Raw genomic sequence first — 72,089 nt, forward strand, 5'->3', positions numbered from 1 at the left:
GTCTGATACTGACATGCATAGTAAATCCATTTAACTGTGACACACTAGTCCAAGTACATGCACAAACCCGGATTTGTAGGTTTTTATAGGGTTCCTGGGATAGTGTTCAAATGGCAAAATAAAGATTTGAGATAACAGCATGAAGAGAACACACACAAACTCTCAGCAAATGTGTGTTTTCTTTTCCAAATGCAGAGGAGAGATTGTGAAATATGGCAGAACGCAGGAAATGAGGAAATGAGGCATTGCAGGTTTTGGAGCATGCTGCAAGAAGCATGGAGGACCATGCTGCCATTTCTACCACAGAGCTCTTGCACCCTCTGCTGGACACATGATACACTGAATCCATACTATAGCAGTATAGTATGGACTCTTAAACGAACCCAATGAACTCCTACTGTGGTCCAGTGAAATCTGATAAATATATTATATAGTTGATTTAATCTGTTAATCTGTTATTTTTAAGCTTCTGTGACCTTTGTCCACACCTGACACAAAAATACAACAAACCCAACAAATATTTTGATCATTGTAACATTTTTTTTTCTCCATAAGAATAAATGGGGTGCAAAAGTTTGTGCACCCTTCTTTTACGTATACAATACAAATACACTAGCACCACGTAAAAAAAAAAAAAAAAAAAAAAAAAAAAAAAACTTGGACTACCACAACAACTACTGCAATTAAGACAACTGTGCAACCCACCCGAGACACCATTGCAACCTTATTGGACAGCCAACATGAACTTTGTAATATGGTCAGGACTTAAAGTGTAATTTTGACCCCTTAAAACAACTTCCAACCAGTCAGTTGAGACCAATAAAACAGTATGCTATTTTTTTGCAAATGCTATTTGTGGTCAAACAAATACAAATAAATTAATGAATAAACAAATGGTTTTACTATCCAATATTTTTGACATAAAATATTTTGCAATAAATAGTTAAATATAAGCTTTAATAAGAGAATGTGTTTTATATGCAAAATAATACTAACTGTGCTTTTTCCCACTTAAAAACAAGTTATATGAGCTCAGAAAATTAGACCTACAGGCAATAAATAGCCAAAAAGAGTTCAACATGTGTAATTTTCACAAGAACTTAAGTAGTTGAAAGATCTATCACAACATTAGGTATTAGTATGTGCATTATATTGCTATGAATCTATAATCAGCTATAATGGAAAGGTCAGTTAAAAAAAAAAAAACTAAAACACAGCTCATAAAATCAAATAATAGCAGCTTTACGGCTGCTTTAATTACATCCCACTGCACACCATCACTTGTCTGAACATTGTTGATGGATCCCCCTATATATGTGAGCCTTGGTTCCACAAAATAGATTTTTCTTCTATGTTTTATATTTTATGTTTTGTCTGATTCTCATTCCTGCAACACATTTCTGTAAAATGTAATTTTGACCATTAACTGCATAAATGTATGTAATTGTGTAAATATATTGATTTATTTTACAATTTGACCATCGAAAAACACCTACCAGCAAAAGACTGCTCTTAAGTTGGAGGTTTCAGCAGGAGTTGGTGTTAAATATCATTATGAATGCTGCCATTGTGATCATTGTAAGTAGGTGTGCTGGTTTATAATAGCAGGTGAGGTCAGTCAGGTACTAAAGGGAACGGATATTTAGAGCTTTATATGTCAACAGTAGAAGTTCGTCATCAGTACAGAATCTGAATGGCAGCCAGTGCAGTGTTACATAATAGTAGTAGTAAACTGATATGGTGAAATAATTGAGTTCATGTAAGGCTGCTGCTGTCTTCTCAACTATCTGGAGCTTGTTTAAGCTCCCAGCAGAGTAAATCTGGCAGCAAGACATTACAGTAGTCTAAATCTGATGTAGTAAAAATGTGAACCAATTGTTTTGGCAGCATTTTAGAGAAAAAAAGGTTAATAATTGGAAAATAAAGAATGATCATTTCTGCAATACAATTCTACATTTTCGTTAAGAAGCTATCAGATCTTTTGGGCCAGCAGATAGACCTTTGCACTGTCAGAGCTGAGCAGAAGAAAGTCGTTTGACACCCAGTATTTTATGTCTTTTATACAATCCTCTATAATGCTCCATAAACCGAGGTGTGTCATCTACTAGTGCATCTCAAAAAAAAAAAATATATATATATATATATATATCGTTGAAAAATTACTTTATTTCAGTAATTCAGTTTAAAATGTAAAATTCATATATTATATAGAAGTATTACACACAGAGTGATCTATTTTAAAACATTTATTCTTTTATTGTTGATGATTTTGGCTTACAGCCAATGAAAATCCAAAAATCTGTGTCTCAGAAAATTTGAATAGTATATAAGATTAATTGGTACTTTTGGCAGTGTGCCAAGTCCTGCTGGAAAATGAAATCTACATCAACATAAAAGTTGTCATCAGCAGAGAGAAGCATGAAGTGCTGTCAGATTTTGTGGGAAAACAAAACTGCACTAACTTTAGACTTGATAATAAAACACAGTGGATCAACAGCAGCAGATGACATGTCTCTCCAAGCCATCACTGATCATCAGTAAATTTTACATTTCATTTGTAAATCAAGGGAGCAGAGTCTGGAGGAAGAGTGAAGAGACACACAGTCCAAACTGCTTGAGGTTTAGAGTGAAGTTTCCACCAATCAGTGATGGTTTGGAGAGACATGTCATCTGCTGGTGTTGATCCACTGTGTTTTATTATCAAGTCTAAAGTCAGTGCAGTTTTCTCCCACAAAATCTTTCAGCACTTCATGCTTCTTTCTGCTACTGACAACTTTTATAGAGATGCAGATTTCATTTTCCAGCAGGATTTGAGACACTGATGTTTGGGTTTTCATTGGCTGTAAGCCATAATCAACATGTGTGTCATACATTTATATAATATATTGGTTTCATATTTTGAACTGAATAACTAAAATAAAGTAACTTTTCAATTATATTCTTTTTTTTAGATGCACTAGTAGTTTGTTTTGATTTGTCCATCTTTATGTTATCTGCACTCAGTAAAAGCTGATTGCCATTTTTTTCAGATAACAGTACCCAGAGGTAGCATATACTGCATTATGCAAATAATAGTGGTCCTAGGACAGAACTTTGTGGGACAAATGTTAATTATTGCTGACAGGTTTGATTATGCCTGGTATTCAGATTACCATGGTCTGGTTCAGAACAGATATTTTGCCTATACTGATATTAAGGGTCAGAATTAAGGGGGTATTATCACTGATTTGTATTTTGTTGCTTGGTAATGAATGTTCTTTTTATTTATTGCTGTGCCTAATCCATGAAGGTAGTGTGATATTCTGAATTCAGAAGTTATAAATTTAAATTCTAAAGTTGATAAGGAGCTAAATTCTAGACCTGTTTTACACCTGATTACTTAATGTGACTAGTGTCTGGATGCTATCCGGGTGGATTTAGCTTTATATACGTCAATTATAACTGGTGTTTGGATTGAACTGGGAGGGATCTTGGTTATCCCATGTGTCTGGGACAGACTGATTAATTTACACTGCTATAATGTGACTTAAATGCATCTCAGATTACCTTTGTTGCAAACTGGGCGTGTTTACTCTTGCACTTTTTACTCCTCTACATATAATCCTAATACTTCAGATGCATGAATTGACCAGATGTAAACAGGTTCTAGGTGGTGTAAAAGTTGTTATGCGCCAATTTTAATAATAATATTATTTGATTATGGTTATATCCTAGTTAAAATAACTTCTGTAATACTTTGTAAGCAATGCTGATCTAATTCCTCCTAGTTCTGTTGAGGGAAAATGTGTATATTTACTCAGTAAAACACTGATATTAGAAAAAATATTACTAGAGATGTTCACTGCTGTGTAATCAAACATGCTAATATTCACCTTCGGTTATACTAAGGTCATCAAATATGATTGAGGTCACATCCATATAGAGCTCTGGAAATAATTAAAGAGACTACTTCAGTTTCTAAATCAGTTTCTCTGATTTTGCTATTTATAGGTATATGTTTGAGTAAAATGAACATTGTTCTTTTATTCTATAAACTAAAAAGACTGTCATTTAGAGCATTTATTTGCAGAAAATGAGAAATAGCTACAATAAAAAAAGATCCAGAGCTTTCAGACAGTAAATAATGCAAAGAAAACAAGTTCATATTCATAAAGTTTTAAGAGTTCAAAAATCAATATTTGGTGGAATAACCCTGCTTTTTAAATCACAGTTTTCATGCATCTTGGCATGTTCTCCTCCACCAGTCTTACACACTGCTTTTGGATAACTTTATGCCTTTACTTCTGGTGCAAAAATTCAAGCAGTTCAGCTTGGTTTGTTGGCTTGTGATCATCCATCTTCCTCTTCATTATATTGCAGAGGTTTTCAATTTGGTACAATCAAAGAAACTCATCATTTTTAAGTGGTCTCTTAGTTTTGTTCAGAGCTATATTGTACGATAAAACTTTATGAATGTGAAAGGCCTATTTAACATTTAATTATTTATGTAGTTGTGTAAAAACGAATTCAGTGTTTGGTCAAATATTTCATTTTTGTTCTGTTTTAGTTTTTGCCAAGTCTCATAAAAATCAACTCGAACATCTCCACATAGGTGTATATATAATCTTTATTGGTCAAGCAAATAAATGTCAGCACATAATATGATATTCACACATTCACACATCAAACTGTGCTTGAGAGACAGGCGCTGGATTGCATCGGGTTGACGGACGCGCTGCTGCATCAACAGCTGGACACTAACAGGTGGAGCTACTCTAGCTGCTGCTCCTGGAGACCGGAAGTCAGCGTGTAGTGACTCGCAGCATGGACACATACTAAAAGCCTGAGGACGCAGGCCGGACACGGCCGGTCCCTGGACTCTCCTACATTCTGTACGGCGCCTTTTTTACGGGAAACGACAAAGGGGGAGACTGGGGTTTAAATAACGACGTGACGGAGAGGACGATGAAGTGCCGGTACACGATAAGAGGAAAGAACGAAGCTTCTGCATCAGCAGCACACACTAAACAGACCAGCCTGTCTACAGGGTGACCTCTGACCCCGGCGTGACTCTCGCGACCTCAGATAGCGGCGGTGGCGTCCGACTCCTTGGTGCGATTGAGGACGACGTGCTCCAGCTGGCCGGAGTCGGACACGTCGTAGCTCGTCTTGTATTTGGCCAGAATCTTCATCAGGGGGCGGAGCTTCAGCCACCACTGCTCCTTCGGGATCCTGTGACTGAACACAAACACAGCAGCAGTACAGTAATTAGACCAGATAAATCCTTTACTGTACAAATATTGATTAAAACCTTGTGGTCAATACCAATTCATATATATATATATATATATATATATATATATATACACAATACTGTGCAAAGGATGTAGGCACCAAAGCAAATGACACTAATCCATTTATCTCAGCAATATAAGTGTTTTTACTTTAAAAAAAGCACCAGATGCAAATAAACATAAATACAGTAAAAAGTAACAATTCTCATTTTTAACTAAGTATGTTATATCCTGTGAGCCAAGCTGAAGAACAAAGTATAGAGATTCCAGATTTCTCCTGGATGCTTCTCAGCCAGCATGTGTATATTATGTTCAGTTCCGTCAGCAGCTCACCTGATTTACCAAATTTACCAATTTACCAAACCAGGTGTTGCTTAATATGATGAGAACTAGAAATAACTCTATTAATATCAGAGTAGGAGGAGAGATTAGGAGATGTTTTAAGGAAAACAGGGCTGTAAAAGTTGCTCTGCTTTTGTAAAATTGCTGTTTGTATTTATTGTAGGGCTGTCCCTAACGATTATTTTTTAAACGATTATTCTAACGATTATTTTTTTCGATTAGTCGACTAATCTATTCATTGAGAAACATATTTAAATAATTATTTTACGTTTTAAAGCAAACGATAAATTACTATATTTATATATAATAACAACAACAACAACAACAACAACACAAGCCTACTAAACCAAACCCCACACTTATAATCACTTACATGTACAGCACGTTGTTTAGATCTATAACGCTAAAAATGGATAAGCTCCCATACACCACAACCGTGTGTTGCACTGTTTTCTGTGACCGCTAGATTTTGTGACCACTGGCAAGTAGTTCTCAGCAGACCGGTGCACTGGCCGATTCGAAACGTGTTCGTTTCTAATGTTTACCCCGACTGGCCAAAACGGTTCAGTTTAGGGCTGAGGGTAAGGTGTAGGTATAGAAAGCTTCCGTTTTGCCAATGAACGCTCATAACCGTGAGCACTGGTCACAAAATTCCGACGGTGACAGAAAACGGTGTGACACCGCAGCGCCGACGGCGCTAGCTAAAATAACTTAAGGCAGCTAGCTTAGCTAAACACCTGAACTTATGAATAATGCTACTGTTTCTGGAAACTGCGAAATGCCATGCACAAATATAAACCAAAAATGTATAATTTCTGCCTGTGGCAGGTTTAAAACCTTTGGTAGACAGCCTTAAGTCTTTTTAAGGACACACGCGGAGACCCTGATGTAAACGGTAACTTACTGTGTGACCCTGTTGACATAGTGCTCCTGGATGTTTGCGCTTCAAGTGCTCCTTTTGCACGTATGGCAGAGGACCACATTGTTGCCCTTTTGCGTGAAATGCTCCCAAACTTTAGATGCCCGCTGGCGTTTTTTTGTAGCTGGAGATTGCTCTCCGGAGTCCAAGCTCTCTAGAGCTTAGATTCTCTGCCCGAACCCGACATGACCCGAGGCCCGCCCGTAAATCCGACCCGGGCTCCAGAAAATAGTCCGAGATGTAGGCGTCTGTTTTTTAATTATATTTTTATTTAAAAAAAAAATAACGAAAATAACGAAAACTGAAAGTGAAACTAAACTAATTTATTTATAAGCGCTGTTTTCACTCCCGCAGTTCTACAGCGGGGGTGTTGTGCCGATTCTGTCCGCGAAGCGGGAGTCAGATTCAGCAGAGAGTCGGATTCGGCACAAACGCGGCGGCACCTCGCGGTCCGCGGTGTCAGTTGTAAGCGCTCGCGCTAGCCGCAAAATACGGCAGAAAACACTGAGGGAGCTGCAGAATTATGAATGGGACTAGAATATGAGCACGAGGAGATCAAAGAGAACCTTCACCTGTGAGTAGCTCTCTCTCTCTCTCTCTCTGTGTCTCTCTCTCTCTGTCTCTCGCACGTGAACTCCTCCGCGTTTGACTTGCAGAACTGTGTTTAGCTGTTCTTAAAAATCATTTTAATTAAATAATAGTTCTATGCTTCTATGTTACCGTGTTAATTAACATAATTCTGATCATATTTCGCTCATTAAAACAGCCCGAAAACAGCCAGTTGGAATTTTTGGGCCCGATCTAACCTCTAATGCTCTCCACAGGCGCCGCCATGTTTACGACGCGCCGACGCACGTTATGCAAATCGATGTATTTTTGTAATCGATGACGTCGATTATGTCGACGCGTCGCCCCAGCCCTAATTTATTGTAATGCTAGTAGTGTTTTACTGAGCTAATAAACTTTTACTTCACATATAAGAAGCTTTTTCTTTACTGAAATTCCCATATAAAACATTTGCACAATACTGTATATCTATATATCTATATCTATATATATATATATATATATAGGTCACGTTTCAGTTATCATATTTCTTAACCCAAAAGAGCCCACAGTGACATATTTGTCACAGACCCTTTAAACAACTTTCTCAGTTTTTCATAAATAAACTCATAAATTGACATATACTTTTGTTCACATTATTTACAGAATGTAGGAATGCTGAGTTAGTGCTGAAGATAAAACTAGCTCCTTATGTCTTTATAGATCTGTTCCAACCATTTAACCATTCAAATGCTTTAATTAAATGTTTTAGGTTCCATACAATTATACAAATGTTGTTGTGTTACTTATTTTACATCAGGATTATAAAATATTTATAGTCACGTGAACATAAAAATAAATAAATAAAAACATTAATGAGCTGCTCACTGAATTAATCTGATTCAAATATTCAGAAATGGGTCTGGGTCTTATGGGTTAAGTTAAAAAAAATATTATACAATAATAATATTGTCTTTTTTATAATAATTTGTTATTTACTTCTAATGTTAACTTTTTTTTTTAACAAAAGTAGTTATACTGCTTCAGTATAAAGTTACCATTTCATACTGTAGTATTGTCATCATTAAAAGGGGGACCACATATTGGGTTATTAAATGGCCAGTTTCAAGAAATACATATTATGTATCATCAATCGTTAAATATGTAGGAAAAAATAGACTCAATCAGCTTAACTTGATAGGTATTTATAGTGGCTCTCTTAGAGCAAGTGTGTGCTTTTGGAAAATGATTAGGAAAATGCATTTTGGAAAAGTATTCATGTTTTACATTAATATGTACAGATATGTTACTGGAAACAGTGTATTTTATTTATAAAGTAACTTATTTGTTTTATGTTATTTGTTTTTATATTAATTAAATAAAATTACCACTAAAAAGGTCTGTAAAGAGTGATATTAGTCTTTGTACAGTACATCCTCATAGTAACCATTACCATATAACAGTATTACAGAAGGTTATTCAGAACATTCTACCCACACAAAATCCGTCTCAGGCTTCAGCTCAACCACAGGCTGGAAGACAAGGGCACGACGACGCATCCCCAACAAACACGCTGAGTCCTCAGTGTTAGCAAACACTCTCCCTGCAGACACACACACACACAGCATTTCAGCATGCGTACCATTCATATAGGGGTACATTATTGAAGCATCCTGAAACAGATTATGTTTGGAAATAGATACTAAGTCTAAAGGATACTAATGGATCCTTATTAAAATGATGTAATGATATAAAGGTTGTGGATTAAGGGTATGTAAATATGATTGTATGTTAAATGTAAGTAAACATTTACCTTCATCTTTAGTCAGCCAGATGCAAAGCAAAAGAAGCAAAAATACACACAATGCATCAAACTCAACAAGTACATGAATGGACACAGGCACATTCTAACACATTTACTGCATTTTAGCACTATTACCATATTTCCTGTATAAGTAACTAACTGTAAGTTAGGGCTGTGCGATATAATGATATATTTTGTGTAATGATAGAAAAATCGCTTAGTATCACATTTTGTCTATATTCCCTGTCTATATTGTTGCAAAAAACTTTGAAACTTTTTGCTGCCGAAAAAAGGCTGAACACCGAGCGTACCACAGAACTGGAGACTGAATGCCAACATAGTATTTATTTCTTCATATGAATTAGGCTACATAAAAATTAAAGCTAACTGCAGGGAATTATGAATGAAATATACTCACTGACCCCCAAAAAATGAGAGAATTTAGAACTCTTTTAGAACTGCTGCCGAGAAGCATCACAGTGTGCTCGGAGGAAAGCACAGTGACTCGGTTCTGATACATCAGCTCACAGACGCAGCCTTGTGCTGATCGACATCACCCTAGAAGTGATGAGGGGAAAGAGCGCCATCTACCCTCTAGAGAGCGCCATCTACAATTGTGCTCTCTAGGGGCTCCAGCAACTGATGGCAAGCTACACAACCGGGATTCGAACCCGAGATCTCCCGATCATAGTGGCAATGCTCTTGGCGCCCCCACACTGGCATTTTTCAGCAGGATAATGCTCCCCTACAAACAGCGAGGAATGTTCCAGGAATGTCTGCACTAGATGGCAAAGCCCGGTTTGGAGATTTCACCAATCACCAATTAAGCATTTATGTGATCATCTGGGATGTGTAGAGCAGGATCTACAGGCCCAGCTGCAACATGCTACAGGCACCAAACAGGGCACTAGAGTCTCCTTTCAATTACAGTACAGTTTTTCCCAATACATATTATGAGCTAATATTGTATCATCACTGACATATTTCATAATTACATTTACACATTCACCCATTCCATTTCCACAACTCCTTGCAGCCTAATGTTTAGTCAAAATATTGAGCTCTTTGTGGAAGCTGCCGCCTACCTTGCCGGTAACATTCTGTCAGTTTCTTTGAGATCCACTGCATGGCCTTGGCTGAGATTTTGGTCCCAAAGTTGCGGTCAAATGGAGATGGAGCCCCTCCCTATTGGACAGAGAGACAGAATAAGACTGTATTTACAGGTCTGGCTACATTACATTCAAATTGGTACAGCTTTTACTATAATCAACTGTCCAGTCCACAACAAACAATTCTAACGATAATAAACAATTCTTTATTGTGTGTTATTTAAACATGTGTTTGTAAAAGTATTATATTATTACTAGCCTGCTCTTCTTAAATGATAATAATTGATTACTCAATATATAAATGAAATAAACCTTAAAAGAACCAGTGCAAATAGGAAACGTGCACGTATGTGTGAACCATATGCACACAGTCTTGTTCTTGTTCCATCTCTAGACAAGCAGTGTCAACAACTGGTGCAACACCATTCAAAAACCTGACTTCACTCATGCACATGTTGCTTAATGCAATCAAATTCTCACAGCAATGCCTCAAAATGTAGTAGAATGTCTTCACTGGACAGTAGAGACAGTTACTCAAAAAAGGAGGATAAACACATTTTTATAGAAACAAGATATACTTTTGTCCATTTCATGTATTTGAGTGGAATATCAGGTAAATATTCTCTAGGACACATCTGGTAAAGTTTTCTATAGTAGTCAATGGGTGATATGACAAAATAAAGACATTTTTACAATGCATACTATTTATTATTGCATTATATTTTATAAAGAAAGCTATACAAATACAAAATCCAATATTTACTATTTTAAAGCTGCACAACATCCAATTAAACAGGACAATGTTTACATACTTTGTCATATTTTATTCAGTTGCTCAGTGTTCTTTAAGTACTGTTGATAACTATTACTTTACACAGTGTGCATCACATTAACCAAATAATAATAATAATAATATTAATAATAATAGTAGCAGCAATATTGTAATATTGCCCACCCCTGGCAGTAGCCTTTTATAGCACAGAGAACAATTATCTCATAATCTGTAGATTTATCTCTTAGAGAGTGTGTGTGTGTTGTGGGAGTTTGTGTGTGTGTATTATAGACTGTGTATAAGTATGGACAGGACGACAGGGGTTAAAAAGTGAAGCTACTACGTCTCTTACGCGTTCTTGTGGCTGGCTCCAGTACAACTTTTAACCCCGCCTATTTCTATTGATTTGAATGAGAGATGAGGGAATTTAATCTAAAATTACACATCCAGTACTTTTTTTGGGGAAGTTGGGTTCTGTACTGCCATAATCCCCAGTGTTTTTCTTTACAGTTAATGTGTTTTATAGGAGTTATGTCGTGATATTGGAAGAGGTGTGGGAATGTGGTGATTGATGCGCTGGCTGTGCACGCCCCCGATACAGGTGGAGGGGGTCTCAGACATGTGGATGGGGTTTATGCAGTTACACAGCCTCGCCTCCCACCTCTTCTACTTGCACGCAAGACCGCAGCATTAATTTTGGCCATCTTTAAACTTTAAAACGCTGTAATGAGAGAGCATGGGGACGCCCTGTCCATATTTATATACAGTCTATAGTGTGTGTTTTGTGAGTACCTGCTGCATATGACCCAGAACATTCTTCCTGCAGTCAAAAACGCCTCTGCCCTCCTCCGAGTAGAGCTGGTAGATGAAGTCTGTAGTATAGTTATCATTACAGTTCTCATTCCTGCACAGAGACACACAACAGCACAGACACAGCTGAGGACAGGCGGAGGCTGCAGACAGGCGGGGGCTGCAGGTGACTGACAGCAGGGCCCCGAGGGTCTGCCCGGACACATTCCAATCAAAACTGCCCCAAAAATACCCCGATCTGATCTAAGCTGATCTGAAGGGACCACAGAGGGTGTGGGTGTTTATACAGCACTGAAACACGCAGTGGAGCGGTCAGGCCTGACTCACATTTCTGAAGAAGCCGCTGGACTAATTCACTGCTGGACGATACTGTATATCGTCACTTTCAGAACTACCAACAAAAACCTTGTACAGTATACCATCACTGTCCTGTTAAGTACCTCCAAAACAGCAATGTTTTTATTGTATTATGTCCTTGAGTTTTTAATTAAGAAACACTAAAACTCAGCTCACTCATGTCACTAAGTCATTTTAAACTTTTAAAATCTAACCACCTTCAGACAGCCTGTACCTGTTTTTTATTTTAGTTATTCTCTTAGATCTTTATTTCCTTTTTATTTATTTCCTTATTTTATGTATTATTATGTTTTTGATAGTTTTGTACTATTGCTTTTTAATTTATTTAGATTTTCTTTTATTATTATTACTAATATTGCTTTTATTATTATTATTGCTTTCATATTTTATTTTTTTTATCTTTTTATTGTATAATGTAAAAGTTAGTTTAAGCTTAATTTTAACTATTTTTGTTGTTGTATTCTTCTTGTATTAATCTTATTTACTTATTTTAATCTTAATTTCTTATCAATTAAACCAAATTTTATTATAATAATTATTATTTTTATTCTAATCCTATTTTTTTCTTACATTTTTTTAAAATCTAATTTGTATATTTTATTTACTGTTATTTTAAAATAATTAAATTTAGCTATTACTTTTTCTGTCATGTCAATCCCTGTTTTTGTATATGCTCAGCTACATTGAAAATGAGGGTTGGCCTCAGTGTACTTCCAAATAAAAATAAAAGTTGATTTATGGATTTAATTGGACAGCGACAATATCCAAAATATCCAAACTTGTCAGGAGAAGTAAAATCCTTCTTATGGCTTAGTGAAAGTCAAGGTAAAGTCATTTTGGAGCTTTTCGCTTTTCTATTGGTCCATTCATCAGGCAATCAGATATTTACTATATACTCCTATATTTCAGTTTCTGGGATAAAGCTCATTAAATACTTTCCAGAGTTGAGTTTACCTCAGTACCAGTCCTCGCTGAATGCTGGTCTTCATCTTCTCTGTCAAGTGCTCAACATTAGACTGTAAAACAACACAAATACAACATTTTATATTATACCAGCAGATGCTGCTAGTGCTGCTAGTTTGGCAAAAAGATATTTTAGGATTTTCAAAGGGAAACGTGGGTGCTTTAGTGATAAAAGGACACAAGATAAAGACACAAATTACACAGAATGCACATATTCACATACACATACAGCATATATATATATCCATGCACAGGAATAAAACGCATGTTAACCATGTGAACAAACATACAGGATTAAATATATTTATATTCAGCAATGTGTGGGCGTGTGGGAGTTGTGAATCATTGGATTAGCATTGGATTAAATGTATGCAAAATAAATGTTAACATGAATACAGTGTGTATATCGTCGCTGTCCAATGAAAAACATGTATTTCCAAAACAGCAACTTTAAAGGAGAGAGAAAAAACATTCTAAACTTTCAATGGAAGTTAGTATAAACAGAGTTTATTTCAGGTCATTCAAGTTTTTCTATTGGTCTGTTAATCAAGAAATGTTGGCACAGTGTCAGAGAAACTGTTGGCTGTTTAAATTATATAGTAACCTAAAAATCAACAAAAACGAAGATACTTCTTTTTTACTGACAGCGACAATATATGCCAAACATAAACTTTGTAAACATTGTGATTTATCAGGCTTAATTTTTTTTATATTGCATTATAAATAGGGGTGTGACGAGACACTAATATCACAAAACGAGACGAGACACGATACTGGGTTCACGAGAACGAGACGAGAGGAGATTTAAAAATAACATTTTTAAGAAAACATCAAAAATGAAAAATAAGCTTGAAAACTAGAGTTTTATTTAAGAAAAAACATATAACGCAAACTTAACAGACTGGTTTCTCTCACACATTGATTCTATAAGAAATAGAAATAAGAATAAGAATAAAAAATAAAAATAAAACTTTTCTAGGTCTTATATAGTGCAAACAATAAATGCAAACCACAGCCAGTCATATTAAACTATGGTTTGTGTTTTTTCTCCTAAATCTTTTGTAATTTAACTATGCATAACCATAACCAGTCATATTAAGCCTATGCTTGAAGTGCACACAGAGACAGAACATTTTTTTAAAATACAGTACAGAGCTAAGGGATTAGTACAACTGCCTATAAAACAGTTTTTATATATGGTTTGTGTCTTGTTGGTCACTCTGTTACCGTTTATTGTTTCCACTGGAGCCAAAATGCAGCCAGATATACAACTTAAAAGTAGCAGAAGCATCTTCTATGCAAATGCCCGAATTTTACTCTTCTGCTGAGAGCTGCTCTCACTGCTCAGCCACCACACTCGCTGCTATCGCTACTGTGTTGCCAGATCCCTCTTAAAAAGTCCACGTTTTTTTCCCGCGAGACAGATTTAAGCTTGACAAGAAATATCGCCACATTTAAATCTCGCCAGATCTTGTGCCACGAGATCTCGTCACACCCCTAATTATAAATACATGAACATTATAACGCTGTTAGAAATATGTTATGCACAGCATACAATACCTTCATCCTAATGTTATAAACCTTTCTAGATGCATTTAACACTCTTTTTACTGTTCACATTTCTTATTACTTCTATTGATCACTATTTCTTATTGGGTATCATGTTGTTAAAAGGGATCCCAAACTTATATTGTATGTCCTGAGTAGTGTGTGTGCTTGTGTGACTGTTACCTGAAGGTCTCGGATGTCGAATGGCTCTTCGTAAATGTAAGCAGCGTCCGCTCCTGCAGCCAGTCCACCCACACTGGCCAGATAACCACAGTATCCTCCCATAGTTTCAATAATGAACACACGCCGCTTTGTTCCACTGGCAGACTGCTTAATACGATCACATGTCTGATAGCACGCACACACACACACACATACACACGTACACACAAACAGGATGTGTTAGTGGTTCAGATTCTATTGTATTATGTTGTATTATCAATGTATTACGTGTCTATGTCTACAATTATACAGTCTGTATACTGTCAGACAAGAAAAATATATAACAGGTGATACACTTACATACTCCATATTGGTAATATACAAGTCAACAATAGTCATACATAGTCAGTTAAGAATCTTTAAATACATCACAATCACATTTCAATATAAATGTACATTACTCATCAATAACTTTACTTTACTGGCCTTATTTATCTCTAGTATGATACTAAATTTAGAAGCATGAAGCTTTCTAAATATTATTTCTATAATTATAAACAGCTGCATAGCTTTCTTAATGCATATATTTCTTTAATATTATTTATATATAGATTAACTCTATTTCACTGCCTTACAAAAGGCATGCAAAATAATCTGAATCTGGCACTCATTGTTTATATTAAGCCAAAAATTCTGACAATTAAACCAATAGAAATGATCCAAAAGGACTTCATTAAATGATATTATAACACACCTAATCAGTAGTATTTTTCTCTCATATGATTGCAAAAATAAGTTTACATTCATTTTCTGTTCAATTTAAAATCTGATTAAAAACATGTAAAATCTTGATAGTTTTAGACATGACAGTTTTCTGTGTGGTCTGAGTGTGGACCATCAGTGGAGAGCAGTCAGTGGGGTGCTGACCTTATCAAACCAGCAGACTCATATATGCTATCTGAAGGAATTACAATATATACACAGTACCAGTCAAAAGTTTGGGCACACCGTGCCTCTTAATCCCTTAAAACGCTTTGTCCTGTATACAGGCTACAGGTCTAGGTCATACAAAACCCTTTTTTCTCCAGTAAAATAACTCTGAAAATTTGAGGGTTTGAAATCTCCTACAGTACACTTGGGCTGAACGTTGCCTGTTTTCTCTCTACTCCACTTAATAGTTCAAATCAGTAACAGAAATCAAACCCTAATTCTGCATGTTTAAAAATAGATGTCAAAATTTGACATATATAACGGAACTAAAGGTTTGGAGTCCGTGAACTGTTTGATTTGTATTTAGGAAAATATTGATTTTAAAATGAAGTTCAGTTCAGAGTGAATTTAATGTTTTTATTTATTATATTTTGACAGATTTGGCAGATTTTCTTAAATATTTTTCTTTATATGTTCTATTAAAATTACAATTATGCTTCTCATTAATGTTCCTTATCAAACACGAAAGCCTTTTATGTAATACTTGAATAAAAATCCTAAAGATTTAGTGGTGTAATGTCAGGTGGACAATTCCTTGTCTGTTTAGGGGTTTAATGTTAGTTTGAGAGCATCAGTTGTAAAGTAGTGAAGAGGTAGAGTTGGTATACAGGTGTACAGGTATACAGTATGGCAAGAAGTACTCAACCTAGTAAAGAAAAAATAGTTTAATAAATGAAGGTCAGTCAATCTGAAAAAATTCAAGAACTTTGAAAGTATCTTCAAGTGCAGTGTTATGATAGAACTGGCACTCATCAGGGCCGCCCCAGGAAATAAAGAGCAAAAGTTGTCTATGTTGTACAGGATACGTTAACAGCACCACAGATAAAAGCACCTAAATGCTTCACAGAGTATTTTGTTTAACACTTTTAAGTTACTACATGATTCCTTATGTAGGAATTAAATAAAATTATTGAATAAGAAGGTGTGTCCACACATTTGACTAGTACTGAGTTACAATATAAAACAGAGCACTAGCCGGCGGACTGTTCCTTACCTCCACGATGGCATTAAGGGCAGTATCTGCCCCGATACTAAGGTCAGTGCCGGGCACATTGTTACTGATAGTGGCAGGCAGCATACACAGCGGGATGCAAAACTCCTCATGGGTGGCTCGAGCTTCACACAGCTGCAGCAGGCACTCAAGCGCCTGAGACAGGCCCATAAAACATACACACACATACACATACACATACACACACACACCACACATACACCACAGCACAGCGCAGGTCACGTTAGAGCGGGACGGGATACTCAGGGTCCGGAGTGACCGTGTCCATCACAGACTGACAGACCGTGTGATAGCCAAGACGTCTTCCCATTGGCTGAGAGAGAGAATAGGAGGCGGAGCCGGAACCGTAACTCGCTCATGCACACTGTGAAGTGAGCGAGTGCGTGCGTGCATATACAGTACAATAGTGCGAACGTGTGACGCAAAAAAATAAAAATAATTGAAAAACGCGCAAACTGGCCGGGCATTGACCCTTTGGCAAGACAACAGCAGCAGCAGTAGCATCAGCAGCAGGATGACATCAGAGAGCACACCAACATGACGGCCAGCGGCCACTGATACACACGGAGGATGAGGATGGACCGAGGATGAAGAGTGGGAATTGCCCTCTGTCTCATTATCTATCTCTGTTTTTTTGTAAGTTTATTTTGCGATTAAGGCTGTGAATTGCAAAGAACCTGCCGATAAAATGTTTATCACTATTTAATGATATAGTGTATCATAAGATATTGTGATAATGATTTAACAATATTGAACTGTTAAATACTATTTTAGGAAAACTCTCATATGATAAAATGTTACTAAAAAGAAAAGTTTACTTTTATTTATTGTTAATGGTGTGATCTGATTACAGAACTGTTCTCTAGTGGGTGGGGTTTAAACACAAAACCAATCTTTGCATTTATTATTAATGAAAACTCTCTCAGGACTCCGGCAGCTGATGGCGAGCTGCATAACCGGGATTTGGACCAGCCATCTTTGGATTTTAGCATATTAGTCCACTGGACCATTCTAATAATCTGGAATAAAAAAAAAAAAAAAAAAAAAAATATATATATATATATATATATATATATATATATATATATATATATATATATATATATATATATATATATATATATATTTACTACGAAATTACCATTTTGGATAAGATGTGACACAAAAAATTTACTTTTTAAATTTATTTTTATTTATATTTATACTTTATATTTATTATTTATTGGTCTTAATATAATTAAATCTAGTATGGTTTCTAGATCTTAAAGCACTGGTCTGGACTCCAAACATGCCTGATACGCTTACTATATCTGTATATCTGGGAACATGAAATATATTACTAATTACTATTATTTATATAAATTATGATGCTAATTATAATAAAACGCAGTATGAGCAGGATATGAATATTTGTCAAATGTAAAGGTTTTAATGCTGAACTCCTGTCTAAGGGCTTTTTTTGAACAGTGATCTGAGGAAATGGGCTCTGATAAGGCTAATGGTGGTGTGTTCACAGTCAAGGGCAAGGACCACGGGCACAAAACCAACAGCATGCCTTCATATCATCAGCACCATCACCATCATCATCACCACCATCATCTCCACTTACCTGTGAGCTACCATTTGCCTCTCAGTTTACCAGCTAGAGCCGTGCTCACAAATTCTCTATTACAATAAGGTTTATTCATAGACCCAAATGTGTTACTTCTATGCAATTATTTAACAAAACATTTAAAACAACTGTATTTTGAAGACTGTAGGTGGAAAAATACTAAGAGTATTCCTTTAAATGTGCTAAAAGGAAACCATACTGTTAATCCTATACTTTATATTAAATTCAAAACTAACATTAATTGTATTAAGTCCATAAAAAATGGTTTGCAGGTTGTTCTACAATCAGCTTTTTCCAGATCTATCTAGTCTGATGCCTGGCTTGGCTGGTAAACAGAAGGCGTAGCCCCCCGTTGTGACTGGCTGGCAGGGACGTGGGCGGGCTGACCGGTCGGACTTACATCGGTGATGGCGTTTAGAGCGGTGTCAGCACCAATGCTGAGGTCTGAGCCCGGCACATTGTTGGAGACTGTGGCCGGCACCATGACCATGGGCAAACAAAACTCCTCATATGTCCCACGAGCTGCTAACAACTCCATGATCCCCAGGTAGGCCTGCAGGGCGGGGCAGAGCCAGGGCTTTAGTGGACTGCTGCTGCTGGGAATGGCCATGGGAAGGGAAGAGTATGCAATAGGGAGTGGGCAAGGGGACAGGGGGCGCGAGAGGGAATGGAGGCAGGATTGGAACGGAGCCGAGGGAAGAGCCAGGTCTATCACAGGGGACAGCATGGGACAGACACGGGTACAACTCCAAGCACAGTCAATTAAAAATATATATTCATATATGAGAAGCACAGTCGAGCTGGATTAGATTTACCTGTAGAGGAAGTAGAACATGAGTGTGAGTTTACTGGTTCTTAAAAATGTTTGTTAATGACTTTCCCAGAACCAACATAACTAAAGCTCAAGGTAATTTAATGAATAATCAGACCTGTTAGATATTCACAATGTTCAATTTGAGGCAGATTTTGCCTGCAGTTCACCGCCTAAAAGAAACACACCTGGAAATGGAGTGTGTGTATATATATATATATATATATATATATATATATATATATATATATATATATATATATATATATATATATATATATATATATAGCTCTGTTTTTCCTAGATTTTACCAAGTTGAAAATCAAGAGGAAGATGGATGATCACAAGCCATCAAACCAAGCTGAACTGCTTGAATTTTTGCACCTGGAGTGGCATAAAGTTATCCAAAAGCAGTGTGTAAGACTGGTGGAGGAGAACATGCGAAGATGCATTAAAACTGGGTTATTCCACCAAATATTGAACTCTTGGGCCTGAACTCTTAAAACTCTATGTATATCAACTTGTTTTCTTTGCATTATTTGAGAAAGCTCTGCATCTTTTTTTGTTATTTTTTGTTATGTATATATAGATGCAGAGCTTTCAGGCCTATATATATATATATAAAAAAAAAGATGTTTGATTTGAATCTTCACTTTAATAATCCAATTTCTATTTATACAAACCTGACATCAATCTTTAAAATTTGCTTTATTTTTAGAAAAAAACTTAAGCAATCATCTTTTAAATAATGGTCCGTTGAGGATTCCTGATACAATTAAAATTACATAAAATCAGAAACTGAATCTTATTGGGATCTTTTGAATCAGATTTGAATCAATTTGGGAATCAGTAATACCAGCCCTAATTTTAATACCGGGCATTTCTGCTATTTTGAGAACTAAACGTACTTCACTCTGAACAAATCAGGCCAAATATGCCACGATAAGGACAGAACATATACTAGAACCTCCACAGGTAACACTAATCCAGTTCAACCGTGCTTAATACTGACACAAACATGAAAAACACACACAAAGTCTCTCCCAAACACACACTCTGTTCTCTTACACACGTCCTCTCACTCCTCACCCACTCACACACACACAGATAGAGAGAGGGGTGAGCCTGTACAGAGAAGCATGGAATGACTTTCAATAGAAGATGAACTGGGAGCAGTGGATTGTTTCTTTAAGGGGTGTTCACTCATGGATGGTTCATTGGTCACCTCGGCTGTCTGGCAGTTATATTTTTCTTGCTGGTCAATACAAACTGTACGAGCCGAGGTGAAAAATGAACCGGAACAAAATGAGGCAAGTGTGCCAGATGTGCATTAAAACACTCCTGATGAAGAGAAGAGAAGAACAGGAGGTCGTGTGAGCTTTGGAAGACACTACAGAGGAAAAACTTGATGGAAAGGAGCGAGAGTTAACACAACATCTCTGTACAGCTGTCAAGGTTTAAACAGTCAGACAAACAATGACATTATATTTAATACTCATAAATTGTGTACAGCTCAAGAGATAACTTTAGGGGTGGGAGAAATTTTTAATAATTTAATGTGAAATATATTAAAACAGGGAGGTCAATAATTCTATAGTTAATCTTAATAAAATACCAAAATGTGTTACTTGTTAACCCAGAAAATTAGACATTCTTTTGAGATTGCTATTACTGTTAGGAACAGCAGTATGATATATAATATATATATAAATATTGGTTTCTGAAATGGCCTTTACTCACACATTCAAATTCATAAAATCACTTGAATGACTCAATGTTTATCAAAAAAACATGGATTTAAATGTATGCTTCAAATATGCTAAATCAATATGAACACTAAAGTACAGTATGATGCATATGAGGTGTATGAAAGAACACATAGATCTTGTCTGTCTCACTTCAAGGGATGTAAATCTGTTTTTAAGTGGTCTAAATCTGATTTTATTGAGTTTCATGAGCTGTGTGGACACAAATCTGATATATAAATATATATAAAAATGTGTGGGCAATGCAACCTCAAAGTAAACACGCAAGTATATACAGATTAAAACCTGTGCATTTTGTTTATTTTACATTTTGGAAACATGGTTGACAGACTAAATTTAAATTTCCCAAAAATCGTCAGTGTTCCTTATAATCTGGTGCACCTTTTGTATTAATTCTACCAGTAAGGTTGTAAGAAGCAGTAAAGACACTTCACTAAGGTGCAGTGTTATAGTTGAGTTCTATAGTTTAGTTATCCAGCACCACAGCTCGATACTGATAGATAGACAGATAGATAGATAGATAGATACTTTATTGATCCCCGAGGGGAAATCAATAAAGAGTACTGGAGCAGTATTAGCATTAGCCACTAACTGTGCTAAGCACTAGCTCTTTTGCTGTTCATCCAGTATATTCTACAGCATCTTATAATACGGTGCGCCTTATAATGCGGAAAAAATGGTAATAGGCTACTTCCTAAATGAATCATTGCACATTGCAGTATGTGACATCATAGTACTCAACATATTACTGCATATACTACATATTAGTGCATGGCCCAAGGATTGTATTAATATTTTATTGTTGGCCCTCTAGTGACTCCCACCCCTGACTAATAAAGAACATACTACAGGTAACGTACACAGATCAGTTCATGAAACCACACATACCTCAAATCCTCCGATGATCAGCAGTGCGTTCAAGTTGTATTTCCGAATCTGCTCAGCGATTTTGTCAACGTGCTTTGCTGGAAGTGTTCTGGAGAAAGGAAAAAGTGTTGACTCAATCTGAGCACACTTACAGTAAATTAATTACACTGAGAATACCTGAGAATGTTATGAGCATGTTTTCTGAGCACATGATAAATGTCTAAAGATCACAATCATTACCTTTTAGTGCCCAGCAGGGATCCTCCCTGGCCTGTCCAGCCACCCACATCTCCCCATTTGATCTCCCTTATCTGAGACAAGAGCACAATGGAAAGGGTTAGAAGTACATACTCAAGAATAGAGAGCATTGGAGAGCAACACGCTGACATGTTTATTGTTTAAATTAATTTTATGGAAGTTTATGATTTATTTTAATCTAGAAAAAATACAAAAAATGAAGTTAAATAAAAAGAACAGGGTGTTTTGAGCATTTTATTATACTATACCAAACTAAGTTTTAATCTATGGTAGGTACCACTACACCACTAATGTGAAAACATTCAGTCTGGTAAAAATGAGACAATGCTAATTGGTTCCCAGTAGGGGTGGGCAATATTATATTAATAGTATACAACATATCGTGACACAGAAATATCGTGATATTAAAAATCCATATCGTGATAATAGGGCTGTTCTGTCTTAAAGTAGTCCATTATTTACTGTGAAGCTTTAGGTGTATTTATTGTATAATTGTTTTAGTTTGCAGTTTATATGCATGCACTAAATATTCTGCAATATTTTTTGCTGCATTATATTATTTTATGCTATATAATTTATTTGGCCACATTATGATTATACTGTTATACTATTATACTATATTCCTGAAATGAATGAATTTTTTTTCTGTTTTCCTATATCGCCATGTATATCGTTATCGCAAAAATACCCTGAAATATCGTAATATTATTTTAGAGCCATATCGCCCACCCCTAGTTCCCAGTATGAACATGAATTTAAACAAGCAGAAAAGACTAAATTCTAAGACACTGAATAAGATAGGAGACCTGAAAAAAGCCCACCTAAGACTTGTGTCTGTGTTTATATGCTACACAGAGAAGCTCAGCTGACTTCGCTGTCATTAACATGCTATAAACACAAACACACACTCATGGACACACTCAGAATGCACATCTCAACATGCAGCACGGCTGCAGAGAGGAATAATACGGGGGACTGGATCACACTGGCACAGTGAGCTCATCCGTGACTGGGTCAAACTAACCATGCTGTTTCACAAAATGGATCAATTGTAGCGATCAATGCTGTAGTGAAAGTCAGTGCAGAAGGTTAATGTATGGCCCTGCTTAGCCTACAAACCCTCAGTTGTGTTTTTCGATTGTCCGTCCACATTAACAGTGGATTAAGATTGTATCTACTCCAGTGACAGAGACACAGACACAATAAGCAGGTCAGTACTTCACCCAGTTCATCACTATAGCACTAACAGCCTGCTGAAGAGACTCCATGAGCGCTGTTTGTCGTCCCCTGTCAGCAGAGAGCGGTACTGCTGTGAAGGCAGGGCATGTAATTGGTTTACTGTAATCCCGCCTTGTTATCTGGCTGACCCAGTGGAGAGCAGAAGCGTGGGGTCAGAAGTCACAGTGCAGCAGATTTGCCCTTCAGCTCAGCGTTTTCATTCTGTCCCATTTCTGCGCTCACTTTCCATTAGATCATTCCTCTGTGTGGGACACTGCTTGGGTTCAGGGCTTTTAAACACTGTGTAATTTTCACTGTAATTTTTCACTGACGTGAGCTGTTGCGTAAGCAAGTATTCAGCTAAACCAGTTTTCAGTCTTCGACTTACAAGATTCTGCAGCTACAGTAGTATAAAGTCAGCCTACATGTTCTTTAGCTTCCATGAGATATTGCAAAAGTCACGGGACATAATACTAGATACTACTCCTATGTCCTGGGGCATTTGGCAGTTTACAGTCAGTGTAAAGTGTTACATAATACTGTCAGACCCTCAGTGTGTAAAGCCTAGAAAATAGACAGAGAGGAAAAGCAAATATAGCGCCAAAAGAGGTCGCGTTTCCAGGCTGGGCACGTCAAATCATGTCCTGCTGCTGATGCATTTCTTGTGCTGTAGCTGATTCAACTCATGACTCACTAAGTCAACTAAAGAACAGTTCAAATTAACCATTAGGGCTAATTAGCCATTAGCAGATAAGGGTGGCATGAGAATATATAAAGCTCTGGAAAAAAATTAGGAGACCACTTCAGTTTCTGAATCAGTTTCTTTGATTTTGCTATTTATAGTTATATGTTTGAGTAAAATGAACATTGTTGTTTTGTTCTATAAATTATGGACAACAATTCTCCCAAATTCCAAATAAAAATATTTTCATTTAGAGCATTTATTTGCAGAAAATGAGATCCGGCTAAAAAAAAAAAAAAATGCAGAGCTTTCCGACCTCAAATAACGCAGCAAAAAAAAAAAAAATAATAATAATATTCATAAAGTTTTAAGAGTTCAGAAATGAATAACGCTGGTTTTTAATCACAGTTTTCATGCATTTTGGCATGTTCTCCTCCACCAGTCTTACACACTGCTTTTGGATAACTTTATGCCACTCCTGTTCAGCTTGGTTTGATGGATTGTGATCATCCGTCTGCCTCTTGATTATATTCTAGACGTTTTCAATTTGGTAAAAATTTGAAAAGAAACTCATAATTTTTAAGTGGTCTCTTATTTTTTTCCAGAGCTGTATGTTTTCCAAATTTTACAACAGAACAAGAGATGATGAACTGTACTGTGGGTCTGCAGAGTCAGATTCTGCCTGCAGGAGAATAAAGTACGTTTTTTAGCAAGTAGAGGAGCGTTTACCTGTCCGTTATAGAAGCCCTCGAAGCCGTCGTTAATGGCGAACATCTTGTGTCCCTCAGAGATGCCCACTCTGACCGCAGAGCGCACGGCAGCATTCATACCCGCTGCAGGAGCGCCAACGTTCAACACTGCCACATTGAAGTTGCTCTAAAAGAAGAAAAAAAAAAAAAAACATGAAATGTTTAGAAAGAGACATTTCTGATTACTGTTCTAATCATCAAAGGGTCACTAAGTCCTAATCCTAACATTTAATATGCTACTGGCCAAATTATGTTATGTATTTCAAAATTTTTGTATCACTCATCCGTAATGGTTTGCCATAATTTACACTACTCTTTCAAGTTTTGAAGAACTTTAAAAGTATCTAAGTGTAGTGGCAAAGACTATCAAACGATATGATGAAACTGGCACTCATCAGGACAAATTCATTAGCCTAAGAAGCTACACCTTAACAGCACCCCAGATAGGAGTATTTTGGTTTTAAGTTTACTAAATGATTCCTTGTGTGTTGCTTTTGACTGGTATAGTATGTGTTATAATACAATACTGGCAGAGGTGATGGAGATGATGGCAGTGCATAAATCAAGTAGCCACTCCCATCTCAGTCATTTAAGCAGATTTTCTTATTCTGTGAGAATCGGTCATACATTTTACAAATGCCCTATAAAATAAAAAAAGGACTCCACCTCCCAGTACTTCACTAAATTCCATTCAAACAGAGATTATAAGAGCTTCTTTTACAGCAGAAGCCAAATAATCATTTGTATCAGCTTTATTTTAATGAGTGTTTTATGGATGTTACTAAAGAAATATCTGTTCTCTGTAAGCTCAAACTTCCACAGATCTGCGGCCTGTTTTAATAGTTGCACCAGAACATTCATGCACACAGGTGATCTCAGCACACTGCCATTTCACAGGTATAATTAGGTGTCATTGCATTTATAATGCACTCAAAACTCAAGCAAGACAGTCCCTGTAATACACTAGAGCTATGCAACCCTGTGTTATTATCAGCTCCTCGCTGTAGGCAGAACTGTAGTGTGTGGGCGGATGATAAGATCAGATCATGCTGTGGGTGTTCAAGCTTAAAACCTTGCAAATCTGGTTTTAACCACAAACGCTGGCAGTGTATTGTACAACAGCACCTTGGATATGTGTTGAGTGTGAAGAACAATGCTTTCCTTAGACACATAGCTCTAATTACAACCTAGAGCTGGGTGATACTGTAAATAAATTAACTCTTAATACTCTTCAAATATACCAGAAATTCTTTATTCCTATTTTTTTGTTTCATATATATACAGTAAATAGAAATATGTATATAAAAATATGTATGCATATAATCAAAGAGACAAAAAAGGCAGTGCAATGATAAATAAAACAATATGTAGAAGGGTCGGGTATCAGCAGGTAATAAGAATACTAAATAAATGTGCATATATAGGGTTTTAGTGTCTTTCTAAAATCTTCTACAGGACACTTGGAGAAGCTGCCTCTTTTTTTCTACTCAACTAAATAATTCCAGATCAGTAACAGGAATCAACCCAAATTCAGCTGGTTTGAGAATAAATGTAAAAACTAGACAGCTGTAACAAAATGAAAGGTTTGGAGGACATGAAATGATTGATATGTACTCAGGAAAATAGTGATTTTAAAATGAAGTTCAGGAAGTGCCAATTTTATGATTGTTATTCATTATATTTTTGAAGTTGCAGATTTACTTACATTTTTGTATTAATTTCTATTACAATTACAATTAGAATGTGTAGTAATGTTTATTATCAAACATGAAACCTTTCCTTTTTTCATGTAATGCATGAATAGAAATCTTCAAGATTTAGGTGTGTAATATCAGGCAAAATTAGCAAAAATGCTGGCCTGTTAAAGGGTTAAAGTGTCAATAGTGCAAATAATTAAATTTATGATTTAACATATGTGATTCAAACTAGGAGTGGCTTTATATGTAGAGCTAACTCAAAAAAAAAACAGAGCTACAGTATAAAAGAGGGTCAAAACCAGACACAAACGTAACCAAACATCAGAGCTAAGCAACAGTTTAAAAGGGAAAAACAGGAGACGAAACTAAGAATAAATAATACAGAGATTAAAGCACAATAGGATCACTCTAAAAAATGAGAAGAAAAGCTGAAAAATGGGTCAGTGGCAGGATAAACAAACAGATAAATAATGCTCAGTATGCTGCTGAAAAAGACTTCAGGGGAAATACTTTAAAACAAACTTCACTAACAAACATGTTTTATACACTAGAATCCACAGCTGAAGCTGATCTAGCAATCGAGTGCTGATTGGCTGGCTGAGTCACAGTTCACAGGTGGAAAAGTCTGGAGGGACTGAGAAGCATGACAACAAGCAGCTTCCTTCAGCATTACAATCAGTTTTTATATTAAATGAGGTGCAAAGACACAATTCTTTGCATTCTTTTGCAAAAATAATTAAATAAAATATGTAAAACAATTGTTTTTTACAGATTTCTGTCAAAGAAAAGCATGTCTACTGAGATTCCCTCTGACCACTTCTATAAGTAAAGATGTGCTTAATCTTAATTATTCCATTTTAAACAATACATTTAAACATAAAATAATCTCCCAACACTATTACACATATTCTTCTTTCTATTCTTTCTATTGTAATATATATTCTACAATTCAAAATTGTCCTCTTCTGCCATGCAGCCCCTTGGTCACTTGACTGTTGTTACTTCTGAGCAGCAGTGTGGTTGTTAGGAGGGAGATGGCACATAAGTGTGATCAGGGTTTATTTATCCAGTGTTTATCTGGATGAGATCCAGATTTATGAGTCATTTCAGTTCAGAGCAATCAGCTCATTTCTCTCATTTCTCTGCCTCCAACTTCAAATAAGCAATTCTCAAGCACAGAGATTTTGCTAGAGTGGTGCAGATATTTTTACTGTCCAGTAGGGGTAGGAATCACAGGGCATCTCACCATATAATATTATCACCATATGTTGCCCATAATAATGATGATATCCTGATACTGTGTTTCATTGATACTCAATGTATCACAAGACAATTCTCTATGATACTTCACAGGATCTGTGATACTGAAAGGAATAAAATACTCCTAAATAGGCAAATATCAAGAATTAGGGATTTATTGGTGTCAGTTTCACAGAATTTAACATCCAATATTCTTCACCGCAGGTTTATTAACCCTATTCATTTGATCATAGCTCCACCACTTAGAGCAGGGGTGTCCAAACTACGGCAGGCCATTTGCGGCACGTTTTGCGGGTGCGCATTTCTACCGCAAAAAACGGGCCAAAGAGTCTAAAAGCAGAGAGTGCGCATTTCTACCGCAAAAAACGGGCCAAAGAGTCTAAAAGCGGAGAGGGTGCGCATTTCTAGCACAGAAAAACGGGCCAAAGAGTCTAAAAGCAGAGAGGGTGCGCATTTCTAGCACAGAAAAACGGGCCAAAGAGTCTAACAGCAGAGGGTGCGCATTTCCAGCGCAGAAAAACGACCAAAGAGTCTAAAAGCGGAGAGAGTGCGCATTTCTAGCGCAGAAAAACGACCAAAGAGTCTAAAAGCGGAGAGAGTGCGCGTTTCTAGCGCAGAAAAACGGGCCAAAGAGTCTAAAAGCAGAGAGTGCGCATTTCTACCGCAAAAAAACGGGCCAAAGAGTCTAAAAGCGGAGAGGGTGCGCATTTCTAGCGCAGAAAAACGGGCCAAAGAATCTAAAAGCTGAGAGGGTTCACAGTTGTAGTGCAGAAAACGGGCCAAAGAGTCTAAAAGCGGAGAGGGTGCACGTTTCTAGTGCAGAAAAACGGGCCAAAGAGTCTAAAAGCGGAGAGAGTGCACAGTTTTAGTGCAGAAAAACGGGCCAAAGAGTCTAAAAGCGGAGAGAGTGCGCGTTTCTAGCGCAGAAAACGGGCCAAAGAATCTAAAAGCTGTGAGGGTTCACAGTTGTAGCGCAGAAAACCGGGCCAAAGAGTCTAAAAGCGGAGAGAGTGCGCAGTTTTAGTGCAGAAAAAGGGCAAATGAGTCTAAAAGTTGCCATAATTAAGGAGTTTAATACTAAGAGACATCATGAAATTAAACATTACATTACATTACATTTGGAATGTAATCAATTTGAAAAATCTTAGTTTACACAACACTCTCAAAGATAAAGATAGTAAGTCAAGTAAAATGGTGTGTAAATGAAAGTAATCAGGAAAATTATTGTATTATTATTGTTTTATTACAGAGTCTTTGGCCCGTGATTTCAAATATATTTCTCCTTCTGGCCCCAACAAAAAAGTTTGGACACCCCGATTTAGAGTAATGAAGCAGCAACTTTAGTAAGTCAGATTGACACGCCTATGCTTCAATAAAAATATTGCTAAATGACAACGCGTATTGATAATGTATCACAAAAGAAATTGATATCACAATATTTCATGGTAATTTGGCGATAACAAATAGCATACGGCAAGTGATGAAACACAGCAACATAGCAACTGGAAGTTATTTCTTCCCCTCATTTGCTCCTCTTTCCCACTATTTCACTTTGGCCTCCTTTAGGCCCTGTCAAAAATGTTTTTGCCTTAAACTTCTATGTCCTCTATTGCTAAAAGTATGCCATTATTTGTAATTCGCTTTGGATAAAAGCGTCTGCTAAATGTAATGTAATGTAATTTTTAAATGCATTTTACACTGCTTGTACCGTGTCCTTGAGTGACAGATAGGCGCCTATGAAATAAAATGTTTTATTATTATGCACCTGATTCAAAGCAGAAAAATTCAGCCATGCAATCTTTATGCAAGTAAACTATGATGCACATCGGTCCACTACAATTTAAAAAAACAAGTTTCCATGCTCTCTTAGGCTGGAATTTAAGTGGGTTCTGCTAGAAATCCAGACCCCCTTCTGATAAGTGAAGATAGAACAGAAATATGACAGGGTGAAACAGAGGTGACGGGATTGTAGTGAAACAAGGAATTTTTAATGGCACATATAAGTTAGAAATGGAATTTATAGAATGTCAGACTGGGAACAATATGGGCTTCATGCGGAACCTCCTCTCAAAAATCACCTAAATAATTTCTTAGCTTCAAAAACAGAAAAAAACAGGAAACATATATTAAACAGAAAATGATCCAAAAGCCTAAACAACTAGAGATATGAGATGTTTAATTACTTGGAGTGTTCATCCTTTATCTTTAATAGTTTCCTGTCATGGCTTCCTCAGTCTGTCTTTCCTAACATTTACATTAAAGGAATTTAGCAGATACTCAATGGAAGTTGGTTCCACCACCTCTGAGCAGGACAGAGAACAGGACAAAGTCTGGATGACTGTGTTCCAGAATTAGAAGTGAAGAAAGCTGACGAGGTAAATGAGCGCACAGCAGAGTCCTCACTAAAATCTGTCTCAAAGACTAAAAGACTGTCACTTTAAATGCAATCCTAAGTATATTAGGTATTTCTACTTAGTGACTATTTTGACTGGTCTTGGAGTGGCATTTAAAATTTTCACAGTACAGAAATGCGTTATGTAAATGCAATAATATTGTGAAATGAACAATGTTTAAATAGAAACACTACAGCTCTGGAAAACAATTAAGAAAAAAACGTTAGTTTCTGAATCAGTTTCTCTGATTTTGCTATTTATAGGTTTATGTTTGAGTAACATAAACATTGTTGTTTTAATTTATATACTACAAACAACATTTCTCCTAAATTCCAAATAAAAATATTGTAATTTTGAGCATTTATTTGCAGAAAATGAGAAATGGCTGAAATAACAAAAAAATGCAGAGCTTTCAGACCTCAAATAATGCAAAGAAAACAAGTTCATATTCATAAAGCTCATAGAGTTCAGAAATCAATATTTGGTGGATTTTCATGCATCTTGGCATGTTCTCCTCCACCAGTCTTACACACTGCTTTTGGATAACTTTACGCCACTCCTGGTGCAAAATTCAATTCAAGCAGTTTAGCTTGGTTTGATGGCTTGTGATCATCCATCTTCCTCTTGATTATATCTTAGAGGTTTTTATTTTGGTGAACTCAAAGAAACTCATAATTTTTAGGGGTCTCTTATTTTTCTAGAACTGTACATCCATCTTATGTGCTAAATTTGTTCCTTAATATAATGTTTACAACCTTTAAATAAAATATCAATCAGTGTACGTTCCAGCAGGGATCAATATGAAAAATAACATATAAATTAAAGTTACACATTTAATCAAATCAAAGAAATAGATACCTAAATGTAAAACTGTAGATTAACTCTTGACATATTTTAACAGTTAAATATATTTACAGAAACTCATCATTTTTAGTGGTCTCTTATTTTTTTTATTCCAGAGCTGTATGCACATACTGAGCAGTTTACACAGTACGTACTAGGAAATTAGTGTGAATTTGGTAGGAGACTTTCCTGGAAAGCCAGAGCCACTGATCCTTTACTACTGTTTGTTTTATGTCTCTGCTTCTCTATAAATACTTTAGAAATGTAAATTGTGAATGGTGCTCTGCTGACATGCTCTTGTAAATGTTAGTGAATAGTTTAAACCAGACTATATAACTTCTATCAACCTCTAATATTCAGATTTTAGTGGGATTGTGGGTAAAACACTGTGGACAATGCGTATAGTGTCAACAGTGAGAAGGGTCATCAGTAAACCGGCTCTAAACCTGCTGTTATCCACTTTAAGACCTGACTGTGTGCTGCTGCTTCAGGATACAATAAACAGGGTTCAGAACACATGCTGGTATGAGTCAGGCTTCCTAATGAACACAGACACTAAAAAAAATCTACACAAACATCCCTTCTTCACTCAGTTATGATTCACAGGAAGACTCACGTGTGGAAGTTCAGATTCCGGTTTGCGGTGGGCCAGCAGCTTGTAGGTCTTCAGGTTGTTCTGAAAGCTCCTATAGTGAAAAAAAAAAAGGCAAAATTCAACCAAAACGGACAGTTTTAAAGTTTTTACCTTATTAGCTCTCATCCCTAATCTTATTAAACATGACTCATGAATCATATCTTTTTCTTTAATGGAAAGATCTCTGCTTGTCTGTAATCTTTCATCACAATGTAATGACTCTGCTGCCTCCACAATGTCGTCAGGTCACAACACAACAGCACCAAGGGCAAAACAATATTAACTGATATCTTATTTCACCTCCTCCTGCTTATTATATACAGCAGGCTCCTGATTATCTACAGAGATCCTCCCTGATACCTGATATTGTTCACTAAGAAATATTTCACAGTGAAGACAGAAAATAAGCTCTATATATGTTGATGAAACAGGAAGCTGTCTCTAAGATCATGAAAAAAAGAGGACACTGCAGTGTACTACACAACCTTCCCTCATCAGCACAGCCTGTTTTTCCACAGGTCATAATCTGTGCATGCTTTGGTTGTACGTAATACAAGGCTAAAACATGTCCAATCTGTTCCTAAAACAAATTCAAAAGGCTTAAAGCACAGGGTAAGAAGAAAAGACAATAAAAAAAAAAAAAAAAAAAAAAAAAAAAACACAATACATACAGCTCTGGAAAAAAAGAGTTTCTTTGATTTTACCAAACTGAAAACTTCTGGAATATAATCAGGAGGAAGATGGATGATCACAAGACATAAAACCAAACTGAACTGCTTGATTTTTTGCACCAGGAGTAAAGGCATAAAGTTATCCAAAAGCAGTGTGTAAGACTGGTGGAGGAGAACATGCCAAGATGCATAAAAACTGTGATTAAAAATAGGGTTATTCCACCAAATACTGATTTATGAACTCTTAAAACTTTATGAATATGAACTTGTTTTCTTTACATTATTTGAGGTTTGAAAGCTCTGTATCTTTTTTGTTATTTCAGCCATTTCTCATTTTCTGCAAATAAATGCTCTAAATTACAATATTTTTATTTGGAATTTGGGATAAATTGTCCATAGTTTATAGAATTAAACAACAATGTTCATTTTACTAAAACATTTATCTATAAATAACAAAATCAGAGAAACTAATTCAGAAACTAAAGTACTCTCCTAATTTTTTTTTAGAGCTGTATGTTGTTGAAACAGGGAGCTGTCTCTAAGATCATGAAGAAGCATTGGTTGTATGTAACACAAGGCTAAAACATTTCCAATCTGTCCCTAAAACAAATTCACAAAGGCTTAGTGCAAGAGGAAAGAAGAAAAGACAATAAAAATCTAATAAAAAACACAATATCTATATAAATCACATTCTTGTCCCTGCACAAATAACCAACAAAGGGGGGCAAATAACACATATACACAAACGCTCTCTCACATAAAACAGACACTTAATATTATATTGAATGTAAAAGACTAAGACTGAGATTAACATACCTCTACACTAATTGAATTAATGAGAGACTGTGCACATGTTTGGCTTTTTGCTCCAATACATCACATAACCCAGAAAACGGTTGTTAATTGGGTCAGGTGTGCTGAGATCAGGGGAAACTCTAAACTGTGTAATGCAGAATTTCCTCTAAAACCTGAGTTGGGAACCACGTTCCTACACAATCTGTGACAAAATGCAACAAAAGGTATAGTGTCCAATTAAATGAACATAAATATGATTTATTACTTAATATTGGAGATTATATATCAGTTAGGGCTGTGGTATGATAAGAACCTGGCAATATGATACATGTCAGGATTCTGTATATTGCATTCATAAAATGTGAGTATAATGTGAGTAAAGTTTGAGTAATGTTTATGCTGTCAGGAGAGTGGGATCTGTAGTGGTCAAGGGTTAAATAATAAAACAACCAACCATAACCACCGTGTGTCATATCAGTATCAGGTATCAGTAAAACGTTTTGGAGAGGATATTGGAATGAAAAAGGGAATAAATCCAATCCTGTACGAAATCTATTATGAAACAGCTCAAACACACACTAACATTTAACAATATAAAATTTTTATACTTCTACAACTATGAGGGCATGCACAATAGTCATATCACAGGATGTAAAGTGCAGTTACGAAAAGGTTTAAACTTTTTTACTGATTGATACAAAATATATTTTTTAAGTCTTTTATCTGCCCAATATAATTTATTTTACTCTAATCCAGGATAAAAGAAGTGCATTGTTGAAAATTGATTTCTCTTTATATAGCTAAGACAAAAATATAGGAAATATATTACATTAGATTAGATTAGATTACATTACATTACATTACATTTGGCAGTCGCTTTTGTCCAAAGCGACTTACAATAATCAAGTACAAAAATAATAGAAGTTAAAGGTAAAACATTTTTAGGTAGGGCTTAAAGGAGGTCGAAGGGAAATAATGGGAGAGAGGAGTGAAGGAGGGGAAGAAGGAAATGAGGTTAGAAGTAGTTAGTGTGTTAGAGGTGTTAGGAGAGTAGGTGCTCTTTGAAGAGCTCTGTCTTCAGGAGTTTATTAAAGATAGTGAGAGATTCTCCTGATCTGGTAGTAGAAGGTAGTTAGTTAGAGGTGTTAGGAGAGTAAGTGTTCTTTAAAGAGCTCTGTCTTCAGGAGTTTATTAAAGATAGTGAGAGATTCTCCTGATCTGGTAGTGGAAGGTAGTTAGTTAGAGGTGTTAGGAGAGTAAGTGCTCTTTGAAGAGCTCAGTCTTCAGGAGTTTATTAAAGATAGTGAGAGATTCTCCTGATCTGGTAGTAGAAGGTAGTTAGTTAGAGGTGTTAGGAGAGTAAGTGTTCTTTAAAGAGCTCTGTCTTCAGGAGTTTATTAAAGATAGTGAGAGAATCTCCTGATCTGGTAGTAGAAGGTAGTTAGTTAGAGGTGTTAGGAGTGTAAGTGCTCTTTGAAGAGCTCTGTCTTCAGGAGTTTATTAAAGATAGTGAGAGACTCTCCTGATCTGGTAGTGGAAGGTAGTTAGTTAGAGGTGTTAGGAGTGTAAGTGCTCTTTGAAGAGCTCAGTCTTCAGGAGTTTATTAAAGATAGTGAGAGATTCTCCTGATCTGGTAGTAGAAGGTAGTTAGTTAGAGGTGTTAGGAGAGTAAGTGCTCTTTGAAGAGCTCTGTCTTCAGGAGTTTATTAAAGATAGCGAAAGATTCTCCTGATCTGGTACATATATATCTGGTACATAGGATTATTGAGTATTACTTGTTTCAATTATTATTTAATGTAATTAGTATTAGGCTCGGTAGAAGTATAACTGTTTGAGATCAGCCAGTAGCAAAAAAGAAAAGTTGCATAATGCCATCTTTTTTTTCACCATAATTTCATCATATACTATACCTGCCACGCAGCTTTACTGCCTCTTCAAACCTCTTTTCATCCATGGCCTTCTGAACTTGTTGAGTCTGTTGCAATAAAGTGAGATATTTCATTTCAAACAGTTCTTCAGTCAAACTCTGCAGAAGCTTCATGTAAAAAACATGAGGATAATAATCAGCACTTTATTAAAGTTACAGATCTGTGTACTGTGTGCTATTAGCAGAAGTAAGGAGTGAAAGGTAATAAACATATCATGAGTAAAAACACAAGCTTTAGCTGCACTAAAAAATAGCATATTTAAGGCTAAGTTTCAAAGCTTCATCACCACATGATGGTTTAATACGGAAAGGCTTGGCATTAAAGGTGCAGCTGTGGGCTGAAGGTTACAGAAGTGGCCTTGGGACCCAAAGTGAGACGATGTGACTGATGTGTCCTTAAACATAGCTGGCCATCGCTTCAGGCATGGGTGATGTTCACTGTTCCATAGCACCTGTGTTCATAGTGCTCATACTGTGGGCTGCAATGGGGCGCTAGAGTCTCCAGAGAAAAAAAGGTGGCAGTACCTTTTATAGATGCAATTTTCACGAATTTCTGTTTCTGTTTATTTCTGATGTGGACATATTTTAAAAGGCGGTGCCTGATATTATAAAGAAACATTACAAAAGCCTGTCATAGTTTCTGAGAAAAATTATGTCCATATATGAGGACTAATATATAACTGAAACCTTCCCTCACTGCCGTCCATTTCACTTCTCATCAGCAAATGATGAGAAATTGGGCCAAATCTGTGGCAGTTTAAACGGCAGATGCAGTAGTAGGAATCAGTCATTTATACTGACACAGATTTGTCCCAATTTCTCGTGCTGTGTATGTATAGCCAAACAGATTAAAATGTATGTAATTAGCTAAATTCCTGATGTCAAAAAATTTGTGCTTTTGCACATTTTTGTCTTTTAATCCAACACTAATTTAGCTCAGCCCACCCCCAATTTAGCCAATCACATTGTTTACTTCTTACTACGTTCTTCAAATTGTATCAGAATTTAATGGACGAATGAAAGAATAGACCAATAGAAATAAATAATGAATAAATTTTGAAAATCAATTTACATCAAGCATTTATTAGAAGATATGAGTATCAAATACAATAACAGATAACAATGTCTGTTTATTCTAGTGGAAAAGACAGAATAAATAATTGTTGTGTAAAAATGTATTGGTTCAATTTAAATTATGAACATCTATACAATAGGAGTTGGCACCTTTAATACATCAAAACTATATCTGTCAATATAGATGCAAAGCTTAGTCACGGCAGAGAGCATCAGATAATTACCAATCCACACAGTCACTCCGTAAACAAATACCACACAACTCAACCTGCTGATTCACCCAGTAACTTTATACGCCTGGCTGTGTGAAGACTCTCTCTCTCTCTCTCACACACACACACACACACACACACACACACACACACACACACACACACACACACACACACTTCAGAGGCTTGGCCTGTGTCCAGAACTTACCATCTGCACACACTCCATGAGAGGCAGCCTCACAGCCTGGTTTCCACACAGAGACACGACGCAGGCCGGCGTGTTCGCCGTGGTCTCCAGCAGAGCCAACACAGCCTCCACACCCATACGACTGGCCTGCACAAAACCCCAACACACACCTTTAATCAAACCATTAGTCAAAAATACTTAAACACACGCACACGCAGTGAGCTGTGGAGCAGTGGAACTGGGTTCTCTGGAATAATAGTGCTCCATCCAATACTCTCGGGGATGAGTTATGGTGGTGATCATTCAACATCCCGGACCACAGTAATGCTTTTTTTAATGAATGCAATCAAATCCTCCCAGCAGTGTTCCAGAATTTAGTTTGAATCCCAGTCATGCAGCTTGCCATCGGCTGCCAGAGCCCTGAGTGAACACAATTGGCCTGGTCTGATTTTAAAATTCAATACAGTTCAAGAAAGCTCCAATCATATAGATTATATTTTGAGAGATTGCAGATTTACTTCAAATTTGTTAATTCACTTTCTATTACACTTAAAATTAAGATTTTTGATAATCTTTCTTATCAAACATGAAGCCTTTTTATGTAATGCTTGAATATATATTCTAAAGATATCACCAATTTATATATACTGCAATCCTGTGGCTTTTAGCATTTCTTTCGGCAATTATTAATAATTGAAATTCTGTTATGTGTATGGTCTCCCATTTGTATTTGAGTTGTATCCCATCTAATTTGTTCTGGTAAATATTGCCAAAAAAAATAATCAAACAATAAATACATTCAAAATTCAGTTTCTTTTTTGTGATTATTATTTATCATTTCATTTTATACTGTCCAAATTTAGGTTGAGACCATTTATTTAAGGGCGGCACTCAGGACAAGCACGTGTCTGTACATATTAAAGCAGCAAATCCCCATTTCCACCTGACGGGCTGCCCTGCAGTGTTTTTTTAGGATTTGAGGGGCTGTGGAAAAGGCTGGGCTGGGTGCAGGATTTAGAGCTGCGTACTGCAGACTCAGCCGAGCATGTGTGGCATGCAGGCACGAAATCTGTTAATGTGCTTAGACTGAAAGCACCAGCTCTTCCACCAAATGCCCAGTGAGCACAGACGAGTGGGCTTTACGTACGCACTCACTCTCTCTCACACTCAAAATCTCTCTCTTTCTCTCTCTCTCTCTCTCTCTCTCACCAGGATTCTGTCGAAGGCCGAGGGGGTTCCTCCTCTCTGGACGTGGCCCAGGATTGTCACGCGAGTATCAAAGCCCAGACAGCGCACCACCAACTGAGGAGGAGATTCAAACAAGATTTAATCATTAAAAATATTAAACATACAATGTATGACATGTTTAAGGAGTTCAAGCGACAGACGGGCAATATTAATCAATATTAATATAAAATTTAAATGGACAGTCCAGCAACCTTTCAACCTCATCTCCATCTGTCTTATTTGTATTTAGCTAAAATATAAAATATATACAGAATAAGATACCTATTTATTCAAAATACATTTATAATAGAAGCCAAAGGGCATGTACTTTAGTACATAATTACATGCACACACTGATGAAATTAGGTACAGCATTTCCAACTAATCACAGCACTAAGTACATGTATTTAAAAGTACTGATTTAACTGCCTGCTGCTCTAACTGGCCATATAAAACAGAGAGAGAGACAAAAATTATATTAATTATATTCAATCTGGACAATATTTTATTACAAAATCTTTCAAACAACAGAATTATACTTAAAAAAGTGAAAAAAAGAGATTTTAAGGGTCAACCTGTTTAAATAAGGTTAAATAAAAAATATTAATGATCATTATGCATGTAAATAAATTATAATTTTACGCTGGATAAGAATGGAATAGTCTATTTTTTTAGAACTGCATGCAAGATAACATTAATTATTAGATTATGGATATTAATTCAATGCAACTTCATTCTGGGTTAATTTTATTTCAAATTAATTTTATTAGACATTGTCTTTCTAATAAACGTTTACACGTTACTATAACACTGATTCTGGATATTAAATATTATTTAGGACTTTTTGTATTCCAACTTTATTCTGGATTAATTTAATTAGATAAAACTGGATACTATGTTTCTGGATAATAATTTGACTGAACTGATGGGTTGAAAAAAAATGGAAAATCCATTTAAAGTCAATTTTCTCTTAAATAATAATAAACAACATATTATCATTAAACATTACAAAATCTTCAAAACTAAACATTCCTCTGACAAACCTAAAAAAAAATACTGTTCAGGTTTAAATGACTTCATCACAGAGGGAAATTATTTGGGCAATTATTTAGAGCGCTAGCGAGGAAATCAGAAACCACAGAAGCTTTAGCATGCATTAGCAGAGAGCTTCACCACAAGCTGCCTTACACATGCAAACCATCATAAACACCAGCACAGCCACTGCAGCACGTCTACTATCAAAGCGAGGTGGAGGGCACACATTCTACTCCTGCATGGCCTGTTTAACTCAGGAACGGGTTTAGATATGAGTTTGACCCAGTGGAGCAAAAATACAGGATTATCTCTCAGTGTCACTCAAATTTACACCTAGAATTCTGTACTACTTTCATTATATGCACTAGAGAATCCCACACTGCACATTTCTGTACTATTCTGTACTAATCTGACACTACCTACACAAAGATAGACTGGGGTAAAACTTAGAGACTCAGCCATGTGCAGAGTATGAACTTCTCAGGACCAGCACTGCGGCACGATTTAATCTACTCAAAAATATCAGCTTATTATCGCCAACTTCCTTTTTAGCTAAGTAGCTAAATACATGTGTTTTGGCTCAATTAAGACAGAAAAACAATGTAATTCTTAAAATATAGTGTGAGATCATTATTATTAACTATGGATGTGATGTACACTTTAAACCAACATTACAGACCATTTAAAACCTAATGTTTATTGTACTGTATGTATATGTTCCACACATTTTATTTGTTATCAGTGTGATTAACAGTTATTATCTTAATCATTGTTAAATAATATACAGTTAAAGTAGTGAAGAGGTACAGAATGGTATACAGTGAATAGCTGTATTTGAGTAACTCTCTAATCCATATTATGACAACTACTCAACTAAATAAAGAAACTAATACTTTAACCCTTGCAGACATTGCATACATTACAGTGGACATCATGTATTTTCTTTTGAATGTTTTGTTCCACAGAACACAATTTGAGAGCTGTTGTCCATCAGAATAGACCATAAAACAGCCAATGAAAGAGTTTATAAACCAATGAAACAGTAGCTTAGCCCCGCCCACTGCACTGGAAAAACTGTAGTACTAGAACTAGAAGTCATGTAAAGTAACAGCTAATATTTACTAATTTAATTAATGTGACTTAGAACACTTCATAATCATATTTCTTTTACTGTTTAGGGATGATCTATGCAATAAAAAGGTAAATTTGATATATGAGCATAAATACATATTACTTACAGGCTTCCAATGCAATGGAAATAAATAGAAAAGCGATTAAATATTAAATTTAATTGGATTTATTTGTTATATAGATTTTATAGTACTCTGAAAGTATCCTCAACTGTAGTCGCAAAGACCATCAAAAACATTATGATGAAACTTGCTCTCATCTAGGACCACCCTCAGAGCAAGAGCAAAAGTTTCCTCTGTTGTACAGGACAAGTTCATCAGAGTTTCCAGCATCTATTTTGGTTTGTTTAACATTTTTTTGGTTTGCTTAACACTTTTATTTTTGTTTGTTTAATACTTTTAAGTTAATACATGATTCCTTATGGATTCATTCATAGTCTGGATGATTTCAATATTAATTTACAGTGTAGGAAAAAATAAAACATTAAATAAACATAAAAACAATAAAATTTAATAAACATTAAATAAGAAGGTATGTCCAAAACTTTTAACTGGTACTGCATTTATATTATTTAACAATTATTAAAATCATAACTATTCATAGCTATTACACTTATAGGTGATAGTAGTGGTTTACAAAGTAAAATATGTATGAGAAAATAGATAACATATATAGAGAATATAATAAAGATAAGCCTTTAAATGGATTTTAAGTTAAGGTTGATTTAAAGAGTACATCGCATCCATAGTTTGATTAAGTACTGAGACTAATTAACAATTTAATATGATTTAAACTAAGTGTGTGTTCACTTTAATAAGTAAATAAGCTTTAAGTAAATGATAATTACATTTAAATTATATGTTTTAAAAATAGCCTGTAATTTGAATGGTAAATAATGCTGTAGGATTTAAGATGCACTTAGTCTGCTAGGCTGTTAATGGAGCCTTGCAGCTCCTCCATGCTGTTATTATGTGGGCGACAGTGTGGTGGGTAAGAATGAGCGAGGAGAGGAGAGCGATGAGCTGCTGTTAGCTCAGGAATTATACCAGACACCCGTAGAGCTTACTGCAGATGTCCAGCTTACCACACACACACACTGCGCATGTGTTCGAGCTTCCCACACAGGTCAAAGCCAGACAGTGAAGCCACACGACAGGTCAGAGAGGTCAACAGGTTAGAGGTCAGTGCAGGAGCTGTGCCACCAACAAGCCTGATGTACTTACATCCTTCACACGATCTGTGGTTATAGGCTTGTTGTTACGATCAATGGCGCCCTCAGCTACTATTATGATATTCAGCCTTTTCATTCCTGCCCGATTCTACGTGGGGGTGAGAGACACATTACAGCAGACTGACACAAAACAAAAATGTCAGGAGGTTCCAAAGCTGGAGACATACCGTGGAAGCACTTTATCTCCTAGATCTATCGCTGGGGCTGCGCAACATGGCTGAATTTCTCTATATTTCCTCAAATTATATCAATTTCAATACTTCTGAACCAGTATTTTAGATTATAAAGAACATAAAATGCTTATTCTGGTGTAATATACTAGGATACAAATATAAGTATATTAAAAGATGAATAAATAAAATAAGTATTGCTTGCATTAGGGTTGCCACCTGTCCCAATATACAAAATTCAAAATTGCCCTTTATTTGACAATAAAATATTTTGCATTGCATTTTGTATTAAATCAATACAGGAGGCAATTTGGTTTTATACTACCATAAATGTATGTTATCAAAACATCAATACTAAATCCAAGAAAAATAATGATCAAAAATGATCAAAAATTAGATGTCAGTGCACTGAACATAGCCTATTTTAGTAGACGATTAAAGTTTGATTGTTTAGAATTGAGGTTTTTAAAATGTAATAAATTAGCTTTAATATTTATTTTAATATTTAATGTAAATAAATAAATTTGTTAGAAGGAAAAAATATTACTATTTATATTGTTATTATTGTATTATATTAATAGATTTATATTATTTAACATCTATTGATTTCTTAGATAAAAAAGATATAAATATTGTCTACTGCTTATCCGGAGGTCTGGGTCACTGGGGCAGTCTAAACTTAGAGGGTAAAGTACTTATTTTATGTATATATATATATATATATATATATATTAAGACGCCACAGGACTCGGTCAGTGGTGGTCATGGCCCACTCTTATTTTCATTTCTGAAAGATGGCAACCCGACCTAGCATGAAATTTGGATGGTCCACTCTAAAGCATTTTTTTTGTTGTACATAAATTCAACAAAATAACTTTCACCCTAATCAAAAACCCAATTTAAACCGTAATAGCTGTGCTAAGATTTTTTTTTACTCCAGAGGTGCTTCCACATCTGCAGGTCTCCATGCGTTTGGTCTCCCCTGACAGCACGGTTCAGTACTCACTTCCTTCAGTGTACTAGAGGTAATTGCTTTTCCATGTCTGTCAATGGCTCCTTCTGCCACTATGATAATGTTCAACCTTGAACCTCTGGATCGAGTCTGGCATCACGAATCAACACATTTACAGTTCCACATAACACAACATGAGCATAAAAGACATACAACAATAACAGATACCATTAATGAACATCAATAAACACTGAATTGGAATAAGCTTTAAAACAGCAGACTGTTATAAAATGCAGCTGATACTAATTACTGTATTGTAAGTACTGTACTGTAAGTTGCAAAAATTAGATTGCAGACTTTTTTTCAGGTAGAAATCCACATTTTACTTTTGTTACCATCAGTTCTCTCATTTAAAAGACTTAATCCTTGGTTTGTCGTGATCTTCAAGAAAATAAATATGACATTCACTGTCTCTGAAATGGATATTAATAAAAATGAATGCAACACTGGATTGAAATAAATCTTGTGACATTGCAGAAGCTTATTAAAACAATGTCACAGTGAATGTGTGCTGCAATCAAAGCTAAAGGTGGTTCAACTAAATATTAAAGTGTGTGTGACCTTTATTTGCCCAGGCAGTGTATAACAGTAGAAGTTTTTTTTAGCACTGTAACATCAGTAAATGTTTTAAAATTGACTTAATCAGGAACAATTGAGGACTTGAGCTCTGTTTATAGAAACAGTTTAAAAATGGAGGTCAAAGGTTTTACCGCTGAGAGTTTCTCACACATCTTCTCCTCCCAGCCGTCCTCAGGCGGCATCTCCGGAATCAGAACCCAGTCAGCTCCACACGCCAGAGCACTCACCAACGCCAGATAGCTGCACACGCACACACACACACACCACATATCAAACACCACCTGACACAGTTCTGATCAAATCACCTGACCTCAGATTCAGGCCTTCAGTGCGGCTGAGGTGTTATTTTAGCTGCAGTGTTCAGCAGGGACTCCTCTAAATGAGTTTCAGCACTGATGATGTTATAAAAATGATGTTGGGCTCCACTATGTAAGTGACTCTTAAGCAGATGATAAATGTGACAAACAGAAGGATGATAAATGTGAATCTAAATAATGGTTCTTCTCACCCACAGTGTCTGCCCATCACCTCCAGAACAAACGTCCTCTGATGGCTGAAAACACACACAGTAATTGTGGTTAGTTTACAATGGATTGTACAATGGCACATAGCACAATTCAGGTATCTATCTTTGGCTAAAAGTGCTATTATATAACATACCAGTTAAAATAAGCACACTCTGAACTATTTAGTCACAAATATTATATTTAATTCATTTGTTATAAACAGTTATACACATGTATAACTTATAGAGAGACTACACACCCCAGTATGACTTTTTATTATAAAATGATTTATAAAATATAAAGTGAGTATAGTAGTAAGACTGGTGGAGGAGAACATGCCAAGATGCACGAAAACTGTGATTAAAAAACAGGGTTATTCCACCAAATATTGATTTCTGAACTCTAAAAACTTAATGAATTTGGGAGAAATATTGTCTGTAGTTTATAGAATAAAAAAACAATGTTCCTTTTACTCAAACAGAAACCTATAAATAGCTAAATAAAAAAAACTGATTCAGAAACTAAATCGGTCTCTTTATTTTTCCAGAGCTGTATATTGGGTTTTAAAAAGGAGAAAGAATTTAGGGATGCACTGATGTGGGAATTCTGGATGATCGTCGATATCCAATATTACACACGTACAGTATCTGTCTGCAGCTTTCAATATACACATTTATAACTTACACACTACTTCAGCATTTTTAGTTATAATTTTAACTTTAAAGTTTCATTTTTACTTTTTTAATTCATTAAATTACATTTTATTTTAGCACAGCCAGTGTCAGCCAATTGTATTAGTAAGTTCAGCATCCTTTGGTCCTTTGGTTTCAGCATACAATAAATACGGCAGCAAGTATCAGTTTCAAATATTGTGCATATCTGACGCTGATTCTAAAAAAAGCCATTATTGGCTGATATCACTTTGCATCCCTAGTTATGAATAAATGTTATTTTATTATGTTATAAGCCTGATCAGATGCAAATAAGTCACATATACATTTACAGCATTTAGCTGAGACTCTATTTAACTCTTATTCAGAGAGAATTACTCGTGAATCATGTTACTCTACACGTAGGTGAATGTAGTAGAGTAATTCGTCTGGACCATAAACTCTTTCTGCTCCAGTGTGCCTGCCTGAAGAGGTAACCAAACACTGGTCTGCCATGGGGAAGGAGGTGTTGTTTCTCTCTACACACACACACACACACACACACACACACAGACTGTAATTCAGGTCTAACCTCTGAGCGGTAGTCATGATGGCGTCCACCACTTCGATGATTCTGTGGAGAGCTGAGTCTGTGCCGATGGTCATGTCTGTACCACAGAAGTCGTTATCGATGGACCCCACCATCCCCACAATGTGGAGAGCTGAGTATCGCTGTACAGCATCCTCATCAATCAGACCTAAAATAAAGACATATTACCATAATTTAGGACAGCAATTATAGAAAGCATATTTAAAATACAGCCAAAAGTTTAAACACACCTTCTCATTCAATGTTTTTCTTTTTCTTTTTTTTTTGTTTTACTATATTTCAAATGGAAACTGAAGTGCTCTTATTTATGGTGCTGTTAACTTGTGTTTTTTTGAGGCTGGTAACTCTTCCTTTCCTTGGGTGGTCCTGATGAGTGCCAATTTCATCATAATGCAATAAAGTTCATAAAACGTTTCGGATTGACTGACCTTCATTTCTCAAAATATTTTTTTTCTTTACTTAGTTGAGTAGTTCTCGCCATAATATGGATTAGAACATTACTCAAATAGGGCTATTCACTGTATATCAACACTACCTCTTCACAACTTTACAACTGGTGCCCTCAAACACAATAAGGAACAAGAAATTAAAGTAATTAACTCTTGAGAAAAGAGAAAGCTTGATTAAACTACTATTTTTTGCACTATAAGGCGCACCAGATTGTATGGCGCACTATCAATAAATGTCTATTGTCATACATAAAAATGCACTGGATTAAATGTTCATTACTAGTAAGGCACAACATTTTTTCCTTCTAATTCAGCAGGTCTTGCCGCTGGGTGACAAGACCTATAAAGCTAAAGAGAGTTAAGTAGACAAAACTGTAATGTCAAACGAGCGCTGGATATTAATCTACACAGATTTCCCTCCTGAAAACTGTTTATTTGGTGAATTAAGTGCTTCCATTTATTTACAGTAGGCCTAGTTTTCCAGTTTTCCACTAAGGCTGGGTGCAGCAGCATTAGCAGCAAACCGCTAGGGCTAGCTGCAGTCAGAGGTAGTAAAAAGCCACCCGACAGAACTACACTGAGTGTTCTGATAAGCCAGGGCGATATTATCAAGCAGTTCCTCCCACGTAGATTGTTTTAACATGGTAAACACACAGCTAATGGTAAATGCTAATGCTGCTCCAGCAGTGCTAGCTGGGGTTAGCAGCAGGCTACAGTTTTTGGCTATGGTACAAATTTAAGGAGTTTAAGTGCGCCTTATAGTGCGGTAGCTAATGCACGCAGGTGCTTCATGACTCTGAAAACTGCGCACTTTCCCAGAGCTCTGAACTCTCCATGCAACATTTTGACAGTATTACATTAAATTATTATTATTAAGTTATAATAAAACTACAGAAAACTGCAACTCTTTATTACACTATGCTACATTATTGATAATCACCTAGCTTGAGGCATGCAGTCACAAATTCTAGAGAAAACACTGTTCTGAATGGCACTCAGTGACACTTAAATGACACACTGAACTATTTCTAAAATTTCTTCATTTGTAAAATACAGTTTATTTGAATGTTTTTTAGATCTAATTCTCCAAGTCAGTTTTCAGATAGAGATGCACTGCTGAAAAATCTTCCTTGTTTAGAATCCCAGCCATAATCTGTGCCTGGAAAACCGCCAGCTGCTGTCCTGATCTCTCAGCATGCGTCCACTCACTAAGCACCATTCTCTATTCTCCAAAGACAGCTACTCTGCTTTATTATCCTCTTTCTAAAAACACAGGAACATACACACTGATACAGACTCACATTAGTGCTGCAGAGTAGCACAGTACAATCTGGTAATCATTTATACAGTATTAGACTCTGTAACACTAATATTGGAAAAGTATTTAATGTGCACTAATAGACTCTAAAACATTTTACAGTGAGATGCGAGCACACTCATCAATCACAGACTGTGCAATAACCTTGTTTTTTTAGATTATAACACCATATCACATCTTTTTACATGATTTTCTCTAGGTAACACTTATATTTCTTGCATGGACGCTTGCAGAATTAGTGCTGTTGGCTGATTGAGTCCCATTCTCAGGAGAAAATATAATATACACAATTCTCTTTAACTGTGTAAGTGAATAGTATATCCTTAAACCTAGCTATTAATTAAGAATAAATAGACAACTGTCCTATTTGGCAGTTTTATGCTTGAGTTTGAATATCTGCAAAACATGTTCACACATATGACACTTAATGTGATAATTGACTGTTTTAGTTGATAAATGTAGCAATATGTTAAAACAAATATTTCTCTACAAAGTTGCAGAAAATACCATAATTAATTTTCTGTGCATCATTTGTTCACTTATTTTCCCTTCAATTGTGGAAAAATACACACACACATACATGCATGGCCTCAATAATACTTAATAATGGTGATATCTATTCTGTCTATTGTGATGTTTATTGTGTTGATTTGTATGTTTGTTCAAATATATATAACAATGAACAGTACATGAGCCAGACCAATATCAGACCAATATCAGAGCAATGCTTCAATAACTGTAAGTCCATGCACACAGTGTGCACAGACTGCAGTAGATAAAGAAAAAAGTATATATTTCCCAAACTATGATTCATTACATTTTTTTGTCTTCAAAATAGTTTGAATGATTTGTCTTGCTATTATATTATCATTATGTCAGTGGCAATTAAGGATTTAATGAGACTTTATTGTCATTCACATCACATGGTGCATGAGGTGGAATAAATTTTTTTTGTATTCTCACAGTTCAGTTCCACCCAAAAAGCAATTGTTAAAATACAATAAATATAAAAGTAAAATAAAATAGAATAAATATAAAATAAGAAGTGCAAGTTTGCTATAACAGCATGGATGATTATAAATGAAGAGCACTAACATGTTAAATGGTCTTAAAATGACAATAATATTGATTATCACAATAATTTATTCTACAAAATATTACCCAAAAAATAGTGTTATACTAATAGGCTTATATACACACACACACACACACACACACACACACACACACACACACACTTACCCTGCTGTACAAGTTCGTTCAGTAGTCCGCTCCACTCTTCTCTGAACAGGTTGGCTCCGGTCAGACTGCCGTCTCCACCGATCACACACAGGTTGGTGATGCCGCGCTGCACCAGGTTGTGAGCCGCCTTCAGACGTCCCTCATGTGTGCGAAACTCTTTGCATCGTGCACTTCCGATCACTGTTCCACCCTGGTGTAGGAAGCAATTTAAAACATTAAAAAAAAGTCTTAAAGCAACACTACACATAGGGTTGGACGATATGGCCTTAATTTTATATCCCAATATGTATTGTAATTTCAGCCGATACTATATAATTCTGGTATCGGTATGAACAGTATAAAGCCACTGCCCGTGGTCTATGAAATCACACACTGACAGAGCTGAGCGATATGGATGTTATATCATGATATATAAAGATATTTTCACCATACACAGTATTTATTGCCGTGTCAGATTCTTAATGTATAGTACAGTCATTTTCATAAATAAAGAAATCCATAGCATGATAATAGTCAATTTAGTATTTGTATTATTTGTATTTACTGTGACGTTTAAGGGTAATTTTTGTGTAATTGATTTACTTTACAGTTCATATGTATCCACTAAATGTTCTGCACTTTTGACAATATTTTGGTAGATTCGTTTTTGCTACATTATATTTTTATGATACATTATTTGCATTTTTATTAGTTTATACAATATCAAAATCTTTGTTTCTACTGGGTGTTTAAAACTGTTATACTTAAATGTGAATGTAAATAAACTTGGTTCAGATACATCAGCTCACAGATGCCTTGTGTTGATCGACATCACCCTAGGAGTGATGAGGGGACAGAGGGCCATCAACCCACCCAGAGAGAGCAAAGCCAGTTGTGCTCTCTCAGGGCTCCGGCAGCTGACGGCATGCTACATGACCAGGATTTGAACCAGCGATCTTCTGATCATAGTGGACACCTCAGCACCCTCAAACCAAAATACTTACACGACTACTACTACTAATTACCGTCGGCACTTTAAATATACAGTAAATTAATCCATCTACTGGCTGCCTTCTGAAAAATCTGCTTCTATTGTTCTGTCTTAACCTTACAAAAATGGTTACCAGGACAACCAGTTACCCCCATAGTTTTGAACAGAGCAGCTGTAGGTCAGGTTTTCATTGTGTGTGTGTGTGTGTGTGTGTGTACTTCTGGCTCAGAGGGCCACAAGCTTCTCATGACGCTCACCACTTGCAGCATGCTGGAGACACTCTCCCATGTGGCCTCCTTTATGTTATCACCCCCATCCACCATACCCTGATATCCCTGTGGGTCAGTACGTACACAAACACATACATATCAGAATTAAGCTTAATTGTTCAAGTACATGATCAGAAATAAACATCAGCAAAAATGCTGAACATTTTGTATTTAACAAAACACTAACATTAGAATAATTACAAATATCATACATGCAAAAGGTAATGATTTTACAATACTGTCTTCATTAAAACATCCTTAAAGCTTTACTCGTGGGAGTCTTTTATTATTTCTCCATCCAACACCATTGTTTATAGTTACCACCAACATCAAAACCCTGTATAAATATCGAACAATTTTCTGTTTAAATATAAAACTTTTCTAGGGATGCATGATGATATAGGAATTTTTTTTTAATCATTAGCATCATGCGTATTTATTACTGACGTATTTATTGTATGCCGGAACAGGACCAAGCAATGCTGGCTACCTTAGATTTCTTTTTTTGAGCTAGATTTGATTTCTTATTAAAAAATTCTAAAACGTTATACTGGGTGTCTTATCTCACTGTAAGTTATAAATATGTAATACAATTTTTTTCTTTCCTCTTTTTTAAAACCTAATTTATATCCAATACAAACTATAAGACTTTTGGACTTTTTGCTGTTTCCCTGTATTCCTATACTCGCTATGTTTGATGTATTGAGCATGATTAAAATAAAATACAAATAGAATGCAATCCATATTGCAGTTGCTGTAGTCTTGCACTAGGCCACAAGATAATGTAGTTTCTGATGGCATTAGAGACTTCAGTCACAGCTGCAGCTCCTCATTGATGCCTGGTTTCCCAAAAGCATCTTAGACAGTATGATGCTCAATTGTCAATCTAAGGATTAGCTTCGTGCTAAGAAGTTACTGACACCACTAACTGGATATCCCTCTTGCAAGTCCACCACTCAGCCTTCAGCCAAATCCTTGGATTCTCTCAGCTGGTGTTCCAGAGCCTTTTATATGTGAATTATTCCAAAAAGTAAAGTATATTTCATCATCAGAAAAATGATGTGCGGAACATTACAGAGGCAATCAAATAATGATGCTGAAAACGCTAATGAGTCCATCTCAAATCTATATTTGATATTTTAAAATATTTTTTACCAGTAAATACAGTACAATTTAGAATAGTATTATGTACAAAAGACACAACACTCACAAAGCCACAAAATCAGATTATACAATATACCAACATCTACATAAATGTGGTGGAAATACTAATCAAAAGACAGTCTCTGGCCTCCATGCTGTGTATTTATGGAGGAACATGCATGCGTGATTGAGCTTTAACGCCTTTAGGCTGTTATATAAGCACGAGTGAAGACCCCCATGTACACACACGCAGCCACTGCACTGCTGGATCAGCACCGATTAGCCACACAGCTCCAAATAATCCATTTACTGCAATAAGGCTCAGATTGCTTAGCAGGATGCTTCTCTAGGAGTGGCTTTGTGGAGCAAAATGAACAATGCTATTGAAACAATAGCAAAATACAATTGGGGCTGAGTCATTTTGTCAATATCGATATATTCTAAATAATTTTATATCAGATATAAATAAATAATCAGATCATATTGTGCCTGCTATGCTGGTTACCACCTGACTGCAATTTAGTTCCATGAATAACACTTATAATGTACAATTATTATTATAATTATGATGCATAAATATGCCTGTCACGATAATTACATTATTAATAACCTCATTTATTTTTTGCTACCTTTGATATCACCCATTATGGTTCTTAGGCAGAACAGTCCAGTAATGTGAATTAGCCAGTATGGCAACTTTGTGTAAAATTTGAGCAATCATTTTTATTTTGTTTATTTATTTTTATTTTGTTTATTAATAGTATCAGTATGTCAGAATGAACATACTTATTCATTATAAATTCATATTTCTGGTGCTCTTTATAAGGGAAATGCAGAAAAAACACTGAACTGAAGGTGTGTATAAACTTTTGACTGGTACTGTGTTAAATTAAGGGATTTTAATCATAGCACAGATCTCTACACACAATTAATTGTATACACACTGCGCCTGTATAATACATTTTTATTAACTACATAGTGAAACAAAATGTGTACCTACAAGACTGAAGAAAGCATTTTAATACAAGTGAACCGTTTTAATGAAGTATATATAATTATATAACAGACACTTACTCAGCTACTATGCCTCGGATATCTGCTGACTCTTGTGTAGTCCACTAAACAATACACAAGGCCTCTCTGTGCTGTAAAACTTTATTATTATTATGTGCTGCACAGTCAGTGTCTACAGTCCACACACAGTCTAGACTTCCTTATTTGTGCAGCAGCAGATAAAACTGGATGATTACTATGTGTGTCAGCTTATAGGGGATCTCATCGGGTTCAAGTCTTGTTCATATCTGTAATCACAGCAGATTAAAAAATAATAATAATAATAACTTACCTCATGAATAAAGTAAACTTTGGCTCCAACATAGATTCCCATTCGGACTACAGCCCGTACCGCTGCATTCATACCTGCACACACAAAACAAGAACAAGAACACGTTTTATTGCATGAAGGAAAGACGTGTTGTCTAAAGCTCTAAATCTTTGTCCTTATACATTTTTGTCCCTAATTTTTTCCCCCAGTTTACTAATTCCAGTTTCCACCTTTATTATGGCAGTGTAATACCATGATAATAGCAGTATTGTGGAGTATTGTTATGTATTATGTATCTTTAAAGGTATTTTTTTTATAATCGCTTATATTTTTAGTTTTTTGCCTGTAAAGAAAAACAATAAAAACATACATTTTCGATACGATACAATCAAAATATATATTATTGATATATTGTCACAGCCCTACTTAACATTCTGCATTTTAGTTATAGTACATTGTTTTTTATTATTTTTTTATGTATTTTGTTACATAATTATAATTTTATTCTAAACATTGCTGAGTAGCATCACAGAGCTAATGCTGGGAGGAAAGCGCAGCGACTCGGTTCCGATATATCAGCTCACAGACGCAGCCTTGTGCTGATCGACATCACCCTTTGGAGTGATGAGGGGAAAGAGCACTATCTACCCACCCAAGCAAGGCCAATTGTGCTCTCTCAGGGCTCCGGCAGCCCGTGGTAAGCTACATGAACAGGATTTGAACTGGCGATCTCCTGATCATAATGGCAGCTCTTAGCCTGCTGGATCACTTGGAGCCCCTGGTGCACTAGTTTAATCCTGAAGTTAATTTTAAAATTAAATCATGTTTTGCTGTATTGCCCAACCAAATAAAAAAAAAAGAAAAAGGTCCACCACACATTTTCAAACCATGTCAACAGACATCTAAACAATGTTTCTTCACAGCAGAAGAACATCTTTTAACAGCTGAGGAAGCTGTTTAGACAGCTGAACATGCTTGCAGGAGAGCACTAACCGCCTGTACTGTAACACCACTGAACACGAGGGTGTCAAACCTTATCTGCAAAGAGCCGGTGTGCCTTCAGGTTATCATTCTAAACAACCAGCCAGCAGCACACCTAATTCTACTTGTTTAATCAGTTGTTCTTTAAACAGCTGATCATGTGTTTCTACTTGGCAGGAATGAAAACCTGTAGCCACAACGGCCCTCTGTAGTTTGCTTTGACACCCCTGCTGTAACAGATGCCTGCACTGACCAGGATCCACAATACAGAGTCAACATTTAGACAGCTGCATCCCTCAAGAGCTCTCCTAAGTGTGGTTTTAATGTTTTGTATTGGAACTATAGATATTAATAGATATTGGGTGATACAGACTGCGCTTGATCTTTGAGACACATTAGCTTTGCGGCTACAACTCCCTCATAGTTTTAGTAAAAAAAATTAAAATATTAAGATCATCCTTTATAACAATTGTATAGCAGTACAAAGAAGAGCTAGCCTCTGCATTTAAACTAGAAGTGGGCAATATAAATATTTTTTGGGGTTGTGATCATTTTTATTCTTGTATCGACTATATACTTTGTAAAGCATCAAATATATCATCACTGCTTAAAAAACAACGTCCCCAAAATACATTTTAGTACAAAGATGAAGTAATTAGTACAATCTGTTCTGGTTTTTAAGAATCTAGTAGTGGTTTTTAAAAATCTAAAAAGAATTATGTTCAGCGATATGCACAACGTGGAACGTGATAAATTAAAACCATTTTTTTTTAGCTTTAGCCCTATGCGGACGGGATAAGTTTCTCAGGGGGTCCTGGGGAAATTTTCTCTTTTATTTTATTCCCGTTCGGAATGACCATGTATGTGTTTTTCTCAGACGTCCTCTAAAAAAAAAAATTACAGGCTGAATTATCTACTGTTTTTTGCTGAACTCTGTGGTCCTCCGGTAATTTTAGTCCCGTCCGGACGCACATCTCGGAGTTTTGCACCTCGTGCTTAATAAATTAACTACGCAAAAACACAACAGCGAGTGGAAATGGAGGAGCTACTGAACCCAATGTCACTGTGGAACTCTACCTCACTCTACCTCCAGTCTTGTTATGTCACGTGAGCACAGTCTGCACTGTGTTGATCTCACTGTGTTTTAGCACACAAATGCAAATAAAAATGCCAGACCAAAGCTCTACTAACATGCAGCCATGTTGTATGAATACAGTATATGTCCTTATGTTACTGTGACAGCTAAAACACTGAATTCAGAGGGCGATAAGAGGTCAAATCATAGCACCATGCCAGTTAACTGTATGTGTTGCTAAAGCACCACTTGTGCCAAACCTTAGAAAGCAGCTCACACTTGTACTGCATTATAAAATTTAGTCATTAAAGCTCAAGGTGTGAAGCTCAAAAATGTTTAGGGCTAAAAACACATGTAGGTTTAATGTGTAGGTGTATGTGCAGTGTGTTACACAAATGAAAGTCATCTTCTGATGGCTAAAGTTTTTAAAAACAGTATGTAAGATAGAGAGAGAGAAAGAGTGTGTGTGTGTGTGTTTTCCTTTCAGTTCCCTGTTCCTCGTGCCTTGTTTGGTAAAGCCCAGAGAAGCAGGCTCCTCCTTTATCACGAGTCTGTCATCCTGAGGCTTTTGAGGAAGTTAATAGCTGGTTTAGCTGAGAAGCTGTGGAGGGCAGTGTAGGATAAAACAGCAGTCTTGCCCTCGCTCTTAAACTGCAGCACTCAGTCTTTAACAGCGTCTCCAGCAGGGTGGCATAAACAGCACTGTTAAACGCCTGCCTTTATATCGTTAGCCAAGCTGCCCAAACACTGAAACTGTAGATGATGTGTAATGTTGTTGCTAGGCAACACGCTACGAAAGAGTAAACTACTCAAGACTAAACATAAGGACTAAACATTAGGACCAGCAAAGGCTGGCTCAGGCGTGTTCTACTCATCAGAGCCTGCAGCTCCAGGATGAGCTCTGTATAGAGAAATATATCAGCCTGAGCCAGCTGTGTGAGTCAATACGGATTTGCATGCATTAAAATTCCCTTTTACAGCTTTACAGAACAGAAGAGGGGGCTGTTGAATTGTAACAACTGTTAAAAAAACACTAAAAAAGCTGTTTTAATGGGCAAAAAGGTGACTGGCAGGTTTAAAAGTATGGAGACAACTTCTCATTCAATATATAAACTCAAAAACAAGAGTATTAATGGAGAAGTTTGTCCACTTGTCTGTAGTAATAATCTTTGTACACGGAGCAGCATGACGACTCACATCTCACATCATCTGATGCAATTTACTGAGTCACTGAAATACACTGTAATTTTCTATTTACTTTATACTCATATGTTGCCATTTCTCTTAAGTGCATCGAGATATACATTTTCCCTGGAGCAAGCCCTGGAGGAGAGACTATTAGCATGAATAAAAATTAGAATGAATTTTATTTTACTTGTGTTTTTATTTTTAATTATGTCTGTTTGTTTAGAATATTTTATTATTGTATTATTATCAACATTTCTGAAAATTCTACATTATTAAAGGTAAAATCATCATGTTATTATATTATCGTTATATCAGTGTGACAAAATTGCTCTTTAAATGACAATAATATTACTGTGACAGTTTTAGAAAATATTAGCTATGAATCTATGAGACTCCACCATAACATTCTTAATGTCTGTCTCTGAAAAAGTCTGTAGGTTTCTGCCAATGTTTCACTACATGAGTAAAAGAGCAGTTCAGTTTCCTCTTTGTTGAAACAGGACAATTACTCATTTCCTCCTTCAGTCAAACGTGTAATAACTACTACTACTACTTTCTTTACAAAAGCAGCTAAACATCTTTGAACTCATTTTCTTTAGTCTTTAATGCACAAATATCCTCGTCATATGATTCCTCCCAAAGGAATTCCCATTTTTATTATCACAATGTGTTTAGTCACGTGGAACTTTTCAGTGTGTTAATTGGCTGGTTCAAATGTCAGTCCTTAGACTGCGTCTCCATGAGTTGTGAGGCTTGAGTCACGTAAACCAGCTCATAAAACAGCTGTTTCTGTTTAAATTGAGTTTAATTTGAAGCTGTGAGTGAAGGAAAAAAATGCCTTAACTGGTACACTGTGGTGTAACTACACACACACACCGGCTCATTTTGGAGGTGGCCGGTCAGGTCAGGTCAGGTCAGGTCATATATATATATATATATATATATATATATATATATATATATATATATATATATATATAAATGCTGCATACTTGTTTGTCCAAAAAAAAAAAAAAAAATTAAAAGGTATACATTGTGTCTACACAATGCTTAATAATATACTAACTATATAGTCATTACTTAAAAGAAAATCTCTACATATGGTTTAATACTAGGGGTGGACGATATGGTTCTAAAATTACATCACAATATTTCATAGTATTTTTGGGATAACAATATAAAAAAATATATTATTGTGTATGATAAGATATGGCACCCCCTATTTAATACACCTTATTCAGAGAAAGTTCCTAATTAGGTTTTATAGTGGAATAACATAAACATACGGTAACATATGGTATAGGCAATATAGACCATGGATCCATATATTTGTGTACACTCCTATTAATGAATGCATCCAGCTACAATAAACAGCACTTATTGCTGACATAAATGTGCAATTGTACACACACAGCTTATATAGCTGCTGTAAAGAAGTATAGTGACAATAGACTAGGACTACTGGCACCATGTCTACTGAATGAGCAGGTGTCCCAATACTTCGGGTCATACAGTGTATCTTTGTTTTACTGTTGAGTTCAGCTGTTAGCTAGCCTTTAGCCAATAGCTGCATTGTGGTGTTCTGAGGTTAATAAAGACTGGAGTGAACTATAGCCAAAATCCACATATCATATTAAACCACAGAACCTAATAATCTAACAAGCACAGTAACATCTATCCATTATCAAACATCAGCCATTCATTCAGCTGAGAAAACAGTTAGCATCACCAGTTAGCTGTTAGCCATCATCGCAAATTGCGATTTGGGCCTCTTAATAAAATTCCCAGGGTAGATAATATAAATGAATAGATGTATATAAAAAATCAATGAAAATAATAAAGACCATTTTTCTTTGTTTAGATTATTTTTTTTCGACTTTACTAAATAAATGTTGGTATTAAAAATATTAAAAATGGTCTAATATCTAATTCGGATTATATTTGTATATCATTTAAGGCATGTTAAGCAGCGCTCGTATTTCAGATATTAATGTAGAAATGTACTTGAGTGTCTCCTATAATTGTTTTGTAATGTTAAGGTGAATTAAGGAGTAGCTATAATAAATTGATTTAGAGTTATACAGTAAGATATATACAGTTTTTTCAGCATCTGTTACTGTCTGATGTTTATTATATGGAGCTTCAAAGTCTATGCCAGTTATTTACTCATTAATTGAATTCTCAGCTAGAAATCTTTAGAATTGAACAGTTTAAAATATGTACTTTGATGATGAATGCAATTGAATGAGATTTTATTTTTGTAAATGTTAAAATTCTAAATATGACAAAACAAAAACGATAAAAACAAAAACTGAATTTTATAGGACCCGAACTGCAGTAAGGGTGAATTTGATGATTGAGATTCAGCTATAAGAGCACTTGTGAGGTCAGGATGTTGAATGAGCAACACCCCAGCTCATCCTCAATTCCCCAACTCAATATCTAAGCCAAAAGATCTATAGTATTGATTACAGATCTCCTAATCCCCCTTCTCTATCATTGAAGCCCACCATCCACCCTTGATTTATATTCCCAAATGACCGAACATCCCCCGAATACACCCTGAAAACACCCCCCAGCCCTTCAAGTAACCTCTAGCCAGCTGTGTGTGTGTGTTTGTGTCTGTGTTCCCACTCAGCCTCATAACATAACACTCTTCTTACACAGCACAGGGTCCACGTTTCAGCTAACTCTCCTCATCCACTGCTGGATGAGTTTGACTCACTGCAAATTCCCTCACTGCAGGGTGATCCACCGTGACGTAACGCTGGGTTTCCACTGACGTCACTCACCACAGGTCTCTGATGTGGTCAGGTAGGGAGGGGGGGTTAAATCTCACTATGGCTCATCCCGCTACCCTCCACCATTGGGGCCGTGACTACTGGCACTCACACACACTCGCACTCTCTCACTCACACATGCACGCACGACTGTGCACGCACGCCAAGCTCAGGTCTAGTGCTGCTGCCTGCCTGCACACTGCGCATGCACACAGACAGCAGCAGCAGCGAGACAGCACTGAGAGCTTCCTGGTTGCTGCTCTAGTACTTCTACTGACAGATAAAGGAAAATAAACACAAAAATGAAGCAAGATAAGCTTAAGCTGGTGGGCTGATGGGCTGAAGGACCTGTGTTTGGGGTCACCTCTTAATATATACAAACACACAAGTGAGGCAGAGAGGCATGCGTGTTAGTCACATGGAGGAGAAAAATAAATAAATAAATTGAGCAGACTCCGCATTGCAGGGTCTCTGAAGAGAGAAAGATGGTGATGGTGGGTTTTTAAACCTATTTAAAGCTAATATTAATAAGACAAGATAAGATATGAACAGACCCTCACCCCCCAATCAATCTGTAAAAAGGAGAAAGGGGGGGTTGGTATGCATCATCATCATCAGCCACCATGAAAAGGGCCTACAAGCAAAAGCTTCACAGGATGGATGTACTCCCAATCCAACTCCCACCATAAAACACATTATTTAGTATATATGGTCCCAAATAGATACCTGGCTCATGCCAGATGCAATATATGCTAAATACGCCTAATAGGAAGATTACATAATTTAAAAAAATAGGAAAGATTAGGTTAAATTAGGTTTATCTTTACAGCAAGAGAACCAACTGCTTGGATCTACTATTTTGGCACTAATGATATACGATAATATAATAGGAATTAAGTGGTTTGTTTTCACAGCAAAACGTTATTTTTATCTGGTGCCAATTGAGATGCCTGACTCACACCAAAAGCAATAGGTTGTAATGCTTAGAAAAGGAACATGACCATCAAAAAATGATTAAAAATGAGGCGGTTTGATTAAAAAGTATGCCTTTTTTCTCTACACAGCTTGGGTCTACTATTATGTAAAAAAAAAAAAACATTCTATGTGGTAACAAGTGGGATACCTGGCTCATGCCAGATGCAATATAGGTTGTAACACAGATAATGGGAAGATGACATCTTCAAAAAATAAGTTATGTTTCTTTAAATAAATACTGCAGAGCCTGGATCAATTATTCTGGCTCTTATTACAAAAGTACCCATTTTAATTGGTCCATAGTGGGATTGCTACCTACCTGCCTTATGACTGACACATTACATTGGATGTAGTACAACTAACAGGAAGATGAGATCCACAAAAAATATTAAAATGAGGTGTTTCGTATTTTTAGTAAAAGCCTCACAGCCTAAATCTACTATTAAAAGTTATATCTCTATTCAAAAATATACTATACCCATTCTATGTGGTACCAATTGTGATGTCTGACTCATGCCAGGTGCAATAGGCTGTAATACTTGGTATAGAAAGATGACATCATCAAAAAATTAGTTAATTTGTCCTTTTAAGCTATTTATTTTAATGTATGACTATTTTACACCATATATACTGGTGTTAAATGATGTTTTTCAGTGATGGCCCAAAGCTGGAGGCTCACATTTCCACCCACCATCCTTTCGCCCTCTAGGAGCAGAGGCAATGTCACTGAGCACGTTCACACACTCACACACACACTCTCTTATATACACAAACACACATATATGTACATATGTACACGAAGATTAAGGCGGCTTTTTTACACGCATTCCCATTTCCACCTTAAACAATCCATCATCCCCCTCCGCGCACCTTAAATCCGCGGCACTATTTAACGCGGAAGGAAACCCAACTCCGGCCGGACCACACTTTACCTTGAGCATCTCCTCCGCTGGTCAGCACGGCGATGGCTTTCCCGGCTCCGGTCAGGTTCTCGAAAAACTTCTTGTTGTCCGGCCGCGCCATGTTCACACACACTCTCACCCGCACACACTCTCAGACTGAGCCTCAGGGCCGGTATTAGCGCTGAGCCGCGGGCAGCAGGGGAGAGAAACACACACACGGGCGCGCGCAGTGAAGTCGTGCCGGTAAAGAGGGACTCCGTCCGCCCCCTTTTCCTGTCTGCTGTATCCGTGCGCGCTCCGGCACGTCCTCCACACCCCGCCTGCCGGAACGCATCAATCTGACTGACAGCTCCAGCCGGCCAATGGCAGGGCAAATCACGTAGGCGTACGCATTTTTTGGACCAATGGGAGCCGCGGTAAGGAAGACAGTGTGGGCGGAGCTAGGAGTACCAGTGTGTGAAGAAGGCATATTGGCCTATAGACTGTAGGCCCCTGCTGTAGGGTTTTAATGCTGCAGGTAAAAAGACTTGTGAGAAAAGTAATAAAAAAATATATAAAATAAGAATAAAAATAAAATAATAAATAAATTAAACATAGAAATAATTTGAAAAAGTCAAGTCAAGTATTGTTTTTATTGTCAATACTGTATAAATACAGGTCATGCTGAGAAGTAAAATTTCATTACTCTCTTATTTATAAATAATATAAGAATGAAATAGACACAAAACAAGGTCACAGATATGTACATAAATAAGACAAGAGACACAAGACAATGGGGCAACATAAAGACAATAATGAATTATAACGTAATTACAAATAAAATGCCATATACAAATGGCAGAAAAAAAAAACATAAATGTAGTATGTGTAAGTGTCTGTAACAGCATATTAATTTGTATATTGTATATTTTGTATATTACATACACTTCCTGACCATCAAAAAAAAGTTCACACATCTCTAATATTTCATTGGACCACCTTTAGCTTTGATTGTGGCCCACATTCACTGTGGCATTGTTTCAATAAGCTTTTGCAATGTTACAAGATTTATTTCAATTCAGTGTTGCATAAATTTTTTACCAAGATCTTTCACCATTGATGATGGTAGAGTCTGACTGCTGCACAAAGCCTTCTCCAGCACATCCCAAAGATTCTCAGTGAGGTTAAGGTCTGGACTCTGTGGTGAACTCTCTCAATCCATGTGTGAAAATGATGATCTTATGCTCCCTGAACCCTGAACTCTTTCACAATTCCAGCACCATGAATCCTGGCATTGTCATCTTGGAATATACCCGTGTCATCAGGGAAGAAAAAAATCCATTTATGGAATAACCTGGTCTATATTCAGTATATTCAGGCAGTCAGCTGACCTCAATCTTTCAGCACATACTGTTGCTGAACCTAAACCTGCAGACCAACCACAGCAAACCCACATAATTTACTCAGTTAAACGCAGGTGGCAACCTTTTTTTTTTCGCAGACAGTGTGCATTTAGGTGTAAATAGAAGTGTCCTAGAGTACATTGTGGTTGTTGTTGATAACACAAACATTATACACATTAGATATTTGGCAGGCCTGAGATACTTGCAAATGCATATTCATAGAGACATCAAGCTGATCGCATATATAGATAGATAGATAGATAGATAGATAGATAGATAGATAGATAGATAGATAGATAGATAGATAGATAGATAGAAACTGCATTTAGAGCATTTTAGAGCCTCTAGTTAAGATACACCAAGCCAAAAGCTAATGTTTGGGGCTGCCTGATCCCCTGTTCCAGTCTGATTCTGCTCTCTCCTGCAGCTTGCAATAAAACACAATACAGGTTTGGCATGAGTTCTGGACTGGCGAGGTTAGAAACAGCTAGATGTGTGCTGGATCATCTGGGTCTCATTTAACATGATCTTTGCTGATTTATTCCAACAACAGCAGCTGTTTAATATAAATACTTATACAATATAAATATTAATACAATGTTTAATATTGTGAATATTGTTAAGATTTATAACTGTAAAGTGTTTAAATGAACAGCAGCACTGCAACACTACTGCTAAGGCCTTTACTCACAGTATTTTCTTTAGTATTTTAAACAGAGCACTCCCATACTGACCTGCACATTTTAGAATTTGGTCTAATCTCATAAGTAAACCACTATACGTATATATGTGATAGAATTAACAGTCTGAAAGGGCTAAAGTATTGAATTTAGAGACATTGTAAAATGGAGCTACAGGTAGAGCTATAGAACAGACCAGCAGGTGGAGCTCTCAGGAAGGTCATTGAGGTCGTCAAAGCTTTTCTTTTCTTTTCTTTTTTTTTTTTTTACACTTGTGGAATAAGTTTAATAAATCAGGAATTGATACTAGATATATATATATATATACATACATATGATAGAATATCACTCATAATTGGTGTGGGTGTGTTGTTTTAATAATGTGATTCGAGATGAGAGTGATGCTGGTGCAATACAGGCATTAATTAGACTTTGGAAATATAATTACGTTATAAGAAACACTTTGTACATTTACACTGGGGGCCATATGGAGCTGGATTAACTTTAGAAAGAAAACTCATAGATTAGACATAGGGCTTTGAAGGTTGAGGTGGAAATATAATTCATATATATATATATACATATAGAAAATGCAGTTAAAAAGAGCTTAGCACCAATTCCAAGTTCTAACTCATGACACAATATCTACAGTATATGTATATGTTTCAGTAAAATGAACATTGTTGTTTTATTCTATAAAATACAAAAAAACATTTCTCCCAAATTCCAATGCAAAATATTGTAAAAAATAAGTTTTAAGAGTTCAAAAATCAATATTTGGTGAAATAACCCTGGTTTTTAATCACAGTTGTCATGCATCTTGACATGTTCTCCTTCACCAGTCTTACACACTGCTTTTGAATAACTGACTTTTGATCATCTTCCTCTTTATTAAGTTCCAGAGGTTTTTAATTTGGTAAAATCAAAGAAACTAATTTAATGCCTTTGTCTGTACATGGTACTGGGTATACAAAAGCTGTATTATATAATGCATGATTCTAATAATCTTAATCTTATTTTATTTGGAACTGTTCTCAAAAATATATTTTTAAGAACAGTTCTAAAACCTGTTATTTAAATTTAATCATGATTTCTGATTAAATCTTGTTAATTGTCATTCAGATAAAAATATAAAAAGTTCCAAGTGTATTATGTCTCCAAATCAAGGGGGAAAAATGGCTAATTCTCCACATGGAAAAACCTAATGTTTGTGTTTGGGTGAGAACAGTTATTTTATTTTGCCTCTTCGCTGCACATTCCCAGACAAAATACATTATCTTGAAGATGCAATGCAGACTGAGCACTCCTGCACTACAGGCTGAATTAGCCTGAGGAACTGAGGCCTCATTCTTTCTCTTTAGAAAGGCTGACGTGCACCTCATATACACTGCAGTGTAAAGTGTAATGAAACTGAGACCAGGAGGACATGTGGCGCAATACTAAGGAAGGAACAGGGACCCATTTCAGTCACAACCTAGGATTTTCCCAGTTTCTGGGCGTTACAGTTAACATTTTCGAATGTTAAATCGATCAAGTTTTCTGAAAGTCCTTCAAACATTTTTATTTATTTATTTTTTAATGTCCTTGTAACATTGTTAGAAATGTCACTTGTTGTGTCAATGTTTATGTTGTGTCATAATATTTAATATTTCCATAATGTTAGTATTATAACAAGTTTGCTATAATTGTTATAGGTTCGGAAATGTTACACATATATATATATATATATATATATATATATATATATATATATATATATATATATATATATATATATATATATAGGTGCAAACTGGACAAAAAATTCCTGTTGTAATCATGCGTGCTCCGGTGTAAAATGGACTTTTGGTGTAGTAAAACATGATAAAAAATACTTACCTTTGACAAATAGCACACTTCCTTTCTTCCACAGTGTTCTGAGATCCAGAAATTTTAACAGTTTGTCCAAACACCCTTCAGACTGGTTGACAAGGGGCATAAAAATAAGTTTTTAATGAGCTCCTTGTGTACTGTTTTTAATTTAATTTTTAATTGTGTACTTTTTTTTATTTTAATTTTTTAAGTTTTAATTTGTAATCAAAACATTGCCTTGTTTTAAATGTCAGAGCTCTCTGGATTCTAACAAGGAGGTGTGGAGCTACTTTGAGCTGAATAACGGTGGAAAAAGAGATTTATCTGGGAAAATTATGCCCCGTGTCATCCAGTCTGAAGGGTATTTGGACAAACTGTTAAAATATCTGGATCTCGAAACGCTGTGGGAGAGCAAGAAGTGTGCTATTCACCAAAGGTAAGTACTTTTTATCATGTTTTACTACAGCAAAAGTCCATTTTACACCAGAGTTCTCCTTTAAAGTGGCTCATATAGAGGCTAATATCTAGCAACGAGCTTCACCACAAAGACTTTCATCACTGAACTCAATGAACTCCACTTCAGTACACATCCCAGTCCAGTAGGTGGTGGTACACAACCAGCACAGTTCTACAAGTGATGGTAACGTAGAAAGGTGTTAATTGAGCATCTGTCAGGCCACGTGAAAGGACACAAACTAACCTACACAATAAACTAAGCCAACTAGGCCCAGCTCCCCCAGGGAGCTCGAGCTGTTGTGTTTGTTTTTTACAGTTTAATTAACAGGAGAAAAAAAGTGGAAACCTGTATACAGTATGTTGCAGTACAGATGATTTAACACATCTGAGCACATTATTATACAGACAGTATTACAACTGATGCAGCTAAACATAATAAATGCAGTAAAAATTAGCACTTAGTTCTCGTTCTCAAAAAGAAAGTAGAACCCCAGTGTATGTGTTCAATATCATCAGCAGCTTAACTGATTTAGCATCATTAGGGACTTGTTTTACCAAACCAGCTGTTGATACGATGAGAACTGTAAGTCATACTCGATTTCCGCAGTTTTACTGTGTAAATTAACCCTTAGGGGCAGTTTCTCAGACATGGATTAAGCCTAGTCTTGGTCTACACTAAGCATTTTAAATGGAGATTTTCCATCTAGTCTACGACTAGGCCTAATCACTGTCCAGGAAACCAATCCATTCTTTTCATTCTGATTTTCACAGGTTCCACACATACACTACCAGTCAAAGTTTGAACCAACCCATTCAAAGTCTGTTAACTGGGTAAATGTCTTTAAGTGCACTGTAGACGCATGTCTAACAGTGTAAACTTTGCTAAAATGCAAAAGTGCACTCCCATCTAATGTATTTCTGCTTAACATGTACATGACCACGACTTATAAGGCATGGAAACAAAAAAGATAGAAGTCGTAGCCAGAGAATAATAAAGCTTTCTTACCTGTAAATTAATTCAGGAAACTAATAAGAAAGCTCCAATGCAATAATAATCTTTAGTAAGATGGAGAGTGAAGTGGTTTATTTTTATTTTTATATTAAAATGAATTACGATTATATTTTAGAGTCTCTTGCAGTGAGACATGGAATAATTCTCAGTAAAAGACTCTTAATTCTCATACTAAAAGCAGACAGTATACAGACCTGTTTACCTTCCTCAGGCAGTCATATTCTGCACAACCCCTCAGAGCTGCTTGCTTTGTTAGTTTTGGAACAAAAGGACCTTGTGGCCACGCCTTAATGGCTATGGTTCAATTAACTAAATCCCACGCCTTAATTATCTCGTTACCATGCAATATAGATTCTCATTCCCACGCCTTATTAAGGCGTGGCCACACATTATTATTTTTTTAAACACAATGTCACTTTAGGGGCTCCGTTTGGATCTATTCCCTCTGTGTAAGTTTTCAGGTTTAGCCACACCCCTTATGGAAAGTTCAGATGGCAGGGTGCAGGGGTGTTTAATGCTGTCTGAGCTTTAATCCAGGCACCCTGTTATAATTTTAGTTTAGTCTGCATAATGTTCTTATTAATCAGAATCTAAGATAAGGTATCATAGGGTTTTGCATGCTGATTATTATTATTTTATTTTTTTTGTAAAAGTGTAAAAGTGCCAATCTATTGTATTTCTCATTAACACATGTTTACCATTTCAAATATACAATCTCAGAGAACTAACTGCTCATGTTATGTTTTCAGATGTAATAAACGGTTAAATATACAAACGCAAATACGATACAAACTGTTTACTGCTACTAAAATAAGTTAAGCAACAAAAAATATTAAAAACAATAACATTAAGTGACGAATCACCACAGTTAAGCAAACAAAAAAGCCATGTGGAAAACAGTCTTCTTGTTAGCATTGTGCCAGCTGAACATTGTGGGCAGCACCGTGTGCACAACTGGCTTAATGAGACACAAATCGATAGAAGTAATAATACAAATATGGGTTAAAACATCCAGGTTGCCATGAAGGATATAATCCTAAATCTGCTTTTTTTATTTTCACCACATGGTGGCAGTACAGGATTTTTAATGTGCCACGAATCTACTTTCTTTAAATAAAACAAAATTTAATAACATATTAATAGAGAATCACTGCATTCAGAAGTATTTCTCCAGAACCACACTTAAAGCAATCACAGCGGATTAGAGTCAGCAACATCAGTGTAAAAAGTCCTGAAGCCAACATGAGTTGAATAAAAATACATTTTATTTAATATTATTCCGAACAAAATATGTGTTTAGCTGTAATTTAAATAAAAGTAGAATCCACATACACACAGGAATAAAGTAAACAGGAATGATCCATATAAAAAGTATAAAGATAAGTTTAGAGATAAGGCCCCAAAAAGTGATTCAGTGAAGTTGCCTGATTAAAAAAAATATTTTACATTAGACTAGTTATTATTTTTTTTATATTATATTATTTTAGTTATATGTTTTGTACTTAATTTTTTGTACTTTGTATTATTTGTTGCTTAACTATATTTAAATATCCAAAATATAAAAAAGATTTAAACACATAAAATGAAAAAAAAAAAAAAAAAAAAACATTTGCAAAAGATTATATATAAAGCTTAGTAAAACTGAACACTGGAACAACTGGATGTGTTTGATATTTTATAATATTTTTTTTTTCTTTTTTTTTCAATAAAATGTCTTAAAATCTAAATTCCAGTTTTAAATTGTCTGGTTAAATAATAATATAATAAAAACAATGAAATGAAATAAAATGAACAGCTTACAGCACTTGTGACTAGACTGTAGATATTAAAAAATCAGCTTTAAATATTCAAGTTGAATCCATGTAAACATTCATAAACAAAACAGAAAGGCTTATATAAACACCAATCAGCCATAACATCAGCACCACTGTCAGGTGAAGTAAAAAAGAATTGATTATGTTTATCTTCAATGGCACCAGTTCAGGAGTGGGATCTACATATTAGGTAGCAGGTGAACAGTTAGTTCCTAAAGTTGATGTATTTAAACAGAGATGTTATTACTGAGGAGACCAGCTACTGGTTAAAATATGAAAATGAGTGTTTATAATGCTTAACATGGCTTCTGTTTACGAATAAAGTCCCGCCCTTCAACAGAAAGAGCCAGTCAGCTTGTTGGTCTTGTGAAGGGTGGAGGAGGGGCAGTGTGTTAGTGGGGAATCCCCCCTTTGATGTGGAGATCTGCTCAGGCGCAGCAGCCATGCTAAGCAAAGAAATCATGTTTTTTTTTGTGCATTATTGAGCCAAACAGTGAAAAACTGCCTCTCCCATTCAAAGAGTAAGGACTTATATGTCTTATAATCTTATATGGCCACTGAGTGAACTAACTTCATCATACGGACTTCCTGAAGCAGGAAAAATGGGCAAAGGATTTTTTTTACAAGAGCCAAACTGTTATGGCCAGATGTCTGGGTTAGAATATCTCTTAAACATCCTATTATAAGTAGGGTACCATAGGCTTACTAAAGGTCATGGTCCCACCTAATAATTGCTAACATCTTGGTGCCAAATACCACATTACAACGTCAGAGGTGGTGGATAAGGGGAGCCTATTCAATATTAGGTGCATGGTGCTAATGTTATGGCTGATCAGTGTACAGTATATGTACAGTATACATAAGCAGATAAAGGAAAACTCTTCAGCGTCGTTTTCTGAGCGTGCGTTTCTCCAGCCTCTGAAGGAGTTCTCTCACTCTCGCATTAACGATCTCCCACGCACAGCCAGCATGAGCCTAAACACAGAGAGACAGACAACTTTAAACACCCTCCATAAGTCACTGTCAAACTTTTTCAGAAACATACAGAAACTGGTTTAAGGGATGAAACCCAAAACAGGAAATGTCAGGATTTTTCCAGGAGCAAAAAAAAAACCCTCAAACAGGGAGTTTTTAAACTGTTCCCGATAAAAGATAAATGCTCTTCTGATCTGTCGGTTAGTGGTCAATAACACACTCTTTGGTTTCACTCTATTCTGGTAGAAGACTCTTGCCTGTAGATTATCTATAGATGTTAAAATCACCACAAATATTAACTGTCTAGCCCAACTTTGAAGTTAAGGGTAGGACTAAGGTTAGGATAGGGTTTAAGTGTACTAAAATTAAACATACAAAACATTAAACAAAAAATTTTAGACTTTTTCAGTCTATAATTTATGTAGTTTTAGTATTTTATATTGTTCTATTTTTATTATTTTGTAATAGTCATGTATTAAATTATTTCTATATAATAATGTATTATCATTGATTTTTTTTTATTTTGTATAAAGTAATACTAGTAGTAACAAAAATAGTAACTGTCTATTTGCTTAATTTAACATATTTGGGAGGAAAATTCTGACACAGCATATTTCAATATAATTATATAAACATACTTATTTGAAAAAAGAAAATGGAACACTTGCCTCTCTAATAAATACTAGACATAGTATAGCATTATGAGTAATTCTTGCTTATTTTGCTGATTCAAGTAGTAAAATACAAAAATGGGTATACAAAAGAGGAAATATTGTAAATATTAAATTATTTCAATTATTATAAATTTGACTATTATAAATTAGGTGAACATTTGTGGGCGCTTATACATTTAAACGAAGACCTTTGAGTTGAGTCAACTTATATATAATAAATAAGTTTAATCTGTTCGGGCAAATTATTTGCATTTTGGGTGTGTCCTCCAGTTTCTGACACTCACCACCAGTGTAGTCATTTCCCCCGGGGCTATGTTTGGTAAACTTGTAGATCATATATTATGATTAACTGTTTGGCCTCTAAATTGACCTTTTCCAGGCTTACAGTGTGAATATTTATAAAATAAATATTTAAGTAAATTGCAATTAAATAGAAAAGTAAGAAGAAATCAATACAACTAAAACTTCTATTTTAGTTGTATTAACTTGATGTTTTAATTTATGCTAACTCAAGTTTTCATTCTTTAGTACTTAAAAAATTGAAGCAAACCGGATGCCTTAAAATAGTTAAGTAAACTTAATTTATCTGGTCTTACAGTATAACAAAAATAAAACAGAGTTGGATCAACTTCCCTTTTAGTTGTAATAACTTGATGTTTAATGTTTAAAGGCAACCGTTGCTCAATTTTTTTTTTTAAGTAAATTCAACTTATCTGGGCTTACAGTGAAGACTCACCATATTGTCCTGAATAAAAGCCTCCAGCTTGTTGAAGCATGCAGTTACAGGTTCATGGTCAGCGTTGTGTGCATGATGGACCTGGAAAATAAAGCACAGGCTTATCAAACACCTAATCACGCTGTAATAACAATTAAGGCACAGTTAATAGAACATTGATAGTACTTACACAGGGTGCTAGAGTGTTGAGGGTGTGTTTAAGACCCATGATGAAATGTTCAGGGTTTGGATTTTTGCTGTAAATCGATTCCGCTTTCTTCATGATGTCAGCCATCACTACAGCGTTCAGCTCCACCTGAGTAGTGCATAAAGATAACGTATGAGATATTTTCATTCAGACATTGAAGTTGCACATTTCAACTAGCTTTATATGTGTATCGTTGCTGTTTAATTATAAAAACAAGTATCTCCAAAACAACAACTTTACAGGAGAGAGAAAAAAACATCTGAACCTTTAATAGAAGTCAATGGAAAACACGTTTTTAAGGGTAGTTTAAACATTTTCTATTGGTCTGTTTTTTAATAAATTAAATTGGCACAGTGTACAGAACAGTTTGTGTGTTCAAAGTATGTCATAAACAAAAATAGAGATACTTGTTTTTCATAGGACAGCAAAAATATGAGGAATTAGCTCTTTATAATGAATGCTTTACCTGGTTCAGCATATGAGCTGGATCACAAAGGTTGTCTATGTTGTAGTGAGGAGCACAGATTCCAGATATATCCGTGCTCTGCAGGAAATAAAAAGATTTTCACATATAATTTATATAAAAGCTGCAAATTAAAGAGCCTCTGAGATGAAAGGTGCAATATGCCTCCACTCACCATTGCAGTCAAGGCATTGTACAGGTTCCCCCATCTGATCAGCTGTGTGCACTGTTTATGAGCTTCGAGCAGAGACAGCAGGCTGCCGATAATGAAGGCTCTGATCCAGATCATCTTTATATACCTGTGGGTTTTTACACATACAGTTAAGTAACATTAGCTATTGGAAACAATAGCAAATTAACCTAAAGTTTTTTAAACTTTAAATGGCTGTAATTGAGCACTAAATCTTACCCTCGTAAAACAAAAGTATATTGAGTATATATATTTTTTAAAGCATACTTAACATGGAAAAGTACATAATTTTTTTAATTAAAATATGTAATTAAATACATACTAAATGTACTATTTTGGAACAACTTATGGCAACTTAAGTATATTTCAGTTGTAATAAAGCAATATTTAAATACAACATAAAAGCATTAAATTGTGCTTTTGAGTGTTTGTTTTTGTATATCTTCTGTGAACTTAAGCAGATTTAAGTATGTATTTTTTAAACAACATTTTTAATGCACTTGAAGTGTATTGTAAATGTACTACTTATTGTAATGCATATTAATGCACATATTGTGTACACCTTAATGCTACTGGGAAAAATATACACTAAAGTGCTCTTTAAGCAGTATTTAATGCCACTAAATACAATTTATACAATTGTACAAAAACATATCTGCAATTTAAAGCATATTGCTTAAAAATACATTTTATGGAAATACAGAGAAAGCATATTTAATGTGTATTTTCAAAAAGTATATTTAATTGAAAATTCACTTTTAGTATTAGTATTCTTTTTCTAATTTGAATTTAAAAAAAGTATACTACCTTTTCACAAGTGTATTGATTAATGAGGCACTTACTAAGCGTAGTCTAAGACTATATTTTATTTTCCATTGAAAATCTCTATGTAAAATACTGTCTAGTCCAAGACAAGGTTTAATTCCTGTCTGGGAAATGAATAAGTCTTAATGCAAACTGTAAAAAATTGGTATTTATGCCCCTTGGTCTCCCCCTACAGTTAGAAAATGTAATTCACACTTTAAACCTCACTTAAATCAGTATGTTTCTCTCAACCCAGGTCCTGGAGGTCCACTGCCCTGCACATTTTAGTGCTTTTCCTGCTTTAGCATACTCACTGACACTCAATATGTTAATGAACTAAATCAAGGTTGAGAAGCACTGCTCTAAAAGACATATTTTTCTAGAGTAATGTTACTCTAATGAATTTTACATTAATATGATTTATGCCTGCTTCACTAAAGTTACATAGTGCAGTTAGCAGCATGCCAAACCCAGAGTGGCAACAAAAGGGATGCTACACTCTAAAAAACAGAGGTATGATATCAGTACTTTTTTGTACTCAAAGGTACACTCTTAATAATTGTACCCTCAAAGGTACAATATTGGTCTTTACAGGGTCAGATTTGTTCCCTCTGAAGTACAAAGTAATTTCTAACAGCAATAAGTACAAATTTGTACCATTTATCCAGCCAAAGGGTACATTCAGTATTCTGTATCACTGTACTAACAAACTATATATATTTTAATTACACATTTTTTATTTGAAAGCCAGACAATTTTGGATCATCAAGTGATGATCAAGTGAAGTGATGATTCGAGCCATATTCAGTTGATGATAATGTTTAATATATTTATAACCTTTCCTGGCACAAAAACCATGGGTACAAAAAAGGACTTTCACTAAAAGGTACTTTTTGTACCTCAATATAAGGTACAGCCCTTATCTTAGTGTGTATGCTCCATACAACAGTCAGTGGAGCATCAAAATGATTTGCTTTAAGATCAATAAACTAAATAAAACATGAGCAAAGCCACAAACGCATACTTATTTATGATAAGGCCATAATTTAAGGCTTACATATTCAAAAAGGTGAAAATCTGGGTAACACTTTACTTGAATGGTTTCATTGATGCTCAACTGACATTTATCTAACATTCAACTGTATTTTTAATGCAACTTATTTATGTTGAATATAAATTATTCAAACTAGAACCTAACCCTACAGAGAATCATTTACGTTCACATTTCAGTTCAATTGCATTTAATAGACATGCAGTTGAATGTTGAGCATCAATAAGGCCATCAAATGGACCATCAAAATAAAGTCTTATCAAAATATATTATCTATATATTTCTGTAATCTGAAGCAGGATCTTCTCACCTGTAGTTGTGTGTTCTCTCTCTCTCTCTTGGTCTGAAGACTGAAGTGGTGTCTGGATGCAGGTGTGATGCTGAGCCATGCAGAGTCATGCTGCTTTTATACAGTAGGGATGCTGCAGCAGGTGTACCACACCTGTGAGGCTTACGCAAAGTGAAACTGGGCATCTCTGCAGTTTTCCGCTCTGTCGTACCGGACTCCCCCTGCGTTAGGAATGTGGAGATGTAGAACTGGTTGAGTTTTCCAGTTATTTCACTAATTGAGTCGTGGTGGCTTTTGTGTAACAGGAAGTAACTAACAGGAGTAACTAACCTGTTCACAAATTGTCATATGCCCAACTGCCACCCCTTTGGAATAGATCCAGATGAAATAGAGGTTTACTGGAATTATTATTAATTCCTATAAATGTTGGTTGGTTTGTACATAGGTTTTTGGAAATGCTTCAGCAGGCCTTGCTCACATACCTTTAGAGATTGC

General features: G+C 35.8%; 1 protein-coding gene across 5 annotated transcripts; it reads right to left on the reverse strand.

Moving 5' to 3' along the window:
• Positions 1-4,588: 4,588 nt before the first annotated feature.
• Positions 4,589-59,324, reverse strand: pfkpa (phosphofructokinase, platelet a). 5 transcript variants are annotated; one of them, XM_049480337.1, is made up of 23 exons: positions 59,061-59,324; positions 51,151-51,224; positions 48,651-48,728; positions 47,424-47,613; positions 44,397-44,562; positions 43,157-43,201; positions 42,780-42,888; positions 40,880-40,975; positions 37,473-37,565; positions 36,285-36,410; positions 34,774-34,838; positions 31,380-31,449; positions 24,551-24,697; positions 21,904-21,974; positions 21,685-21,772; positions 18,620-18,772; positions 16,590-16,742; positions 14,627-14,791; positions 12,887-12,948; positions 11,558-11,669; positions 9,970-10,069; positions 8,578-8,683; positions 4,589-5,217 (listed from the first exon to the last, which is right to left on the reverse strand). In XM_049480337.1, exons 1-23 carry the CDS (start codon positions 59,149-59,151, stop codon positions 5,061-5,063), a joined length of 2,517 nt encoding a protein of 838 aa, XP_049336294.1. In that variant the 5' UTR covers positions 59,152-59,324; the 3' UTR covers positions 4,589-5,060. The 5 variants fall into 5 exon arrangements, with proteins under 5 accessions (XP_049336294.1, XP_049336292.1, XP_049336293.1 ...); XM_049480335.1 differs by lacking the exon at positions 16,590-16,742; XM_049480336.1 differs by lacking the exons at positions 16,590-16,742; positions 40,880-40,975 and adding an exon at positions 42,064-42,159.
• Between the last annotated feature and the right edge of the window lie 12,765 nt (positions 59,325-72,089).

Source organism: Astyanax mexicanus, chromosome 6, assembly GCF_023375975.1.
Source record: "Astyanax mexicanus isolate ESR-SI-001 chromosome 6, AstMex3_surface, whole genome shotgun sequence".
NCBI classification, from domain to species: domain Eukaryota; kingdom Metazoa; phylum Chordata; class Actinopteri; order Characiformes; family Acestrorhamphidae; genus Astyanax; species Astyanax mexicanus.

Excerpts from the sequence above, each read along its gene's own strand:
- pfkpa (XM_049480337.1), bottom strand. The coding sequence starts at position 59,151 with ATGGCGCGGCCGGACAACAAGAAGTTTTTCGAGAACCTGACCGGAGCC. Across the intron at positions 37,566-40,879 it reads CCACAGATCGTGTGAAGGAT|TTGGTGGTGCGCTGTCTGGG; the intron begins GTAAGTACATCA and ends TCTCCTCCTCAG. Across the intron at positions 21,773-21,903 it reads TCCCTGCTGGGCACTAAAAG|AACACTTCCAGCAAAGCACG; the intron begins GTAATGATTGTG and ends TCCTTTCTCCAG.